This window comes from Zootoca vivipara, chromosome 2, assembly GCF_963506605.1.
Source record: "Zootoca vivipara chromosome 2, rZooViv1.1, whole genome shotgun sequence".
Classification (NCBI taxonomy): domain Eukaryota; kingdom Metazoa; phylum Chordata; class Lepidosauria; order Squamata; family Lacertidae; genus Zootoca; species Zootoca vivipara.
Genome location: NC_083277.1, coordinates 105,489,520 through 105,551,642, shown reverse-complemented (window position 1 = coordinate 105,551,642; position 62,123 = coordinate 105,489,520). Strand labels below are relative to the sequence as shown.

The 62,123-nt window shown below is 42.5% G+C and overlaps 2 protein-coding genes across 7 annotated transcripts; both read right to left on the bottom strand.

The window, feature by feature from the left end:
- Window positions 1-1,500: 1,500 nt before the first annotated feature.
- Window positions 1,501-50,707, bottom strand: SPATS2 (spermatogenesis associated serine rich 2). Of its 4 annotated transcripts, XM_035103892.2 has the most exons (14): window positions 50,574-50,707; window positions 48,724-48,861; window positions 37,787-38,088; window positions 19,145-19,224; window positions 18,387-18,495; window positions 16,708-16,757; window positions 15,442-15,703; window positions 14,489-14,695; window positions 11,467-11,602; window positions 9,376-9,434; window positions 6,917-7,026; window positions 5,189-5,291; window positions 4,136-4,341; window positions 1,501-2,678 (listed from the first exon to the last, which is right to left on the bottom strand). In XM_035103892.2, exons 3-14 carry the CDS (start codon window positions 37,809-37,811, stop codon window positions 2,367-2,369), a joined length of 1,659 nt encoding a protein of 552 aa, XP_034959783.1. In that variant the 5' UTR covers window positions 37,812-38,088; window positions 48,724-48,861; window positions 50,574-50,707; the 3' UTR covers window positions 1,501-2,366. The 4 variants fall into 4 exon arrangements, with proteins under 4 accessions (XP_034959783.1, XP_034959785.1, XP_034959786.1 ...); XM_035103894.2 differs by lacking the exons at window positions 48,724-48,861; window positions 50,574-50,707 and adding an exon at window positions 47,880-48,090; XM_035103895.2 differs by lacking the exons at window positions 48,724-48,861; window positions 50,574-50,707 and adding an exon at window positions 47,011-47,693.
- On the bottom strand, window positions 50,583-57,259 carry DNAJC22 (DnaJ heat shock protein family (Hsp40) member C22). Of its 3 annotated transcripts, XM_060271994.1 has the most exons (4): window positions 56,867-57,144; window positions 54,741-55,628; window positions 52,576-52,701; window positions 50,583-50,708 (listed from the first exon to the last, which is right to left on the bottom strand). In XM_060271994.1, exons 2-4 carry the CDS (start codon window positions 55,560-55,562, stop codon window positions 50,697-50,699), a joined length of 960 nt encoding a protein of 319 aa, XP_060127977.1. In that variant the 5' UTR covers window positions 55,563-55,628; window positions 56,867-57,144; the 3' UTR covers window positions 50,583-50,696. The 3 variants fall into 3 exon arrangements, with proteins under 3 accessions (XP_060127977.1, XP_034959790.1, XP_034959789.1); XM_035103899.2 differs by lacking the exons at window positions 50,583-50,708; window positions 56,867-57,144 and adding an exon at window positions 57,156-57,259 and having other exon boundaries at window positions 52,062-52,701; XM_035103898.2 differs by lacking the exon at window positions 50,583-50,708 and having other exon boundaries at window positions 52,062-52,701.
- Between the last annotated feature and the right edge of the window lie 4,864 nt (window positions 57,260-62,123).

Below are 62,123 nucleotides of genomic sequence, written 5' to 3'. Positions count from 1 at the left end.
TAAAAAGCTAAAAAAATGAATCACCACATTTTGAGATGGCATGAAGCTGCAAGCAGGATTTGGATGCAGGGCTTGGATTCCTTGATAACACTGTTGGCACTCAGATCCATTGGTGAACACTAGCAAATAGAAGCAAACACACTCAGTATTCAAGGATATGGAAAACAAACACACATTCTATTCTAACCACTACACACATTCGAGCAAACAGAACTCTATCATGCCTTCGATGTTTGCAATGGTTAATCCTGTAACCTAGATAAGTGGCTTTGTCCCTCCAGATGTTGCCAAACTACAGCTTCCATGAGTCCTAGCTAGCGATGCCAATGCCAATGCCAATGCCAGATAGTTGTAGTTCAGCAACATCTGGAGGGACAAAGGCATCTCAAGGCAGCCCTGTTTAGGGAAGCTTTTAATGTTTGATGGATTTCTGTATTTTAGTGTTTTGTTGGAAGCCGCCCAGAGTGGCTGGGGGAACCCGGCCAGATGGGCGGGGTATAAATAATAAATTATTATTATTATTATACCTGTTGCCTATGTTCCAACACCCACCTGAATCTTCTCAAACCAGTAGCTGAGGTGTGCTTGATTAAGCTTCCAAGGCAGGAAGTGAACGTACTCTAACCAATGGAAGATGAAAACATATGCTGCCCTCACTCATTTCTCACTACTACCCATGCCTCTAAAGTACTTGATTCGCCTTGGTGTGCTTGAATATCCTTTTCGCCGTTGCAAAACGCTTCAGTCTGCAACCAGGTAGATGCTGTTGGGCCTCCGGTTGACTGGCAGGTTTGAGAAACAGCAAAGAAATTTTATTTCAAACAGCTGCAATGTTTTGTTGATGTAATAGTGATGCTTTTCTAAATGATTTGCTTTGCCATTTATTGCTACCATCCTATTCTAACCTACACAGTGCCGTGCTTCTGGAACACACCACAATTTATTAATGCTTGTCCCATGAGAACAATTATTTAGACATTTTTAATTGATAGTAAGAGTAGGGAAGTCATGGCTAAGAACTCAATCTCTTAGCCAGAAAGTCCCTAGTTCAAATTTCTCTTCTGCTATAAAACTCAACAGTTACAAGTTACACTTTTTCAACAATCTTCTATTCAGGGTAGGAAGCTAAATACATCACATGGTCATAATGGTTTACCAAGATGTGCTTTAAACACTTTTGACAGCATTTTTTTTTACCTTCCGAAAGCCTCTGATCTTTCTTCTGCTCCTTCCCTTTGGCTTGCAAAGCCAAGCCTGAAGTCAAGACTAAGCTGTCTGTATTATCCATCGGGTGTTTCAAATAAATTTTCCATTTTGTCTTACTGGTCACAGCTGCACCGAGAACTAAAGATTACACAAGCTAGCCAGAACTACACCAGTTCCACTTGCTAAACGCTTTTAGAAATTAGATTTGACATACTCTGAACTCATCTGATCAGCCAACATCACCACAAACTCTCTTTAATTACAAGAAATAACAGCACAAGCTAGAGGTCCGCCGTCTTTTAAACGTGTACGTCATTTTTATTTATACAAGGATAGAGAAAGACCGTAGCAATTTTTATTGGAACTTGCAATCACCTAGGATTAGCACTGCTAATTAAATTGCTAGAAATTTAGTTTAGGATCAGACGATGAGATCGTGATCGGGAGCAAATTAAACCTCCCATCCCTCACCAAACATTAAAAGTAGGGGACATCTAAATGTATGCATGACGTACAGTCAAAATGATGCTTCTCTCAGGAGGACTGGACCTCTCCATTTTCTAGTGAAAGAGATACGAGCCCAGTTTCCCCAAATGTAGTATTTAGATAAGATGTAAAAAGAAAATAACCATCCCAGCAGTCTCTCTTAATGGCTCCTCCCATTAGGATCTCTCATCTTGGTCTCGCAATACACAACAATTTGTTTCATTGCCAGCATGAAGAGTTTTGGTGTTAGGAGTAAGGCCTGGCTAGCAGCATTCAGGGAGGGCGGGGGGAGAGCAAAAGCTTTTGGGCTGGGGTTCTTGGAAGACATCCCCCCCCCTTTTTATTTTTTGCTTCTAGGTCTGAAAGTCTGCCCATGTTTAAGGACGGAACCAGAATAAGAGAGTGCAAAGGTGGCGGCAGCAGTGAGGTTTGCCAAGGCCATGCCTGGAGATCATGTGTGCATTTCCCACTAAAGCCTCGCCCATGTCATGTGGCAGGAAGCAAGGGCAGGAGAAGCGCTAGGAAGCCGCTTTTCCCAGAAAGGAATGATTAAAGGAAGAGAAAAGTGGCACAGGGGGCAGCAAGTGTAAACTTTCCTTTGTTAATATCTCTAGCTAGGTGTGTCCTACAATCTCGTCATCCAGTTTTGGGAAGTGGCAGAGAGTTCGTGCTCTTCAGGAATTGGTCGCCTCATATTGGCTTGACCTAGGTTTCCGCTGCGGCAGAGCCTTGGCTTCTTTGCTGAGTGTGCCCGAATGGGACTGTGCAGTTGGGGCTGGCACACCAGGCTCAGGACCAGTTCCATTGGTTCCTGTGGAGTAAGTCTGGCTGAGGCTGTTTGCATTTCCAGGAGGTGGCCGGGACCTGGAGTTGGACTGGTACCAAGACCCGCTTCGGTACCGATTTGGATTGGGGTGGGGGGGCCCATTTTGGCGTTGCACTTGGGCCCTGTAACCTTGACCAGATCTTCTATTGCCCTGGAAGCCCTAAAACGGAAAGAAAGGGAGGATTACTGTAAGCAATAGCTACGGCAGACGGCAGGTTTTGCCACATTCAGCAAAGAGCCAAGACACACAATCACCAATTATACTCCACCACTAAATAAGTATAACAAGAATGTCTTGCCAGGCTCCAGTTTTAAGAGTGGTTCAAAAAGGGCAGCCCACCCCCACATTTAATAACAGAGTTAGAGCATTTAGACAACTAGGGTCAAGTTATTATTATTATTATTTTAAAAAAAGATATAAGTGATGACAAGCACATCTTTAAACCTGCAAGGCATCACCTGAGCATATTCGTACAATATATAAAAAAATGGAAGAGAGCATCTTAAATTGCATACACTTTCTAGTTACTAACAGATTTTCATTCTATTTTCAGGGGTTGATTAAAGGAAATATGGATTTAAGCATAATTTTAAATTGTGCAAATGGACACAATAAAGGCAAGCCTCTTCTGATCAGTTCAGCATACAGGAAATAGGTTGCCCAGGGGAAATCAAGATGACGACTTCCGCATGCCCCTGCCCATTCAGTGGTTCCTAAACTCCCCCCCCCCCGGACATGGGTGGCACTGTGGGTTAAACCACAGAGCCTAGGGCTTGCCAATCAGAAGGTCGGCGGTTCGAATCCCCACGACGGGGTGAGCTCCCGTTGTTCGGTCCCTGCTCCTGCCAACCTAGCAGTTCGAAAGCATTAAGTGCAAGTAGAGAAATAGGTACCGCTCTGGCGGGAAGGTAAACAGCGTTTCCATGCGCTGCTCTGGTTTTGCCAGAAGCGACTTTGTCATGTTAGCCACATGACCTGGAAGCTGTACGCCAGCTCTCTTGGCCAGTAAAGCGAGATGAGTGCCGCAACCCCAGAGTCATCCGCGACAGGACCTAATGGTCAGAGGTCCCTTTACCTTTAAACCTCCCCCCCCCATGGACCACTTGAAAACCACTGAGGGTCTTGGTGGACCACCTAAAGGCTTTTCTACCTTTTGTAGCAATTGCAATGCTGTATGATGAATGTTAATTGTATCTTTTCAGACACACCACAGACCAGCCCAATGAAGCTTGGGGACCACGGGGGGGGGGGGGGGGCTGCCCTACAGCACAATTGCCTTGTTTATTCACAGCCACGAAGAAGCATAGCTCCCTCTACCCCTGGCCTGATAAAACAGCCATTTAGGGTGCATGAATGCATGCAGAAAAAGAGTGGAAGAGCACGAGACACAGAGCCATAGCCCTTTCTGGGCCACAAGGAGCTGAGGGCTTTGGTAGTCTGGCCTTTTGCGGTAGCCTCCATGTTGCAAGGCTTGCAGCGCATGCAAAGCTGAGATATAAACAAGAGCGGCTGCAACCACTCGTTCTTACACTACAAGCAAAGGCCATTCAAAGCAACGTACTCATGGTCCACCCACATGCCAGTTTCAACCACAACAGGCAACATTAATCCATTACCTCACGGTAGGGCTGATATGGACGGCCTGTTGCATTTGTAGCGGCTTCTGCAGGGGGTGGTGGTTTCTTATTGGTCGTCGTAAGGCTCGGAGCAGAAACAGAGGCACATACTGTGCTTGCAGTGCTGGGCTCATCTGGGCTACTCACAGACGTAGCAATAGAGCTGCACCGTGACCTGGTGGAGTAACTGTTCTTTGGGTGCGAAACTGAAATAAGAACACAAGCCAAGCTTTTAGGAGGAGGCTGTCGTAATCTGAATTCCCTGCACACATCTTTTATAATAGAGTCAAAGGAGAATTTACCTCCTCTTGACAACAACGAGAGATAAAGTGCTTCATATTCAAAGGTGATGTGTTACATCTGAAAATAAAATTTGTCTTCTCTCTCTATTCTTGCAGCACCCTTGTGGTAATATTACAAACTTTTCCCCATAGGGGAACTCAAGTGGTGGTCAGCCACAGGACTATAGTCAAAACGCAAATCCCAAGGTTTGCAGTATTTCCCCCCTTTAAAAGATAAACACCTTAAAGGGGCAAAAATTATGCATGGTCCAATGGGGACTGAATTTGGCCACTGAATTTAGAGTAACCATTGGAAAAGGAGCGATACATCAAGAGGAAGGGGGCGAGGGAAAAAGTTGAATGGCTATGTGGGGGAAATTCTAAAACAGGAGTACACCTTTTAGGAGGGAGAATGAAGTGCAACATTTTGTTGCAGCCCCAACCTGTTTCCACTTCATTATTCCAACAATCAGAGCTCTGAAGCAGATGACCTCCCAAGGACAAAAGACAGATGAATGGCAGAACAGAAGTTTGAATTTGCAATGTCCAAATCCCCAATAAAGCCTTACTTAGCAATTCCCTCTTCCTCTGCACAGACAATGCTGAATTTGGTTTCATAGCAAAACATGGCATTGTCACACCTTTAGGGTACCATAAAGTTATTTCTTTTTAAAGTAGCTCTGGAAACAAGGGGAAGAACTTATCTATACTACACACACACACACACACACACACACACACACACACACACACGGTGCCTAGGTTGGCTCACCTTGTCCAAAAGATTCAATGCTCCTCTTGAGTGCATCTAGGTCACAAGTGAAACGAGCCACCCTTCCAAGATCTTCATCGTATTTGCGCTCACTAACAAAGTGCTAAAGAGGAAAATGCCGGCATGTTAAGGTTCCATTAATGACTTTCTGTTAAGTATGTTCAGGGTTTGAGCCAAGCTGAGGCCCTGATGCCAAGAGATCTGCCAAGGCACAGCTTGTGAGAGTGTGTCCAAGGTACAGGGGCAGAAAACTAAGCCCTCCAATTGCAAGGAAATCCCATTTATCTGCAAGCATTTTCAAAACATTCATTCCAGTGTCATTAATGGTAAGTTACATGAGATGAAAATTATGCATGGTCTTGCTGGTGGAACAGCGTGTCTGGGCTCAGTGGAATGTTTATGCAACTTTGTTCTGCCCTCTGGTGGTAGGAAAAAAAGAGCATTTATTGGAGCTGTGTGTTTAAAGCAAGCATGCTTGATACTCCATGATCAGATAGATTATTCTACTTTTTAGAAAACAAAAGTGAGAACAAATGTAAAGAGACAGCACAGACAAAGGTTTCTGCTTGGTAGCTGAGAGGTTCCTGTCTAGACTGGAATTTCTCTCTAAATGAGATGCTGAACACCAGTGAAGTTCAAATGTTTGCCAGGGGAAAAAGGGAATGCAGTTGTTTTGAAATGCATTATGCAAGCAAATGAATTTACATACATTTACTTAATCTGAATACTTTAATTTATCTTGGTTTTCTTTAGAAATAAAAAAAAAGATCAGATTGAGTACTTTTAATGAAACCTTAGCTTTGACTAGATTGGGGATAGGGGATATTGTAACAGTGGATCTCCTGCATTGGCAGAAGGTTGGAATACCTTGAAGGTTCTTTCTATTATTCAGATGGAGGAAAAAGGTTAGAACTTCAGGCACCCTTGGGAACACACCTGTGCAGAGCTGGTTCCAGAGACTATCAGTAAGAAGAGATTCCTTATGAAGAATGTGTTCTTTCAAAGGTTCTTTTGCTACCAAGGTGAACATCGGCACAATTCCAGCAACATGTTTCAAGAGGATACCAAGTCTCTTCTCTTCTCTCTCTCTCTCTGCAACCTTTTTAGACCCAGGACATGTATTTTGGGGCCCATTTTTTAAATCTTTTACCATATATATGTATGGTGGTAATGCTTGTGTTGCAACCCACCTCGAATCAGGCCACGGCCCTCCTAGTGGTGTGATAAAACCACTAGCACATCAGCAAAGCTAAGGAAGGCCTGGTATAGTTTTAAATTGGGTGGGCAACCATGTGTTGAGATTCCTGCATGCAAGGAAGGGGGTTGGACTAGATGACCCCAGGGGTCCCTTCCAACTCTACAATTGTATGATTCTGTGACCCACCAGTTGGAAGACCAGTGCCTAGCCCAGTTCTCTCAACCCCGACCCTATCAATGTCAAACCCTATTCTCCAAAGACTCTTCTCAGCTCCGGTATGCAAGAGCACTCCTTAACTTAAAATGGTATGGTGGACTGAGCATGAGGCATCCTACATGCAAATATAAATATAAATATAAATTCAGCTACAGCTCTCCTGTAACAGGAGGATACAAGGGAATGAAGCTATGGGTACATGGAGACTATTTCTAACTCCACTTTGCTTTGATCTCTACATCAACTGCTTAGGCCACAAGCATGATTTATGGTAAGACTAGGGCTAGCATAGCACACAGAAGTCCAAGGTTCACCTTTATATCAGCTCTAAGCTCTACCAACTGCTCCTCGGACATTCGGACAGCCACATCAGTCATCTTCTTCAGCGCCTCTGCCTTCTTTTGCCGGCTGCTTAGGATGTCCACTGAAATGTAAAGGAATGCAGACCAAGCGGTTATGACGCCCAAGACAGTTACATAAGCAGCTCAGTGATACTAATCACTTGCTCACCGATATTAGCGGCTCATTGCAAGCAGCAAATTAATGAACAAAACTGAAACCTACATTAAAGCAGATGCTAAAAACACCAACTGTGTACGTAGCCCCAAAAGGCCAACTCTAGGAAGGAGGAGTTGAATAGTTATGAGGAATCCACCTAGAAGGCTTCCACACACTCTGCCCTGACTTGGACTAACAGCATAGGTTTATTATGGTCGGAGACCAGCTTATAAAACACACTTGGGGGTACAATCCCAGAAGGAAAACAAACATTTAAAACATTGTACAGCAGTAAATTTAAAATTTATAAATGTGATAAGCGTATAGGCACTTAAAAACTTTGAGATATGGTACCGCAGAGATATGACCCAGAACCACCTGGGGAACCGAATTTGGGGATTTTCTTAACGAAGTAGTTTGGCTCGGGGTGGTGGTTTGCGCCTACAGATCTGTACACAGAATCTGGCGACCATCTGGGTCGTCTTTTGATCTTTGCCTAATAAGAGAAGATCACATTTTTGCTTTTCCGGGAGGTCAGCGTGCCTCACCAGCAGGGGATCAATGGTCTCTCTCTACGTGCCTCTTCATAAAAGGGACATCTAAAAAATAGGTGCTCTGGGCTTCCTATCTCCCCCAATGAACAGGTGCAAATTCTCTGATCATATGGGACTTTTTAAAAGGATCCTTCCAGGACTGGCGAGGGCAGAGCCAAGCTTCTGGCAAGAGTAAAAGCCAATTTTGCATTTTTGGATACGAGAAAGAAGAGATATGCTGCCGGTACGGCTATCTGTCTCTCTGTTTCTCCAATTTTATAGTCAGGGCACCTTGAGCAGTCCTGTTGTCTCACGGTGCCTATGATTCTTTGCCTAACCATAGCTTTTGTTTGGCTCAACTCCAGACTTAGAAGGGCCTTCGAGGGGCAAAACCTAGTTTCTGAAGGGTGTTCAGGACTGCTGTCTGTCAGCCTGACTGGAACTGGTCCCAGAGGATCAGTGGGGCTATTCCTCTGGGGAGCAGATTCAATGCCAGCCATTTGTAGATTGATGTTAGGCAGATATAAACCTCCACTCTCATTATCCCTGTTTCAAGTCTGACCCATGAGTTTGAAAAGCATCTGGGGACATGTAGGAGAGCTCTAAAGTTTGGATTTGGGGGGGGGGAGCAGAGGAAGACAGGCCCAGAAAGGATCCATAAATGAGCTGTGTCAATGTTTTGGCCTTGTATATTTTAGGGCCGCGGGGACGAAAAAGCCCCATTGGGCTGTAAAAAATTTAAGAATAGTTTGCGTTTTTTTCTGCAGAGCTCCCGATGGAGTTTATGTGAAGTTTGTTGGTCCCTGAAGCCTGTACCACCATTCCTAGGTAACTTGTTCTAATTTGTGGCCTTGAAGTTCCCAGCTTCTAATTTTTGGTCCCCCCCCCCCAAAAGCGAGTATCTTGGTCTTTTGATAGTTAATTTTGAGACATTCAGTTTCACAGTATGCTGCGAGCTTTCTTAGTGCTCTTGACTAACAGCATTTGTTAAATTGGAGCTTTCAGGCCTAAACATGATGCAAAATGGGAGATCTAGGGATATGATCAAATGCTGATAATAATAATAATAATAATAATAATAATAATAATAATAATAATAATAATAATAGCTTGTACTTGAAATGCCAAGGGCTGGGAGTGGTGTTAACCCTTTCCCCCCAGGATTGATTTCCTGCTAAATACTTACCTCACTGGTGGGAGGGGATGCCAAAGGTATGATATATGAACCCGTCTTTGACACCATCATGTGACATAGGGAGGAAGCAATTTCTTTGGTATGTTATTCCTAGCCATTTAGTTCTTTAAAATAAGACCCATCGCCTTCAACTGCACCCAGAAGACACAACTGTTGATGGTCTATTGAGAAGTGTTCCTGGAGTCTTCTTCTAGACAAGCCTTATTGAATTAAGTTTCATAATCAAGTTCTCACACCAAAAATGAGACTCCAGTGGGTAGCCTGCCCACTGTCTTTGCCCTAGCCTTTGTTCGGCCTGTTGCTCAGGTTAGCTACAGCAGTGGAAACTGCAGTTTTGCCCATACCTGCAAGACTTTGGTATTTGTACTCAGAATTCACTCTTTAATGTCATTTTTGCCTATGAGATAATGGATTTTATATTTGGAAGGGACATGGAATGGGCTGGAGAGAAGGTCTGGCTCACTGTTTGTTTTTAAAAGCCACCGTCTTGCATTTCCATACAAAAATGCTATTAACACAATTTCTTAAAAAACAAACAAACACTTACTTGCTTCTGCTTTCACTTTGTCCATTTCACCTAGAAGGGCTACTTCTCGATCCATGAGACTAGGAAAAAAGAGGATAAAAGAGAGAGGTGAAGGGGGCAAACCTTTTACACTCATAGCCTGTATATTGTCAGACTGTGGGCAAAAAACAAGTCTGTTATAAACCCGATGCAGAAAGAACAGGGACAATAGGCATGTGAATTATTCATGCTGTTCAGAGAGCTTGAATGGATCAGTACCAGTATAAAGAATGGGTCAACAGATGGCAGCAGGAAACTGCAAATCCTTTGCAGAATTTGTGACATAACTTTATTGAATACACAGAAACCCAGCATGAACCATCAATTCACTGCCTGGAAATCAGAAGAACCTTGACTTTGAGGTTTAAGCTCTGAATCTTCAGAATTTTCTACAGTTCTAGGTGGCCTTAATTCTTTTGCTGCAAATGCTGTTGCCCACATAATCTGAAATGGCACCTCAAAGGACCACACACACAGCCTAAGGCAACTGTGTCTGCCACAAGAAGGCTGGTTCTCTGGAGGGAAATCTATTGAAAGAAAGCTTAGCATTGTGCTATGTTCTTGTTCCACTGCTTGCTTTGTCTTACGGAAGACAATATAACATCTTTTGAAAACCAAGAGCAACTCCTATAGTGTTAAGGAACAATTCTGCTGTGTCAACCATCACAGCATCTAAAACTAAAATTCTTCCAAAACCAGTTGCCCCTGTGACACCCTTCCTGCTTTACATACTGACATGAATTGGTTTCCTCAGAAATGGACAGAAAAGCATTTTATTTGTTTGCACTGACTTCAACCCGTGCAACAGTTGTTCCTTGAAACCCACAGGGAACGTGGAAGAGATTCTTTCTAGCAGATCTGTCACTGCGTTTTAAGGAAAAGGCAATTAATCTTGGCTATAATGCAGAGCCAAACTGACCCCAGGGCTCAGTGTTTTATCAGCCCTGTGTACAAAAGGCTCCCTGCAGGAACCTTCTCTACTTGGCATTTATTGAAGGAGGTTCCCCTGGCTTGCTTCCAAACAGGCACTATATATCCCTGTGTCACGGAACTGAACTTCCTGGTTTCTGCTGATTCCACCCTCACCCTTTCTATAGCAACTGGGACACACAGACTTATCTGAGCCAGGCTGCTGAACCACACTCAGGTCTTTGACCTTTCTGAATGTGACGCAAGTGTGAGTCAAAGAGCAAAGAATTAATTGTTACAAGAGAAGGATTTTTTAAGCTAGTAAAACTAGAGCTCTCATTTTGCAGAGATTATAACCCAAGAAAGGGGCACTGATGGGGGAAAAGACTGCTTGACAAATTATTATTATTTATTAAATTTGTACACTGCCCTATAAAGGTAAAGGTAAAGGACCCCTGGATGGTTAAGTCCAGTCAAAGGCGACTACCTACTTATCTACTTGCACTGGCGTGCTTTCGAACTGCTAGGTTGGCAGGAGCTGGGGCAGAGCAATGGGAGCTCATCCCGTTGCAGGAATACAAACTGCCGATCTTCCTATTGGCAAGCTTAAGAGGCTCAGTGGTTTAGACCACAGCGTAGGTCTCAGGGCGATTACATCATAAAATCACAATGTAAAAACATAAAATACATACCGGTAATAAAAACAAAAACAGCCCAATAACTCCCCCCCCCCAAAAAAACACATTTTTAAAGGCCCGGTCTAAGAGGAACATTTCCCCCTGGCACTTAAAGATGGGGAACCACTACAGAAATGTACCAATATTATGGGCAAAACTCAGTAACTGCCTCAGTCACTTTTCTCTTCTGGAAGAGCCCACTCACCCGAGAGACAGGGAGGAAGTGCCTGCGAATCTTGAGCCTTGGAAAGAACATGAGTTGAAAAAGGAAACTGGAAAGTGTCACTCTTCCAACTTCTTCCTTCAGCAATGTGTGCTTTTCAAGGAAGAGAGGGGTAACTGCCCTCACCACCTTTTGACCATGTACATGACTACCTTACAAGTGACAGGCCCCAAGGAAAACACTCGTAAATGTATTTGCCTTTTACCAAGACAAATTAAGCGTATTCATATCTGAATAATTCAGCCTCTACAGGTGTTAGCATACCAGCTCTGAAGCTCTGCAAAGGCCAGTTTCATTTTCTTAATGGAGGCATCCATTTCTTCTTTAACTACAACACGATACCGAGCCAGTGACACAGTGCACCTTTGGAGGTCTTTCACTGATTTTTCAATATTAGAACCTGCCGGGGGAGAAGAAACACACAAAGCCATCTAGTATTAGTCCATCCAAGCTTTCCAAATTGCTATAAAAGCAGAGGTGAGGAACTGGATCCACCTGAAAGCCCAATCCAGAACTGGCCAATCTTCCATGGAGCATTTTTGACAGGTGCAGGGGACCACCTACCGGTAAATCCCTTGATGCTAGGAAATTCAACTTCAAAAGGGAGATTTGGGCGCACACTCTAAGGGGCGCTCTTCCTCTCTTCCTTCACATGAATTAAGCCATGGCTGCAAAGGTTCCTGGTAAAAACGGGGCTTGCATCCAGCACAGAGTTTAAATTCAGAAGCAAATATAAGCCCTGCCTTCAGTAGAATCAACTCAGGAGTTTCCAATCAAAGTTCCTCGGTGAGACTCATCCTAGTGGGGCTTGCATTCAGCACTGAAATTAATGCATAGTCAACTACTGACTAATTGCCATGAAGTACCCATTTGTTTTTTAAAAAAACAGATTACCAGATTGACCAGAAGACGATCCCTTGACTTCAAGAATACCCCAGATGCCCTGGACTGTGTGCACATGTGGGGCATCTAATTATGAATTAAATTTCAGTTTTAACTTTGAGAAGGCGTTTTCCTCCAGTAAACTCAAATCTGTACAAGAGTAGTTTCTTCTAAAAGAAAAGATGAAAGATTCAAGAGAGAGCAATAAAGGTTATAGACACTCTGCCTCATCTCTCCAGCAGAGCACATCTCCATGCTTATTTCCATTACCGAGGCATGCTGAAGTGTTCACCCCCCGCTAAGCTAAATTGCCAGTTGCTTGTTATAGCCCTTGTTACTGCAAGAAGGTGAACCATTGATGCTGGGAGCAGGATGTTCATGTCTCCCTGAAGTTAGGGATAATGGCCATCCTTAGAATCAAGGTCTTGGAGGTCCTTGCTGCCGACAGGTAGAGACAGGAACAGAGGAGACTAAAGGAAGGCATGGTAAGAAACTGCCGCTTCTCGTTAACCACCAGGTTTCTTTGAGATACTGGCTTGCATCATGGGAAAATTGTACACGATCTTGAAAAGCTTCCAGTAAGGAACATCGTGGAAAAAATATGGGATAGTACAAATTCTAAATGATATGAACAGTGGGCAACGATTGTGCAGGAAAACCAACTAATTAAAGGATTTCAGTTAACCAACTCTGTGTCTTAGTTTTATAGCAGCTGGGGGAAAGGCAGTTGACAGACAGGGTGTCATCTATAGCCTCCTCAACAGAGATGCAACATTCCTATTAAAGAGCTCATAATCCTCCCACCACAAGGCAATTTAATTAAATTCAATTTCAGCAGACCTAATGCGCTCTGCAAATGAAGCCCAGGCTTACCCAACACATTCTTACAAGAGTTCTCTGCAGCCCAAATGGAAGCAGAGCTGAAATTCAAATTCAACAGGGAAGAGACATTTTGCCTGGTGACTTATGTTCGCAAATCATCCAGGGGATAAGCCTCAGAGCTGCGAGACTGCTCAGTAATTCTGCATGTACTTTCTCCCCCAACCACAGGACTTGCAAAACAAGCATAAAACTGGACAAGAACTACAGGGTGGTAGCAGTATGATATTAAAGCAGGCTTGGAAAGTTACCACCAAGGCAGTGGGGAAGGTGGAGGTGATCAATCAGTTTGAATCTTCCACAGGAAGATCACAACTCGGAACCCACCAGGTGCCAGATACCAATGTAGCAGCTAGCACACTGTTTGTGTTAAAACACAGTGAAAGGATGGTGATTTATTGTTTAGAAAACGTCTTCTTAATGCATTTTTACAAGATAATAAATGGACATAAAAAAGGGACAAATTCAATGCTGTGCTATTACCATTGTTCTGTCAGCACACATATTTTTGTGTGCTAGACAGAACAATTTTCCCTTCCTTTGCTGTTCCAATCCCAAAGCTGATTTGAGAGGGCCAGTGTACGGAGGGGGAAAGGGTGAGAAAAATCCCTTTGCACCAGTGGGACTTGTATTGCTGGTTCCTGCTAGTGCAATTATTTAGTTGAATCTAGCCCAAAGAGCTGCAGAACAGTAATATAAACGATTATTTTATACTGGGCTGAGGAGCAGCATGCAGACATGTTCCTAAGACTGCTGGAGATGAACAAGACAAATAGAATACAGTCGTAACTTAGAAGCCGAATGGAATCTGTTCTGGAAGTCTGTTCAACTTCCAAAAAGTTCAGTAGCTAAGGTGTGGCTTCTGATTGGCTGCAGGAGCTTCCTGCAGCCAATCGGAAGCTGCGGAAGCTGTGCCAGACGTTCGGCTTCCGAAAATCATTCGAAAACCAAAACACTCACTTCCAGTTTTCAATTGTTCGGGAGCCAAAACATTCGACTCCCAAGGCGTTTGGCTTTCAGAGTACAACCGTACATCTCTAATGCCTTTGTATACACTCTTTACAGCATATGGAACTAATAGCTAACAGCTTTCGATTTTATATCCAGTTTTCAAGATCCCATTGATGTGGGCACATTTATTTCTCTCATCTTTTATACCACCATTATTAAAGGAGTTTTGAGCAGCATACGTTGTGGGTCAGGTTCTTCCTCTTCTACCTTCAAAGAAGCTGTGAGGGAGGTCAGGCTGAGAGTGACTTGGGACAATGTCATCCAGTGTTGTTTATGGCTGAGTAGGCTCTTGACCTAGGTGTCTTTCTGATCCTAGTCCAATGCTATCCATTCCTACCCCCATGGTGAGTCAAGAAGAGGCACACATTAAAACTTTTCAGCCCAGTAATGAGAACAAATGTAGTCACTCTGTAGCTGTTTTTCCAGATCTCTCGGCAAAACTATGATGTGCTCAGTGAAGCCTAGAAAATGGACAACAGAGTCATGCAGTAGTAACAGATCCCACCCAGCCTACCTAGCTTTTTGTTTCCAGAGGACGCAGGGACCTCATCCAGCATCGTCAGAGATGAAGGGGCAGGTGAATGGTTGCTGGATACAGGCCTGGAGAGCGGCTTGCCGGAGCTTCTCAGTTCAGGCTGTACCCGGAGAGGCTGGGCATTCTGGGAAGACCGTGTGGTGGCAGGCTTTGGACTGAGGTCTGCTAGCCCGTTTTCTAATGTTACTAAAGAAGGAGGAAAAGAAGGTCCTAATTCATGCATCTGAAGATCATAAAACAGTGCAATTATGTAAGCCAGGGTTCCCAAACTATTTTTCCTAGGCACCTCTTTATAGTTTTGGCAGAGCATCATATGGCCAGAAAGAACAATGTGCTATGAACGCTCATCTACCTAGAAGATACATCAACATCCATCTCTATAAAGCCACCACTCAGACTTCTAAGTGAGCCTTTAGTACAAAATTTAGAAACCCAGGTGTATACAGTCGTACCTTAGTTTTTGAACAGCTTAGTTCTCGTTTTGGCTCCCAAACACTGCAAACCTGGAAGTGACTGTTCCGGTTTGCAAACTATTTTTGGAAGCCGAACGTCCGACGGGGCTTCCACAGCTTCTGATTGGCTGCAGGAGTTTCCTGTAGCCAATCGGAAGCCACACTTTGGCTTCCGAACCTTTTGGAAGTCGAACCAACTTCTGGAACAGATTCTGTTTGACTTCCAAGGTACGACTGTAGAATTTGCTCCTACTGCCATCTCCTCCCTCTGGGAACCTGGAATAGTTTCCACCCTATTTCCAAAGAACTAGTCGACCTCCTTTCTGTTATAAGTGCTAAACAGCAAAAAAGGTATTTATTCTGTTTTTATTATTACTACATATTTAAGCATAGCAGAAGGGAGAGAACAAGGCCCTCCTTTTTCTTTATACACACAGGCAGCAGTTCTGCTTTTCGGCAACAATCTGACAGAGAACTAACCTGCTCCATCAGGCACCTCAGGCATAGCAGGATCGCCCTCCTCCAACTCTCTGGCATCTATGGAAAGTGCATCCAAGCCTTCACTGAGTGAGTCCACAGACTCTGTGTCATTGGCTGAGCCATTGACATGGTAACCGTTGATCCCACCCTTATCAGATGAAGCTACAGACTGTTCTTCTTCGGTGGATGCTGGCTTGCTGGGGTCAGGAAGGCTGGCCCTCGATTCTGCAGGAGGCTTTGGCTTAGTTTTCTTCTTTTTGTTCTAGGGGTTAATACATCCACCCCGGGGGGGGGGGGGAGAGAGGAAAGAAAAACGCTAAGCTTAACTTCCAGGATCGTTCTTACTACTTGAACATCAGAGAATTAAATACTTTATAGCTGAACGTCCTAGGCATTGATCCCTTAAAAGTGGGGTGGATTTATTTAACAATTAGAACCGACAGACTGAGATTAATGTGGCCCAAGTGTACTATGCATGGCAACTGTGCATAGAGAAAGACTTCAGTGCAGGAGAGCATTAAAAATACTGCTCTCAACCATCAATTATTCTGAAGGACTGGCTGCACTCACAGATGTGTGCACACCACTATTTTGTACAAACGCAGAAAAGGCACAGGTTGTGTCACTGGGCTCTGAGAGTTGCAGCTTTCCATTTTTAGCCCTTGCAACCGAAAAGGTGTGCTTGACAGCAAGTGAGAACCGCACTGTGAAATCTTAGAAGCCAGGGACATGGCTGAGTAACATTTTCACTGGCCAAAGGGATAACGCTTTAATCCAGAAATCAGAAAACTACCCCTGAACCTGGAAGAAGCCTAACAGACAGGTGCCAAGGTACAGTTTTGCAGGACTAGGAATTTTTTTCAGCATGCCAGCTGAAAATGTTCCCATGTGATACCATCTCTCATGAATGGTTTGTGGTTTTATATTCTGTTTATTCTGTGAACCAACCTGTGGGTATAGGGCAGTATTTTACACCCACCAATATTGCTACCGTAAGCAAAAGTGAATTGTGTTTTTGAAACTTTGTTCCAAAAGCAACCAGACACTGGAGACCGAAGTAAGTAGTTTCTCAGGTCAACGTTATCTAGTAATAAATATGCAGTGGTGGCCTACAACAGATTCTCTTAACAAATTCTCTTTTTCTTGCGTCATTGCAGTTTGGTGTGAGTGGTACAAGAAGATGGGCTTAGAAAGCCCCATGGTCCTTCCAGAAAGACTCCAAACCAAACCAATACACTGCAGTTCAAGACCAAAATTAAGGCTTACCTTTTTCTTGCCAGTTACTGTCCATTCTTTCAACACTGCACTGGCACTACCTGTTTTTTAAAAAAGAAAAATCGTAAGCAGAAATGTATTATGGATTATGTGCTATGAATGTGAAGTAGAAAGTAGATAGTCACACGAGATATTAAAAGAGGATCTAGAGTTACATAAGTAACTGATGCGGCGCAGATAGCACATGAAGGGATGAATTATACTTTTCTTTTCTGCCCATGGGTCAGAAAGCAGGCCATCTTCTTATCCCCAGGTGTTTTCTGAGAGTTTTTGACAAAAAAACCAAAGAGAACAATATAGCAGAGCCTGAATTTCCATAAAGTTAGAGCCAGGAAAACGAAGGAGGGATGAGCATTTACGTACAAGGGGTATTCCAAATGCTCTTGTAGGAATTTTCTCTTTCTGTGTGTGATATTAAAAGTCTTTGTATGCTACAAAGTGCCTGTTTGGCCTGGGCACAAGAAATGGCAGCGAGAACTAGAGAAAATTGATACAGACTGCTGCAGAGATCTAATTTGAACTCAAGTGTGCCCCTTCTGAATTACAGTATTCCACACAATGTGTTGCAGCATGCATGTGCTGGAGCAAGAAAACTGCATTAATACAGAGGTGTTTCCTGGCACTGGAAGTACAACCTACTAACTTCCCAGTAACTAAAAAATTATTTCTAGCCATTGCATAGATAATTTACACACTGGCTGATTTTTTTTATGGTAGTGTAGCGGCAAAAGATTTTAAGAACTCTGTGCGTACAATTCTAGTTTCAATCCTATACTGAAATATGGCCTTTTTGTTTCATGTGGATCCTAAATAGATTCTGAAAGGGTTTATGAAAAAAAAAACATATTCAGGAATGAAACCAATGTGCTGTTTATTCTGAGAAAAGCCAAGAAAAAGCTCTCCCTATATAGTCTAAAGACCATTACCATTTAATGAGAGGTACATTTGGGCTGGGCCACCAAACTGGCTCATGCCCAGCCTCAAGTAATAAACGTTTAAATGTTCATGTACCTACTACATAAGCATATAAAAAAAGAATGAAGCAGGGAAAGTGAGAATTTATATTGTCAATATGGTGCAATATAGAACCCATACACTAAAGCAAAATTGTACTGATCCAAGCACACAAACTTCTGAGCAGAGAAACAAATTTCTAGCCCACGTTGACTGAAAGTAAAATCTAGAAATGTATGGCTGTTTCTGCATTAAAATGTTAGAAAACAATATTTTGGGGGCATTGCACACATATTTCCTACATGAACCAAATATTTGTTTCAAGTATGTATACTTGTGTGAAAGTTGCAGGAATATCTATTTTGCCACGATGATGCAAATTTGGATGTCATGCTTGCTTGTGATCTTTGTAAAATAGTTGCCCAGGAGACTTTCCCCTCAACAGTTTACAGAGCTGGAACTCTTTACTCTTGACTCTCACACCCTTCCTTCTTTTCCAGTCTTTCTCCATACCAAATTCCACAGCCCAAATGTTACCTTCCTGGTCCCTGACAAAACCAAGAATCACAAACACCCACACCAAATAAACAAGGTGCAAAAGTGAAGAGTTTGTAACTGCACATATTCACAATGTAAGGCACCTACCCACCATTTATCCCCATCACAGATGACAGCCAGCATCTGAGATAGAACTTGATTCTTAAAAAAAACCTCACCTTCCATGAAAGCCTGCACCGTTCGGTCTACACAGTTATCAAAGTGCTGCAGCACCAGGATAATTTCGTTGTTGCTGCGGTTGGGGACTATTGCTCTCACAGCACTGATCTAGAAAAATGAGATATGCAGGTCACATATTAACCACTTGCTTCCAAGTCAAACATTTCCCCTTGCTTCCAACACAGGAAACTAGTTAAGTTTCTTTTCTTCCAGCTGATGTCAGTTTCAGTTTTGCTCTGGGAACAGCCCATTAGGGTTGTTTTCTCTGGCAATGTTTTTCTGAAGCCCATCCCAAGGAAACAAACCTCACAGAAGCTATAGCTGGAAGCAACATGAACACACACAGGTGAAGCCACCTGGGTCCCTTTTGCTTCAGTTATTACTGTAATGCCTACATTATGACTCAATATGTTGCCAAATGCAACTGGCCAGTACACCTTGCCCCCAAATCAATGCTAGCTTCTTCTTTTTTTGGAGTGTTTGTTGCTGTAATGCACATGTCTCAATCATGGCCTAAGTTACTTGCAAGAATGGCAGAGGGAAGGAGGCAAGGGAGAAATGGAGAGTTACAGAGAGATCATTTCCTCCCAAACCAGTAGTACAGGAATCAAACAAAGCAGCAAAAGGGGTAACAGCCTTGACCTACAGCAGAGGTCTCTATGTACTCCAAATTTATGTCCATTGCAGATCATAAGCATCTAGCAGCAATATAACATGCCAAAATCCCTGCTAAAAGAACTGTCCAGGAATTCCTTACCTTCTCTTTCATGTTTTCAAAGGTACCTCCTTGAGCCATCACAGTATTGGACTGCACATCAAAAATAAATCCTGATGAATCTGATGAAGTGGAGAGAGACACAGAATATTCAGAATGAAAGGAACCAAGAAGATGGAAATAAACTCTCAGACTAATTGTAGATATATCACTGCGCTGCAAAGAAAGGTAATAAAAAGTAGGCTGAAGATTATGCAAAAAGGTCTCATCCAATCCCTGGTGACAAGAGTATGCAAACACACCCAACTAGAGAGGCAGAGCGCACAGGGGTTCCACCTGTTGAACACTGCAGCAATTGTATACACTGCCTTGAAGCAGAACTCTGAAAACAGCCAGCCTTGGCAATATGGCAAGACCAGCCCCAAATCAGACTGCCTGGGAAGAGCTTGTGATGAGTTCTGAAGGTCAGAAGCTTAGCCTGATATATCACTAGGCATACTAAAGCTTATCTTCAAGATTTATCATTGGGTTAGACACACCTTCAACATAGCTTTGCGAATCCTTAGCTCTACTTCAGAGCAAACATAACGGCAGCAGAAAACTGGGAGCAGCAATGTACAGTATTGTCTTAAAGATTCACGACCTATTCACACAACCCTCTCTGTTAGCTGCTGCTCCCATTTTCAGTCAGTCCATGCCAGCTTCCAGCCACATGTACACCACCAATATTCACTGAATTCAACCCAGATAAGCATATGGCACACCACTGGTGATGTAGCAAGAGCATGCATAGAACCTTGCCACACTTGATAGAACTGGAAGTCAACATAGGCTCAACATGGCAGGAGGCTCAGGCTGAATGGATCAGAAAGATGAGCTTTCGCAAGATCTGCTTTGACCCATACAGTTTTGTGAGACCCCTACACGTTGTTGAAATTCTGCTTTGTTAGCCTACTCAGGCAAAAGAAAAGAAAAATACAGAAGGATCAAAGCAGCAGTGAAGGAAGTGTAGCCTCTAACAGAACTAGTCTGATATCAATTAAGACAACTGGAGTAGTCTCAATGCTGCCTTTGTTGTTTGGTACTAATCTTGAGGATAATACGCAGCTACTGAATGTGCACAGAGGAATCCATCGCAGCACCAAACCTTTACTCAATATTTAATGTTCTCGCTCCCTCTTGGGTATGCAAACTGCAGAGTTTTTACAATTCATTTATCAAGATCTGCCAGCTGCTAATTCTGTTTAATGCTAGCATAACTGCGAGCACGCATTTATTTGTTATGCTTTTAGGACTTGTGTGCCACAAAAGGGGTACTCCCTTTCTGTTATTCAATTACAATTTTCAGAACTAAAGGACTGAAGCAGTAAGTGAGGGGTGGGCTTGATCACCAGGACTACTGAAATCCCTGGTAAAGCCTATGTGGTTGAGAGGCATTCTCTGATCTGAGAGGTAGTGTTCAGGCTACTTTGGATGGGGATGCACTTTCCCTAAAGATTCAGGTGTAAATTTTGAGGGTGCTTTTAAATCTGACCTTTCCATCGGTAGCTGAAGTGGCATCCAAGACACAAAGGACCTGTAGCCAGCCATAGCCATGTCAGACAGAGAGAGCGTGGCCACAGTTCTTTACACTCCCGAAATGTTAATGCAATGTGCTGCAATGAGGCTGCCCTCGAAGACTGCTCAGAAACCAGTGGGCTAGTTCACATGTCACTTTCAAAGCATGGTCAAGCTCAACTATGGTTTAAAGGTGAGCATGCAGCATGGTGGGGCAAAGACTGAAAATCGCAACCACTCCACTTCTCCTTCGGTCCTACTGCACCTGCACTGTTTGAAGCTAAGCCCTGGTTAATGGTTTGTTTCCCCCCATACAAACAACAAGCAATAAGCCAAGAACAAACCTTATCCACAGCTTGTGCTATGAATGGTTTGAAGACAAACCTAATGCAGTAGCCAATATGGTGCCCTACAGATGCTTTGGAATATAGCTCCTAACAACTGTCTAGACTGGCCAATGGTCAGGGATTTTGGGAACTACAGCCCACAACACATCAATGAACAAAAGAGAGCGTCAATGAACAAAATTATTCAGCATTCCTACTCATATTCAGTTTCTGTTTTAACACCTATCTCTATTAAATATATCCTGTCGTCAAGCTAGGTGTTCTGTATGTGTGTATCTTCTATATGTGTTTATCTCATTCTTCCTACCTAGATGTGGAACTTTGCATTCATTTCTTCTGAAATTCTTGTTTTTGTTTGGTCCAGTTGCCTGTCCTATCTAGACCTCAAATCCCTCAGCATGCTGATGAAGACCTCTGCAGGCTAGTAATGCCTGTGGGCTTACTTATGAAAAGAATGGAACCAGTTAACTCATTCACTCAAATACCGGGATTACCTGCATACAGGAGAGCAAATCTACATTTGAGATGCTACAGGTATTCAAAACACCAATTGGGAGTGGGGAATACATTTTGCTATTGTTAAACAGTTTGGGGTCAGAAACCCACCTGGCCTACTCTTAATCATTCTGCAATCTGCTTGTAGATCTCCATCTGCCTTCTGGCTACCCCTGGGTTTATAATGAAAGAACTTAAGAACAGCACTGTTGTTATCTGGCCAGTAGCCCATCTATTCCAAAATCCTGCATTCATCCTGCTCCCTGCCTTGTAGGCCTTTTCCCACCTGGCCTGGGAGGGCAGGACCCTGACTGACTCCAGCTGCAAAAGCTGAGGCTGCTGAACAGACTCTTGGCTGGGGTATCGTTTAGGGGGTATTGTTGCGGGGTGTTGCCGTTATTCTTTTTTGTATATTTAACCTAGAGCTTATGATTTATTTGGAAATGGTTCAATGTGTACTTTTTGATGTTTGCTTGTTTATGACTACTTTTACAGTGGTATCTCGGGTTAAGAACTTAATTCGTTCTGGAGGTCCATTCTTAACCTGAAACTGTTCTTAATTTGAGGTACCACTTTAGCTAATGGGGCCTCCCGCTGCTGCGCCGCCGCATGATTTCTGTTCTCATCGTGAAGCAAAGTTCTTAACCTGAGGTATTATTTCTGGGTTAGTGGAGTCTGTAACCTGAAGCGTCTGTAACCCAAGGTACCACTGTATTATGTTTGTAATTATGCAAGCCACCTTGAGCATGGCTAGAACTTTGGAAAGCCAGCCTACAAATAAAATGATTGACTGCTTGGTAGTGGTCAACCAGATAGATGTCCATAAGAAATGCACAAGTAGGACCTGAGCAGAACAGCACTCTTCTGACCGGCAGTTTCTAGCATACTGCCTCCTACCAAGAAGGCAGATGATAGCCCTGATTGGTACTGATAGCTTTATCCACCATGAATTTGTCTAATCCTCTTTCAAAGCCATGCAATTGGTGCTCATGATGTCCCTTGTGGGAGCAAATTCCACTCAAATTATGTGCTGTGTGAATAAGTACTTCCTTTTTTTCTGCCCTGAATCTTCCAACATTCAACTTCATTGGGTGTCCGTAAGTTCCAGCACATTGAGAAAACATTTCTCTATTCACTCCCCCATGCCATGCATAATTTTAGGAACATCTATCACATTTCCTATTTCTTGCCTTTTCTCTAAACTATAAAGTCCCAAATCCTGGAACTTTTCCTTATAGAAGAGGTGGCTCCAACCCCATCGATCATTTTGAATGCCCTTAAAAACATACAAACAACAACAACAACAACAAAAAAAAAACCCCTCCTCCAATTCTGCAATACAGTGGTACCTTGGTTCCCGAACGGCTTAGTTGTCGAACAAATCGGCTCCCGAACGCCACAAACCCAGAAGTGTTCCGATTTGCAAACGTTTTTTGGAAGCTGAACATCCTTCTGCAGGTTCCGCTTGGGTGCAAGAAGCTCCTGCAGCCTATCAGAAGCCACGCCTAGGTTTTCAAATGGTTTTCAGGAGTCGAACGGACTCCCAGAACAGATTAAGTTTGAGAACCAAGATACCACTGTATTCTTTTTGAGGCAAGGCAACCAGAACTGTACATCGTATTCCTAGTGTGGTCTCACCATCATCTTTGGAAAGGCATTATGACATTGGTGCTTTTATTTTTCAATTCTTGTCCTAATGATCCTTAGCATGAAATTTGCCCTTTTCACAGCTCCCGCACACTGGGCCAACAGCTTCATAGCAATCCACAACACCAAGGCTTTGTTCTTGGTCAGTCAATGCCAGTTCAGACATATATGTGAAATCAAGTTTTTTGGCCTCTACATGCCTCACTTTACACTTGTTTACATTGAACTGCAATTGCCATTTTACTGCCCATTCACAATTTATCTTGCCTCCATGCCCAAAATTCAAAGTCCTCCAAGGCAGTAAAAATGTAACATCTATCTCTCAAAGTCCATTCACAAACTAATCAATATGCCAATCTCTTGTTTGACTTTAATAGATACTGCACTGACCCTTGATGCAAGTTGTTGTGCGTAGGATCTGCTATTGTTGGGGAATGTTTTCATGAAACATGTTTTTTTCGTGACTCTGGATTCTCTTTCCTTTGTTAAGAAATGGTTGAAAAAAGCTACCAAGACACTAATCGGTTAAATGCTCCTCTTTAGGTGCTTAAGATCTCAGCTTGCCTGCTAACAATGACACAGCAGTCTTTGTTTTCATAAGCAGCAGCTTGCAATTCCAGAACTTGAGTAGCAAGTATGCATTCACAGTATGATCAAGCCACTGAAAGCAGAAGAGGTTTGCCCTTTACGATAGTGCACACTGAAGCTCTTCCTTTTGAGTGGATGTGATCAATTCCATAGACCAGGGGGTGGGCAGAAGGTAGATCATAATCTATTGGGAAACTGAGGGAATTTTGAAATGTATCAGCCAGGACTTTGGGCAACCCTTTGTTTAGCACAATAACCCCCCCCCCAAAAAAGATTATGCTGCTAAAATGAAGAAAGCTCGGCAGAGGGGGAGAACAAAGACTTGTGTGCAAAAGGGCTGTGAGCTCCACTCAATTCTTGGACTTAAAACAAATTCCTGGGCCTAAAATTCTTTAATTCTATCTCTTTTGCACATGCCTCCAGTTAGTGGATCTCTCAGGATTCCAGTAAAAAATTAGGAAGATCCTGCAAGTGTGAACTCTGCCCATTGCTGCCATAGACCCCAAACCTTAACTGTTCACAGCTTCCTTTCACAAAGAGACTAAGGCATGTATGTAGCCACTACAAGTCATTTTATTCAAGGCTATTGTTCTAAGCCACTCTTTTTCATACCACACCAAAACTAGTTTGTTAATAGCTGCAATCCTGGAAACACCTTGCAGACCATAGTATTATCCATTATTTGGCCCTAACTTTCTTGGGAAAAGCTCTGTAGTTGCAGTGCCCACACCTTGAAAGATAACCAAGTGTTAATAACATTGTGTGCATATAGGGAGAATGTGTCTTTACACACACACACACACGATGCTCAAAAGCAACTGTCCAACATTTTAAAGATCCAACCAGTTTGCCAAGTTCTCTACTAAAGTTAAACCCAACCCTGCACCTTCTCTCAAAACAATGCCAACAAGAAGATATACTTAGTGGAAAGGCAAGCTATTCACTTCTAATTTAGTATGACAGAAAATGGGTGTCATAATCAGTGAACCCCAACATATCCTGATTTAGAAACATCTTAAGCATGCATATTGTAATCCATGCTTCTGTAAGCACGACCATGGATACAGTCACAGATGATATGCCATCCACCTGCCACGTCAGTAGTGTAAGTTACATAATAAGCCCCTTATCAGTGACAGTTTATACTGACCTTTTCATGAAACTCCCCAAAGTACAGATCCCGGGTCAAACTAGATGTGATGCTGGTATGCACAATATTTCTTTCCATATATTCACTCCACTCACCTACAAAATAGGTTAGCTGGATCTTCTTTTAGAACGAATGGAGAGGAGAGGGATGCTGAATACTTCCTTGGAAGTGATTCAGGAAAAGAGAAAAGTAGTTCAAGCAACAGGCTAAGATGAGGAGAGGCGAGACATAGGAAGAGGAAAAGTTCAGTGTCCCTGGTCCTCTGCACACTTACTGTAAGTAAGACAGCTTTAAATGCAAATGAGGCTGATATGTGACTTATGGCCTCACCTGGTTTAGCTTGGGTTTCCTCAATTTTAACTAGTGTTCTGCTGCCAAATCACTCAGTTTTTCCAAATTTCAGACAATGCGATGACCCTCCACTCTAGTAACTCATCCACTTCCACATGTGACACAACTCCTTGGCATTAAAGCACTTCAGAGCCTTGCCATATATTCTCTTACAAGGCAGTAACTTTTTAACAAATAACCTTCCTCCAACTTTACTGCTCAGGCACACTTTAATGACCCCACCTCTTCTCCCTTGCTGTCCTTGTCTAGAAGACGGGTGGCAAAGCAGTGAATCAGGCCAGCCAAGCTGCTTTAAATGACTTGCCAGCCCATCCTCCTCCCCATCATCGCACTGGGAAGCACCAAACTGAGATGTGTGTGGTGGTGGTGGTGGTGGTGGTGGGGATCACTCTCTCTGAACAGCAGAAAAGGTGACTATCCTCCCCATCACAGTGCTAGGCTGAGCAAAAAAGAAACTTCTCTTTTCAGCCTAGTGCTGTGACGAGGATGAATGTAGCAGTTTTGCTTTGTTTTTTGACCAAGAGCAGACCGTGTGCTTGCATGTAGCAAGCTATATGAGTGATGAGCACTGGCATGCATGAGCGTAGCCAAGTCCAAGTGAAAGGGTGGAGAACATTGTGGAGGAGACAGGTGAGGAACAACCACCCTCCTTCTGAAGGCAGAAAACGCAGGAGGGTTAAGACCCTGCTGTTTTACAAAGAATATGCCAGTAAGGAACAAAAATAGAGCAAGGAGCACTTGCAACTAACCTGCACAATAACTTAGCTCTACATATCAGCACCGAAAGCTTTCCTAAAATGTCTCTGAGAACATAAAAAACTTTTGTTTCTGAATTTATTTTCCTTGTTAAAAAGGTGATCCACCCATCAGATGTTTATACTTGAAAACCTCTCATTACGGTATCAACAGCACAAGTCTATCAATGCAGCATAATCCACCACATTATGAACAGCAGCTTCTGGAAAACGATGAAACATGACATCTTCAACAAGAAAATTATGCACATTTGGCAGTACTAGAAAACTAACATGCTTCTGTAAATTATTCATTGGGATTTCTACTTGTCATTGGAGTTGCACTTCCAGCACAGACAGGTGTTTATTAGGAGATTAAGGGGTGTGTGTGAATAGATTATTATCGTGTTCAGTTATATCACGGCTGACAATGCTCTACAGAATTTTACAAGCAAAAAGCAGACACGTCCCTGCCCCTAGTGAATTCACCATTGCAGGAAGCTGTGTGTATTTTCAATAGATCTCTTTGATGACCTAGATATATATATATATAAAACCAAAAAAAACAACAACCAGGATATAGTATGAAGAAATTCTGTGCAATGCTGGCACTGCAGTTCTCAAATTGTCACAGTGACCCTTTTTACTGCAAGGCTCTTGGCCAGTTTATAATGAGCCCTTTCTATATACTGTGTAACTTCAGGCTGCAGCCACATTCCTCACAATAAAAAAACAAATAAAAAAACCCTAAACAAAGGAGGAAGAAAGCTAGGTTGAACATTCTTTCCTAACATAGTAGTTTTCTATGTAGAGAGTTAGCAGGCATGGGGGGGGGGGAAGAGAAAATTCAAACATGATCACCATCTGCTGCCTGAATTGGTACAGATGAGGAAAATATTACAGCTCTACCATTGTCCTGGTTAAAGCGGCCATGATGGTGGGCAAATTGAACTTTCGTTTTCCTTCATACTTGGCAATCACAGACCTAGTGATCTTCTACCATAAAGGCCAGCTTTCTACTCGGAGAACCACTGTGTTGGGATAAATCTTACAATCCAGAATTAGTTGAGCAGAGGACAAACATAAAAGGTGCTTTGAAAACATTTCTAACTGCGCTATAAGGGCAACTTTACAGTCTGTATAAAATATTGCTCTATAGACATGCAAAAAGAGATGTAGCATTGTGAGGTGGATATTCACATATGTACATGTAGACACAGTCAACCATGGCTCCCAAGCTCATGTCTGTTGCATGGTCCTGTGTTTTTAAATACCTTCCCCCACTTCAAATGTTAAGGTGTCCATCACACACTAACACAGACAGTGCATACTTGAAACACATCTGTCATGCTAAGCATTAAGTGACTCTTAGCTTCCAAGATAACACTTCCAATAAATGCAAAGCAAGTTAAATAAAACACTCTTTGCTTTCCTGGAGATGCCAGGAAATACTTTTAGGGCACCTCTAATTACTCATCCTGTTATTACCTTCCAATTCTATTTAACAGCAGTTTCCCTCCAATTTACAGGCAACAGCAAGTCACACCTAGTAATTTAAACCCAAGAGCACGGTGAAATCTTGCCGCTTTTATAAGTGAAAACTTAACAAAATAGACCATTAGGGTAATTTTTAAATTACAGGAGAGAAACTGTCCTCTCAAGTCATTCCCAGCTGTACTGAAGAAGCAACAGCAAGAAATTCAAGCACCTTCTTAAGTTCAGCCAATTTAGTCCTATCGAAAAATACAGCTTTAGATAAACTAAAAATTGTATTAAAAAACCAGTAATCATCTTCAATTTTGGAAATTTGTAAACTAGTAATAATGTCAATATTTGACAAACATAGATCATTCCATCTTTTAAGTAATTATGGAGGAGGTAGAATACTAATTTATAATTCTAAAAAAGAAAAGGCAACACATGCAGCGGATTAAGAAAAACAGGTCTCTATAGCAATTAGCAGTTATATTAAAATACCTTTTTCTAAATCCCTAATGTAGCTAAACATATTGATATCTATCAATTTTGTACCACAAGTCCACAAATGCAGATATCTGTACCATATGAGAAACAGTATGTCTTTTAATAAACTCCAATTTTCAAGAACCATTTCACATGCTAAGAAATAAGTGGAAACATCACAAGCACCCACAGCGTATACCATTATACAGAGGAGCAACTATTTTTTCATAGATGTTATAAGAAGCCAAGACCAGCTGTTGCTCCCTACAATGTAAGTGTGAGTAAATGCCTCTAAAGAATCCCACCCCCTGTAATACGTAGTCATGCATGATGCACTCAACCATAGTGTACTCATTCACTTCGAGATGCTTGAAGTAGCTTGCAAATTCACTTTGAGCTGTCCAAAGGTTAGGACATCATCTGCTTCCCTACTATCAGCTCAAAAGAAACAGCTGGGTCATGCAGGGATATTGGCATTTCAGTTTGTGAAATTTACAGCCTCTTTTGCTATTACTTCTGACAATGGTGAATTAGCAGAACGAATCTTAAAAATATTTACTTGTACTATTACCATCAAGGAGCACTGCTCAATTGCCTACCAGTGCTTTCCCATGGAATTTATAACTAGTTATAATGGGAAGACATTAAATTTATTAAATCCGCAGTGGCATTAGTTAATCATTCTGTAGTAAGCCACAGAAAAATCATGCAGCTGAGCTAAAAGAAACCATAATTCAAATGCACATATTAGGCTAGAAGAGAAGTATTAAGTTGGAGCGCAAGAATTATGAGCCAAAACAACCCAACATTTTCACAATGCCTGAACATTTCTTCAATGGTGATGGTCGATTAACATGGTTCCAGAGCTGCATTTTGAAAAGGTTGGTTCCTATTGCAAATAATTAAAAGGTCAGGGCTTGCTCTAAATATTGAATAGGAAATATAGGAGCTTTAAATTTTGACAACTGATTTAACCCCCCCCCCAGTAACATCCCTTTCTAGCAGCTGTATAAACAAAATCACCCTGCCCATCGACATACAGTCTGGTGTACACAGGAAGACAGGGGAGAAGGGGTACAACAGGAAAAGAAATGGAGAATTAATTCATAGGTAAAGGCCCCAAAGCCAAAACGTCTTCCAAATTCTGTTTAACATCCAAAGTGAGTTTGTAACTGCAAATATCACACTGATACAGTTGTAGCTACATGACTTTAAGTACCGTAGTGATAAAATTATGAGCTCAATTTAGGAAACCAGGATATAAATGATTGAAACAGAATATACAAGCTGTAGATACATCTGCAGGGTTGTCTGGATCCAGGGAAGAGCAAGTGCAATACGGCTGGTGGTGATTGGTTTTTTTTAAATAAAAAAACTCTGATCTTTCAACAGCAGCTTCCCTGGGAGAACAAGCCAGCTTTTGACATTCGTGTGCAAGTGGGACTCCTGAAGCACACAATGGGAGTTGTTGCTGAGAGGTAACAGAAAATCCAACTGCAAGCCCAAGTGCTTTATGTACAGAGGATCAGTAGATTGAGATAATAATTTTATCACTATTTTAAGTGGTGTAGCTACAACCAAATGTACCCATGATTATTGTGATCCTTGCAGTTGTTTACTTTTGTAAATTTAAAATCAAGGGTAACTAAGCCAGGAGTACCAGAAAGGAGGAGTTTAACACATGTTAGCTACTGCTGGTATAATGATGGGATGCAATCACTCCTAGGTAAGACAATTTTTGACAAGATAGTAAACATGTTTAGAGTGCTTTTTTAATAACGACTTTAAAATAAATGGTGGATAATACAATAAAAGGATTTATAAAGAACTGAAGAGAAAATTTCGTTCAGCCCAGACACTGAGGTCCTCCTCTGAGGGTCTTCTGCTGGTTCCCTCACTGTGAGCAACGAAGCTACAGGGAGCCATGCAGAGGGTCTTCTCGGTAGTGGCGCCCTCCCTGTGGAATGCCCTCCCTTCAGATGTCAAGGAGATGAGTAACTATACGGTCTTTGGAAGATATCTGAAGGCAGCCCTGTACTGGGAAGTTTTTAATGTTTGATGTTTTATTATGTTTTTATATATGCTGTAAGCCACATGGGCAGGGTATAATAATAAATAATAATAATTATTATTATTATAGGTTTAGTATAATTTGTAAGCAGGACAATTTGGAACTAGGTCCCAGTATCAATAGGGATTACTTCTATATACACATGGCTTTAGATCAAAATCATATTATACAAGAAATTTGAGAAATGATGTAGAACAGGACACATATGGGAGTCTCGTTGCTAGATCAGAAGTTGGTGAGTACAGTGAGCCAAGCAAATACTTCAGAGACCTGCTATCAGGGGGGCAATTGACAATCCTTGCCAGAAGACAATGCCCAATATAAACTACTTTTACTGCCCACCTCCTATAGTAGGCTGTCTGCCAGGCATTCATGATTACAGGAATAGTTGAATTCGGGTGGTAAAAAACCACTCAGTTGTTGGTTTCATAAAAGCACCTCCCGTAAAGCCACTTTCCAGATTAAGATGTTAAACAGATCAACTACTTTTTGTGGTTCAGTCCCCAGAGAGATTATCTGTACTCTTGCAGATCATCTGTACAGATAGAAACTAAATTAATACTTTTTAAATGTAAGCTACAGATGCTTTTCTATCCACACCTGTTCAATTTGACTACAGTTCCAACAGTTGGAAACGTAACAGAAAGTATGAGATTTCTCACAGGCTGTTTGATTTCTTCCTTTAAATCTATTAAGTAAATCCTATCTATTTTTCAAGATCCAGATATATAATAATCTTTAGTTAAAAGTACAGCAGTCTCTCTTTTGCTTTGGCCAATTAAGAGTTCACAATGTGAACTGTTTTGAACAAGTTAACCAACAAAGGACTCAAATTGGACAGAGGGATCAGTAGCTTCTCTGCACAGCTGCCAGGCCCTCTACTGGTGACAAAGCCTTGTGGATTTATATCTTGCTCTTTCACCAATGAAGTCAGCACAGCTTACATTAGTTATTGCTATTCTTATACCCTCTGCAGATAGGCTAAGATACTTAGGGCTAAGAGACAGTGACTTGTGAGCTATGCTGTCAAGCAGGCTTTAGGGTAGAGATGGGATCTGAGCCAATCCAAGCCCAGAACGCTATCCAATATACTGTAATATAATGCTATGACAAGTTTTGAACCCCTCTTTCCATAATGGCTTATCAGATTCCAATCAGACACGGGGGGGGGGGGGACACAGAATTCAACATCATGCTAAGATGATCATTCTGTCAGTGCAAGCATTTCAGCTTCCCAGATGGAACAATCTCCCCATTCCCCCTCCTGTGTGCTGTTCCGGGGGTTATCCCAGTCCCCCGGAGCGCTGATGTGGGGAGGGCTCAGGGGCACCTGGGGGCATGAGAGGGTGGAATTTCCTTTGTGCTAGTGGAACTTTTTCTGCTAGCTCCCACTAGCACAAAATCCAGAGAATTCCTATTTGAAAAGCCGGCTGCTAGAAATGAGAATTTTGTAAGCATCTCATCCATCAACCTCACTTACAACTGATCTCAGTCTGAAAGCAGTGGGATAAATAGAACATCCTACAACTAATCAATTTACGGGTGGGAACAGCATAGTAACTTGAAGACTACATATTGAAGTTCTTATTTAACATAATTTTAATTGGATTTGTTCCCGAACCCCTCTGAACCAGTTATTTTAGGTTTTACCACAAAATATTACAGTATCTTATTGATTTTATTGAAGAGGTAGATGAACACACACATTTCAGACATCAGAGGCAGAAGATGCAACAGACCCAATGTATTGCCCATATCTATACAAAACACTAAACCAGCCTTCTCTAACTTAGTTCCCTCCAGATTATTTGTACAGTCATACTTTGGAAGTCAAACGAAATTCGCGGAATCTGGAACGGATTCCGTTTGACTTCCAAAATGTTCAAAAACCAAATCGCAGCTTCTCATTGGCTACAGGAAGCTCCTGCAGCCAATCAGAAGCCACAGAAGCCCTGCCGGATGTTCGGGTTGCAAAAAAAAGTTCGCAAACCGGAACTATCACTTCCAGGTTTGCGGCATTTGGGAGCCAAAACGTCCAAATTCCAGGGCGTTTGGGAACCTTGGTACAACTGTACTATAACTCCCTTCAGACCCAGCCAGCATAGGCTTCCTGGCTAGGGCTGATGGGAATTTAAGTCCAAAACATCTGGAGGGCACCAGGCAGGTGTGTGTGTCTTTTTGTCTGATGGGACTCAATGAGACTTGCAGATAAAAATAAGAACTGCTAAAAACATAGAAAAAACAACTGAACATTGACAGAATTAAAACTAAGTGCATAAATAAAATCTATTGAAACCACACCAATAATTACAATAAAACAGCACCGCATCAGACCTTTCATTAAAAGCAGTGAGCTTTTAAGCCTGTTGGAACAAGGAAGCCTTCCCTTGCTGGCAGAAGAGCAACAAGGAGGGAGCCAGTATAGTTTCTCTAGGGAGTGAGTTCCAAAGTGTGGGAGCAGCCACTGAAAAGGCCCCCTTCTGTGTGCCTACCAAGCATGCCTGTGAGAGTGGTGGGAATGACAAAACAGCTGGGGAAGACTACTAAGTCATACTCAGCATAGACCCACTACAATCAAGTAGACTAATTTTAGTAAATCTATTGATTTCAAAGGGCTTACTCCAAATACAACCTAGCTAAATTTTAAGAGCTGTAGCTTGAGGAGTTCTGTAATGTCAGGTTTTCACCAACCAGGTCCAGAAAAATTGACTTCCTTTGTATCTTTTCAGTGAAGATGCAATATTATTTTCAACAAAATTAAATTAGGCTTCTTTTCCATCCACTGAAAACTGGCAGTTAAATCACTCTGCTTTTATGACTTCATTTAAAAATATTTAGTTCTTATGCAATGAGAAAGGCAAAAGAAACCAGATGTTTGAACTACTAAACACTACATAGAGATACAGTTCTCAGCTGTTTTATGCCTGGGCAAAGATTATACAGGATTTATTGTCACTGCCATGTGTTTTCCTTACTGCAGCTTCCCAGTTCATATACATATGGTGAAATAAAGGCATGAGAAATTGCAATAATAAAATAAAGGTGGGCAAAATTATATGCACTACATGACTGTGGCCGCTGTTTGGAAAGTGTGCAATCTTTGAAGCAAGCCTGAATCTTTGCTGGCCCACACTAGCTAAGCTGGAATGGTTCATGCAGTTATAGCCCCAGTGCCTTTTTTTCTGGGGGTACGCATACCCCTAAACATTTTGTGAATCTTTGTACTTTTGTCCATTTACTGTATTTATTTTTCCTGATTTGAACTATAAAATGATTTTCTTGAGTCAAAATGAGAATACCCCTAAACTTTTAAGAAAAAAAGCACTGCATAGCCCTATACATAATACCATTGCTTCAGACTACATCTTTCCCCCTTTAATGTAAGAAAAGGAGGAAGCAGAATGAAACATTCTTATCAGTACTTGTAAGTGGCAAGAATGGGAAAAAGAATGAGCCCAGATTCTGTGCAAGGCAATGACCGTATGTCAGGTACATCTGAAGAAGGCTGGACTTCACAGTGCTGCTGACAAGCCTGGAAAAAATCCCAGGCACCAAGCTGCTCAAACTCTTGTATAACCTAAAGGTGGCACGCCTTACTTTGAAAGTTGGGCTGTCCTGTGCAAGGTTTATGGCTGTATAATACCAATGCCTTTTTTAAAAAAAAGAACAATTTTTCAGCTTTGGTGCCAGAAAGTGTGTCATTGGGGGTTTCCCATTCTTGCTTTTGCAGAGACTTCAATAATCCACTAGACAAGGGTGAAAGCTACCAGAATTTTAAAACAACAATATAGCTAGAATACAGTGTCTTGTCCCACCCACTTTCCTTACCCTCCAATACATACATGCCACTGTTAATTGATTGTGTAGCTTAACAGCATTGGTCTTACTTTCCCACAAGCATTTTGTCTGGGTAAACAGATGCAATTCAAAAAATACAAATAATTCCAGTAAGCTACTAACCCAAGACTATGATAAAAGTATAACCCTTCCTGCCATGCCTCTTGTTTCCAGACATTACAGCACAGACTATTAATGCAACTGTAATTAAGCATTTATACCCTGGAACATAACGTAGTCTGGAACAAAGTGTCTGCTCTAGGATTTGGGGGGGGGGGGAATCAGAACTCTTTTTCCACAGCGTGAGTAGTACTTCTCATAACAATTTAGCAGCTGGAATAAGGAATGTCCAGTCAATTATGCAATCTCTGTTCTAGAAGTTTGGCATACAGAGACCATATTCAGCTACTTTGGTGAGGGGTTCTCAGATATACGGGTATTATGGCACAGCAGCAAGATTAATTCATTCATGTAATTATTTTTAAATTTCCATACTTACCTTCTGAGGATCACAGGACACATTACAACATAAAAACCCAAAAATACGTAACATAGTAGCAAGCAAAACAATCCCCCCCCCCCGGTTGTAAACAGGACAGGACAGATTGTTTAATTAGCCAAAAACCTGGGAGAAATTTTCTTACCAAGAAGTTATTATGGGGAATCCAGTTGCTTTTAATATTTCTAACTTGTATATGGAGCACTTTGTTCAAACTAAGTCATTTCCAAGAAAGAAATCCCTATATGTTTGTTATATTATGGCATATATATTGATATCTACATTATTGCTCATCTAGATTATGCAGTGAGCGACTTTTTTTCTTTTGGATATAGTTGATCCTCACAAGAGGTTCACAAAATCACATGGAGTTACAAGAAATACCATATAATAACTTTTAAGTGGGATAGACAAATTTATTAACTACAGTAAACCTATTGATCAGAATACTATTTTACATTATAGAATCATTCCAGAAGCAATTTACCATCCGCACAATTTCTACAACTAAAATTGTACTTGTTCAGATTTGTAACATCAGTGTAGTATGTAAAGAGGTTATCCTCAGGCTGCTATCAGAAGAGCAAAATACAGAGCAAATATGTATCACAGAAGTGACCTGCTTCAAGATAAAAAGTTGGTTCACCCAAAAAAAAGTTTTTGGTCAATGGAATAGAATAGAATGCCCTTTTCCATAGAATGCAGTGTGTTTGAACACTGGCAACTGGTAAGAGATATTCCAGGATTCACCTGTTACATCACCAATTATTAAATAAAAAAGACAAAATAGCTCATTCCAATATAGTTGATACCCTCTATTACAAGTGGGCAGTATTAAGTGTGGAAAGTGTTCTTGTGCACAATCCTTACAGTTAAAAACAACAAACAAATCCCAGAGATGGAAAGATTTTTATTTCAAGAGACTACATGTCAGATTATTTGTATGTAGGGCAAACAAGTAGACCTTGAAGAATTACTGATCAGTGAACACAAGAGCAAGGTTAGAACAAAATGCTTGAGGTTCCATTAACATTTTAGGAGCACATTCATACACCTGAAGTACACACATCTTTTAAAAGAGAGAGAGAAAGAGAGAGAGAGAGAGAGAGAGAGAGAGAGAGAAGACCCCACCACCATCACTATTCTACTTTCTCAACTTGGAGTGTTTTGGATTTTTGCATTGCAAACATTAACACCTAGTTGTTTAAATGTGAAGTTTGATTTATAATGAGAATAGTCAGCTGAATGCAGTGTGTTTTCAACTGAAATAATAGTTATTAAAAAAAACTGGTATTGTCTTGTTAGGGGAGTGATATAAACTAAGAAGTTTGAAGCTGTGCTTACTCATTTCTTGGGCTGGTGAAGTGAAAGGGGAAGTGTTCTGACAGTTTGAGATTGCCATAAGAACCTATTAGGAGATATTTAAATTTGAATTGGTTAGGTGTGTTATACAGCGAGATACTGAGCAGTGAAATATAAATTTGCAAGCAATTTGAATTACACTAAAGTTGGGGATTCATGCTCAGCAACAACTCAAGCTGGAATCTAACAAATACTCAAGCAACTAGAAACTGGCTTTATATGAACTTGAAAAATACCTGGTGCTGAAACAGACTTTTACCAGTATTCCATTGTTGATGGTAACAGTGTGTATAGAATGTAAATACTGCATGAGGTTGCAAGCATTTCTCCAATTTGGGTCGTGTGTTTGTGGTGGGGTTACAGCAACAGGCAGGCCTCATTGTGCTGCACACTAGGCTTGTTGCAAATGCAGGAGAGTTCTTTTGTCAGCAACTTTTTCTTAATATTCCAAGCAATCATAAAAATTGAAGTCAACCAATAAAGATCAGGAACTTGAAAACGGGTTGCAGATCAATACTAGCAGAATTAAGGTTTAAATTCAGAACTAGCCATGTCAAAGTTGTGCCATGTTGCTCACAAATTGTGTTCAATGGTGAAAAAGACTACAAGACATGTACATCAGTGTAGTGTTCCATGCAGAAATTGTCATGGAAGAGGTCAGCCCCAAAGGGCTAAGTTACAAATAAAGGCATAAGTTCCAAGTAATGTTGTTTCAGGGGAGCCTACTGGCATCTTAATAATGGCTGATGTCTTTCTCAGAATACCTGCTGCAGGGCCATCTGAAATCGTGAATGATGGAGAGCTACCAAAGACAAAGCCTTATTGACAGTGGCACCGTATCTGTGCTACTTTCCAGCAGAAGAGCTTTCCATCTGATGGAATTTCTGCTGATATCCATGCCAAAGGCAGTGCTTTTCTTAAGAGAACCTTGGAACTCAAAGTTTAGCACTTTTGTTTTCTGTTTCCATTGTTTCCTGCTGCTGAATTTACTTAGTTGTTTCCTGTTGTGCTCTGTCCATTTTAAAATATTTGCTCTGTTACTTTGTATTATTAGTCTTATTGCTATTGGACTGTTAGCTATCCCAGATCTTTTAGATCAAACTGTGCCATACAAAGCTTTTAATAAATAAAACCTGACACATACAGGAAAAGCACAACCCCAAGCCACAAAGAACTGGCAAGAAATCTACAGCTGTTGACAGAAACCCGAGGTTTTGTTAACTCTCCCCCTTTATAACAGGTAGTAAAACTTACCTGTCTCCCAATATCATGTAATGATGTGTTTTGCTACTTTATATTATTTGCTGCTGCTGCTAGGGGAGTTCAGAGAAATGCACAACACTGTGACATCAGAACACAGTAAAGTTTTGCTGGATGTCACCGTGGGAAGTGGGACGCTAGTTGGTAGGCAGTTACCATTTTCAGGAGGAGCCACATCTAGTTCTGCCCTAAAAGACCCATGTATTCAAGGACTCAAGACTTTGCACATTAAACAATGTGAAAGTCTCCTTCACACAAACTGTTAATCCTCTGTGACATAAGCTGCCACAAATGACACCAGATTTGAAAAAGACGTATGATCCTTGTACCAGTGGTTCTCAGAGTCACATAAGACTCCCTGGGAAGGGAGAGGAAGATCCTAGAAAAGACACCAGCTTTTCCTCGACAGATCAGAAATGTGTGTGTCTCTCAAATGGGTCAAGGGGCAGAATATCAACCCATTGCCATAGGAGACCATTTGCCTCCTTACACCTTGCTCATTGTTAGTACAGAGAACCATGAAGCGACCCTGTTTTCTCCTTGTTTGCTTGATTTCCAACACCAGGAACCCAAAAGGCTGCTAGGTTGTCTTCCTTTGGGTCGAGAAGGGAACGGATGTGAAGGAACACATTATTAGGATTCATTTCATATTTTGGAAGACATTGAGTGTTTTCTTACTTAGGGAGGCAGCTCGAGAATAGCCGATCTAGAGCAATTATCTTCTACTGTGGACTAAAACGGCAGGAACAAAATTTCATACTTGACATTTGCCTGTAACACAACACTCCTTACTATATATGCCCATCTAGTATCTTAAATCTTACCTTTTTGGTTTTGCTTCTTAGACATAATAGGTTCCCTGTATTTAGTGTTCAATTACACAGCAATAAGAATCTGTTTCCTCAAAGAACAGAGAGTGGCAGGTTTAATTCAAGTGCTGCTTTGCATCAAGGCAGGAAATGGCAAATATCTGCTTGGGGACAGCAAACCTCCAGCTTCCAAGGCAACCGATGAGTTGTCAAAAACCTTCTTGGACAACCTGTTGATCACTGTATATTTTTCCTCTTAGCATCACCTTCTGTCAAGAAGCACAAGCACAGCAGTTCATATTGCTGTTTTTCAGATTCTGAAAAAGCAAACATACAAGAGTTTGATTTATTAGTCTGGCAGACATATTGTGGTCTGTAAATGCATTCTTCAATAGTTGTTTTTTTTAACCTGAATTCAATTCATGTTGCTTAAAGTGAACTGCAGAACAAGGAGTCAACAAAAAGCCAACGAGATACCCGGTAAAGTTTCAGGTAGACTTTGCCCTGCATTTGAAAGAAGCTTGCAGTTCCAGAACTGCAGTTATTGCATTCTGGTAAAACAAACTTTGAAACTATAAAGACATCAGGATTGTTCAGAATTCATTAGCAGAAGCAGCACTTCAAGTTTTTAGTATTTTAAAAATGTTATTTTCTAAGGGTTAGACTTAAAAGAATGGGAGAAAAGCCCTGAAATTGTGCATTCTCTAAAGGTTCAGTAACACAGTGCAACAGAGTAGTAGTATGTAATAGTATTGAAGTAGCAGCTGCTCATTTTTCTCCTAATTGTAAATACTTCATATTGCAAAATAATAATAATCCATCTAGATGTCCTTTGATATAAGATGTCTAGAAAAATGCCCCTTTGCAGTTGTCATCTTAAGTTAATGTAACTACCAGAACCAGTAATTAACTTTGTCATGCATGGCATCATGTGAACTGGAAAGCAATAGTGCCTACCTACACTGATAATACAAAACTTTGTGGGTGAAAACTGGTACAGTTCACTAAGAATGGGAAACTGAGGCTCGAAGTGTTGTTGGACTCCAAATTCTATTGGCCCCAGTCAGCATGGCTAATGGCCATGGAAGATCGGAGTTGGAATCCAAGAACATCTGTCTGTATTCTAGAAGAACTTGATTTTTTCAAATGGGGGGGGCACACAGACAGACAGACAGACAGACACACACACACACAAGGAAATCATATTTAGGACTGATAAACATGAATAGTAGTCAAAAGGTGCTTTTATTGATACCCTCCAATGCAGGACTGTACTGGGTAGGCTTAAATATGAACTTTCACTAATGTATCATGACTGAGCTTTTTACACACAAATATATATTACAGAATTGCTAACCCTGGTTCTCATCACTATTTACCAGTTTCTCACTATTTATACTCATTCTTAAAGAAGAGCAGAAGACAACTGAGACAGTTGTGATACATTTCCCCACTAACCAACAGCTCTGTCCTGCGTACCACATGAACGTATTAAGCTTCAATCCAAAGAAGCCAATTATACAGGTGCAAGAGAAACATGCACCCAACTACTGCAGATCACCAGATGATCCAACAATTGAAATCTAAATGGTGGCTTGCCTCACAAGTCACAAGTATCCTCTACATGCAGAAATTGAACCAGAGGATTGCAGCCACAAGTGATTAACTTTTTAGTTACACTTTTATCATAGAGCAAGCTGTGCTTTAAAGGGAACATATAAGCATAGTATTTTTTCCTAACATGACATGTTAATTGCTGGTAGGTAGCCGTGTTGGTGTGAGTCGAAACAAAATAAAAAAATTCCTTCAGTAGCACCTTAAAGACCAACTAAGTTTTTATTTTGGTATAAGCTTTCGTGTGCATGCACACTTCGTCAGATATCTTCATCCTATCTGACAAAGTGTGCATGCACACGAAAGCTTATACCGGTACCAAAATAAAAACTTAGTTGGTCTTTAAGGTGCTACTGAAGGAATGTTAATTGCTACAAGTATGCACGTGCCTGGAACAAAGTAGCAAGCAAGGGATGCTTCACACAGCCACTCTCTTAGCAGTCAGACAACTGTTAATCCTGCCAGAAGCCAACCATGCTCTCGGTTTTCTATGTTCAGAAGCCACATTTCAAGCCAACATTTTGGAAATAGGCCAAATGGCAACATGCAAATCTAAATCTTCTGCACAGCATGAATAATTCCAACAAGCCAGTTTGAACTAAGTAGAGTTGTATCTGAGCTCTAACAAGAAGCACCCAACTATATTCTAAGTGGTTGTGAGCTTCAATTCCTATAGATCTTCTTCCATATACAGTAATGGGTTTTATTATTTACCAGTAATACAATGCTAGCTATAGTTTTGATGCTTCACAAAGCTTCAAAGTCAAAAAAGAGAGGCAGAACCCCACTACGAACAACCTTACAATTCAAATATCAACAGTGGGAAATACTAAGAAGCATAGGAGAAAAGGGGAGGCAAGGGATAAATGTAAACAAAGTCTAAGAATTACGATATGAATCAGGAGTGGTTAAACTGGGCCTCGAGACCTGATCTAGCCTAGTGAAAAAATGTTCTGACCCCACCAATTTTGGCAGTGGCATCAAAGAAAAAAAGTATGCACAGCACTGTGGTGGTGGTAAAGTTTAAACCTCTCTGCTCAGACCAGTGCCTCATGGGGATGCAAGCTGCCCCTCCCTCATCACCAGATTGATCACTTAATGAGAAGGCAGGGGGCAATAAGCATCCTCCTCAGCTGATCTATACAGTTCAGCCCAGCCTGTCTGTGCGAGCAAGTGTATGGTGTGGCCACACTCACTTTTGGACATACAGTACTGCTACACTTATTTTAAACAGGTACACAGTGCAGGGACTTCCTGATTATCAGCAGACCCTTACATACAGTGTATTATCGCACTTGGAGAGACAGGGCTGTAGCTAATATCCTGTGAAGCAAATGCCTGTTTTAACACTCATCGGGGGCTCTTTGCAGATTATTTGACTGTAACTATACAGCTATTTCTGTCAAACAGGAAGACTACATCCAGCCCAAACTACGCAGAACTTCACATGCAAAACACTTCCTAATTTTGGAGCCTGGTCCGACCATAGCAAAGTGCTTTTTAGTCCAACTGATTTCATGAGAAAAATGTAAGAATGAGCTTAACTCCTAACTGAAATCAACAGGTCTTAGAGCAAGACTAAGCATTTCTATCAAATTGGTCCTTGCGTCAGTTTACGATAGCGTGCAGTTTACATCTACCATGTCTATGGATAAGCATGGTTTCATACTTTATGGCTATGGAGGATTTTACTCTGCTGTACTCTTTAATGAAAACACATCCACAAAAATAGACAACGAAGTCTTTGAGGAAAAAGCTTTATAAATGATTTTGCAAAGTGAAGTCCGTCACACAGCTCACGGCTAAACTATGGAATTCACTCACACAAAATGTAGTGACCCTCCACCAAATTAGATGGCTTTAAAAGAACATTAGACAGATCATAAAGGATAAGGCTACCAATGTCTACTAGCCACAATGGTTATGTTCTACATACACTATCAGCTGTGTCATGGCTCTAAATCTGTGTGTATATACAGTCGTACCTCGGGTTACGAACACCTCGGTTTGCGAACAGTTCGGGTTACGAACTGCGCAAACCCGGAAGTGTTTTCGCTGCACGTGCGTGCGCAGAAGCGGCGCGCGCGGTCTGCGCATGCGCAAAATGGCGCTTTGCGCAGCGTTCGGGTTACGAACTTTTCGGGTTACGAACTGCGATCCGGAACGGATCGCATTCGTAACCAGAGGTATTACTGTATTCATACAAGAAGATGGCAGCCAGATATTTTAACTAATCCTGTGAAATATAATTGCTCTGTCTTGTGGTGAAACAGGAAATAAGTTTATTTTATTTATTGAAAACAGTTTTATCCTGCTTTCCCTTGAAAGAGACTTCAAGTGTAGAGTTAACAATTTTCAGAAAGAAGCTAGAAAATTTAGGCCAATGGTAAATAAAGAATACTGCTTTCCGAGTGCCTCAGAAGCTCAACACAACTCTAGGGATTAACCCCCAGACTTTGTCCACGCTGTCCTCACTTGATAAAAAGATATGGTCACCACTAGCAAGCACATTTGTGGATCCCATCAATCTTCCTCAAACTCAAAAAAAGCCTCAGTTTAAGTCATAAATCTCAGATTTAAAATGTAGAAGTGCACTTTACCAAAGTGTGAAATGTAAGAGCAATATTGGGTACATTTGTTATATTTATGCAAGACTATCTTAGACAGTTGTGAAATAGGCACACTTAAAATGTCAGAAAATAATGTATTTAAATCTGAAAGAAACAGAACCTGGAAAAGAACAAATCTAAATCTACAGCAGCTAAGCTAAGACAAAGAAACAGATGAAAAATATTTTACCTTTGAGCCAAACACACCAAAATGGCATTTGAAGGAACGTGTTTCTGATTGCACAACGATACACTTAAGAGCTCATGGAGCACAAAATTTAGAAGCAGCACGAAGAATACCTAAAAGCACTTCTGAATGTGGCCAGATACCAAAGGTTGTCAGCCATATAGTATGCTAATTATAACTGAAAGATGGGTCTATGTGCTTTTATTTTAAAAACAAACCAAAACTATAATGACATTTGCTTACTAGCTAGACAGTTTTGTAAGCATCTATTTTAAGTTGAATTTGGCCCCAAAAAGAAAAGGAATGACATTTGGTCATCTGGAAGTAATTATTTCTTGCCACATGCAACTGGGTGAGTGGCAATTCACAACTCTGACCTAACATTAATGAAAGAAAATACTGGCCTTCACTATCAGATGAAATAGCTTAGTTGAAGTATGGAAGATAAAAGACAATTCTATTGCTGAAATAAGGAGGTCCGGTTCCAAGCATGTGCAGATACAGCAAGTCTTATGTGAGCCGCTTTCAACTAACTCTTCAAATGAGTGTAAAACAAGTATAAAAAGCTACACAGAATGAAAAAAAGAAGTGGAGAAGTGTGGGTCTTTTCTTCACACTCCAGAAAAATAAGGTCCACTCAATGAATTTATTTTATTAATAAGTTAGAAAAGACAGACTTTTAAAAAATGTGATTATCTCCCTTCCCATCCGTAAACAAATAACTGAGCAGAACTATTGCACTGTCCTCTGAACTGTGTTTACATTTAACTTATACCACCTATTTGATCATCTGAAAAGTTTGCTACACTATCATCCATGCCGATTTGTCTGAAGCATTCAGTGGAACTGTCTTTGTGAGAAGGAAAGTGAAGTGTTGATAAAATAAAGTAAGGTAAGACTTGTAGGACAATAGTTTTAGGTTTCTACTGAAGAGTAATTACAAACAAATCTGAAATCATTCTAAAGCATTCCGTGGCAAGTTCATTTATGCAGTTGCCTGGTCAGGTCAATTGTTCTGCCTACATTTTACACTAAATCTACTAGCAGGACTCTTAACATCACAATACACACTCTTCAGTAGAGAGCAGTGGTTCCCAACCTTTTTGGTATGGCAACCCACAAATACAGATTTACTTGATATGGTGATCCATTGATTTATTGTTACAAGAATTTTGAACCTTGGGTCTTTTGCAATAATTAGTTTTGCCTATTTTATAACCATTATATGAGGTATCCAAGCAAAAATTTACTTACACACCCATTAATGTAGAATTTGCTAAAATATTTATAATAATTATACTTATTCAGTTTTGTACTGTATATGCAATGAATATAATCAATCAATGAGAACGATTTAAAAGTACCAAGCTCTTTTCCAATAAAACCAGTAAAATCAGATCAAAAGCTTTTAATCTGCTCAACAACTATGCTTAGTGGTATAGTAACCCTAGTTATTCAATCCTGGGGACACACTTAAATGGTGCAATCCACAAATCAATTGCATTGGAATATTTAAGCACCACCTTGAGCTTGATTTTATGTCAAAGTGGATTAAATGGGACTTATTTCCAGTTAACTGTGCATAGGATTGCAGACCTGCAGCATAATCCTACATATTATGTTCAGTTAGAAGGTGTAGCTCACACTGTTTTCAGTGAGATGTATTTCTCAGTAAGGATGGGAACCTGACTGCATTTATCTAAAAATGCCACTGTATTGAACAGGGCTTAATTCTGAGCTGACATGGTTAGGACTGTGCTATGTCTTTAGGATGGCAGTTTTGCAGTGCAATCCTATACTAGTATCTACTCAGAAGTAGGTTCCCTTGAGTTCAACTGGAATTACTCACAGGGAAGTGTACTGTATAGAGGCCCATACACTCATGGACTGCAATCCTAAACAGGTATTTATTTTCAAGCTTTTTTGCCTACACTTGTAAAATGTAAAATAATAATAGTAACAATGGTGTACTGTGGGGTTTTTTATTCCAATGACCAGTACAGCAAGAAAACTGGCAGTTCATTCTGCAAAAGTTTGTCTGATGGACAAAAACATAACTCCTCCAGCTCAGGTGGGCTGAGAGACTACACCATCACACACACACACACCCAACAACCCCTGGCATCTTTTCTCCTCTCCTGCACCAGCCTTTCAAAGACCCGCCCTGCATCTCCTTCTCAGAGCCCTCTGACAAGGAAAGGGTTGCAGGGGATGGAGCTGTGGCCACACCGAGGAGTTATAAAGTCTCTCCAGCTGGGTGGGAGTGCCTGCTGACAGGAGTTGGTGCATGGGCAAAGAAGGGTGCTCTGCTGCTACATATGGGCAACAATTCATTAAAGACTTAATTGTAAATTAAATGCAATAATTATTTTGGGTTTGCTTATAAAGCCCATGACCCACTTGCACATGCTTCACAACCAACAGGCTGAGAAATGCTGTTCTACAGCAGAGGTCTATTACCTGTAAGAATCTTTTTTCATTTTGTGATTTCAAGCAAAGGGAGATCTTCTTCCACTCCACATTTGAACAACATCTACCGTATATTATGCAGCAGCAGCAGCAGCTGGCTAATTGGCTTTTGAGTACAATAGTCCCTTATCAAGCTATTTTAATCTTGTTGATCACATACATGAATCTTTGCAAGGGGCATAATTTGTAACTTACAGGTATTCTCACAAACACACACAGTTCGCAATATACTGTACTAGGTGTATTACACAAATAGGAAATGCCCTAGAGAACAAATATGTTTACCCCATGTCTTTCTAAGCAAGGTAAATGCAAGGTAATACAAGCCTTTGTATTAAAACCACACTGAACAATTCAAGAAGTATAACTATTCATTGGTTTCTACTTTAACTTGCACTTTAGAATTTGAGATTCATCACAGCCTTGTATTTAAAGTACAAGCCTAATACGCACAGGCAACGAAGAACTGCATGCAGGTGAGTGTGTGGGCTGCAAGAGAGATGGAGTGCTCTGTCCCTCTTCTGTGCCCAATATAGAAAGCAAGTGGGTTGCTAGAGGACAGAAGTCCCTCCCCTTCATATGAAGCACCCCTGAAAACATTCAGCTTTTGCCATGACAGCTTATACCTCAGAAAGAAGTTTCAGTTCTAGCCTGGAGAGGCCTCAAGGGAGAACTCATTACAGAACGCCATGCTCATATGTTCCAAACAAGCTCAGCTGCAAGAGAGAGCATCTGCTAAATTCATTGCCTCTTTCCAATATAATTCTCTGCTGTTCCTCCCTTATCATTTATAACATTAATAGTACAGTAAATGAAAGAGAACCAGACTCCTTCTGGAAGTGTTAAACCAATATATGGTCACTTCCTTTCCCTGCTCCTTACAGTTACTTATCAATAAGTAAATAGAGCTTATTCTTGATTTATTTTGGTGGTTTGTGTTACTGTAATTCTTGGGGTAACAAATTCTGGAATGCATCCAGGGCTCAATGTCAGAAGATCCCTACAATGGAGTGTCAGATTGCATGTGAGAATTGTAGGCATGCATGGGACAAGGGTGGTGCTGTGGGTTAAACCACTGAGCTTGGGGCTTGCCGATCAGAAGGTCAAGCGGTTCGAATCCCCGTGACGGGGTGAGCTCCCGTTGCTCAGTCCCAGCTCCTGCCAACCTAGTAGTTTGAAAGCACAAAGTGCAAGTAGATAAATAGGTACTGCTCCGGCAGGAAGGTAAACGGCGTTTCCATGCGCTGCTCTGGTTCGCCAGAAGCGGCTTAGTTATGCTGGCTACAAGACCCAGAAGCTGTACGGCGGCTCCCTCAGCCAGTAAAGCGAGATGAGCACCGCAATCCCAGTGTCGTCCGCGACTGGACCTGATGGTCAGGGGTCCCTTTACCTTTATGCCAACTACTTTACGCCACTGAAATCAATGGAACACAAACACAATTAGAACAATTGTCTAACAATTGCCCTACGAGGTAGGTAACCAAAATTTTAGACCGACTCCTCAAAAGCCACCTGATTGCAACTAGGCTGCTATTCAAACTCAGGTCCCAGCACAGTAGGGTTGCCATATTTTCAAAAGCAAAAACCAGGACACCCTGGATTTGAGCTCCCTCCCCAAAACTATGATTTTTCAATTGACTTGCCTATGATCCAGGACAAAGCGCCACCTTTAAGAAATTCCCCCTGATGTCAATTCTGCCTTTGAAATCCCGGTAATGTAGGGAAAATCCAGACATATGGCAGCCCTAAAGGTAAAGGGACCCCTGACCATTACCGGTAGGTCCAGTCGTGACCGACTCTGGGGTTGCGGCGCTCATCTCGCGTTATTGGCCGAGGGAGCCGGCGTACAGCTTCCGGGTCAGCCCTACAACACAGCAAATTCCCTGCATAATGCTTAACTACTGTACTTATCAGAACTGTAGGCTTGCAAAGCAGCTTTCTGAAAAAATACATACATACAACTGAATCTGAAGTCTTGCAGCATAGCTTATTATGAATTGCATACAGTACATGGTAGGCAAACAAAAGCAGCAAATGATTAGTCACTATTGTACAAACTAATCAAACAAGGCTCTCTCCATTCTTAGGAAAACCCTACTTTTTGTTCAACTTCACTCAGCCTAAGTTTCCTGTCCCCCACAAGCTGTCTCCCCTTCCCCTCCCCAAGCTCTTTCCCTTATGCATGGGCCCGTTCCCACCTACACTCAAGCTATAAAGTTCTTAGCTTTTGTTTTCTCCGTGCTGCCGCTTCAAGAGAAAGGTTACTGCTGCTCTTCTGTTCAGGAGACTGTTCTTAAAAAAACACACACACACAACCCAAAACCAATAACCACCCAAATGGTTGCTGGTCAGATCCAAACCTTGCAGCAGCAGAGAGCAAAACCAGCGACTACTGCAAGCTGCTCATACCCTTTGGGAACAGCTTCCTCTCATTCGCGTCCCTATTTTTCACACTCTGCTGCCCGCCGCCTCCATCATTCCAATGCTTCGTTGTTTCGGGGTGGTACCAAGTAGGGTACTATTTCCAAAAGTAAAAACCAGGACATCCTGAAAGTTGTTGAGCTTTTAGGAAGACCCCCAAACTGTTGGTTCTGTTTTTTAAGGAAACAACAGAAATTGTAGAGCTTTTTAAAGGAACCCCCAAAATTGTTGATTTTTTTAAAAGGAAGTTGCAGTGGTTGGGTTGTTGTTGTTGTTTTTAGGAAACCCGGCCGTCAATTCTGCCTTTGAACTCCCGGGAAAATCCGGACGTATGGAAGCCCTAGTACCAAGGCTAGGCTCCAGTCTGTCTGGGAACAACCCCCTTCCGGCCTGGAAGCCAAATCCCCAATACGTGTGCGGGTTTGTGGGACGGGGCTGGGCTGGGGGTCCTCCCCGCAGTAATCTTTCACTACCATAGGGAAACGCACTCTGGACATGCTCAGAGGCACTCTCGCGGTCCTTCCACAGGTCGCCCTGCTTTGCGGGAAAGAGGCCCTCACCGTCCGCGCAGGCCCTTCGCTCCCCCACAAGCCAGCTCCGCTCCACCGCCCCCTCGACGGCCTGCCTTGAAGCCCACCCCTTCCTTTCGCGAAACGGCCCATTCGCTCGCCTCAGCCCTGCCTCCCCTTTCCCTCCATCGACCCCATTAAGCAGCAGCACCCGGGAGCCCCGTCCTACCCCGACGACGACCCAGCCCCCGTCTCCACAACCGCCGCCCCCCCGTCTCCTGCCCACCCGCCCCCTTTACCTCAGGCCGCCGCCGCCGCCAAACACCGGGAAAGCGAGCCCCGCCCACCAGCGAAGAGACAGAGAACGGGAGCGAGCAGAGAACGGTGCGCGAGCCCCCGCAGCCAATGGGGCCGCGGGAGCCTCTCCTCCCTTCAGCCAATGCTTAAGCACGGACGCCGGCCAATGGGAGCGAGGGAAAGGCGGAGCCCTCCCGTCTCTCTCTCGCCCACTCCGCCCGCCTCTCCACCCTCACGCGCGACGGAGTTCTGAGAGCGACGGAGCCGCTGAAGCTCCGCCTCCCCTCCCGCCCAATCGGTCTTGTTCGTTAAGGGACGGCCAATCAGGTGAAAGGGGGTGGGCTACTCTTCTCCCGAACCGTGACGGTCCTTGAGCCAATCGGGGAAGCCGCGGGGCTCAAAAAGCCAATCCGAGCACGGGAAACGTGGCGGAGATGCCGCGGGTTGCCCAATACCGCAACGCCTAGGAAACAACGCTTTCTCTCGTTTAACCCTTTCTTTTCTTCCTTCCGCCTGCGCGAATGGAGACGTGGATTTGCCATCTCGCAGCAGCGTGACAGGTAGAAATCCAACAGGTGACGCTTCCATCACCGATTCTGCATTTCTGTGCTAAAAAGTTGGAATTTCTGCCTGTCGGGCTTAAACATAAATAAATTTTGATGGAAGTAATAATGGAATATTGAATGGTTTGGTTTATAAAAAATATGCAGGGATTTATGTTATGCAAAATGAACCATGGAAAGAGAAGAAAGGGAAGTCATTGATATTTTAAGGTTGTTTAAATGAATACTCTTAAATTGTAAAACAGTAAATTTAATAATAAATAAATAAATGTTCACACACTACCTTGGGAGCTCTCCTATAGGAGAAAAGTGGCAATTCAGCCCGGACACTGAGATCCACTTCCAAGGGCCTTCTGGCGGTTCACTCACTGCGAGAAGCGAGGTTACAGGGAACCAGGCCTTCTCGGTAGTGGCACCCTCCCTGTAGATGTCAGGGAGAAAAAGAATGACACAACTTTTAGGAAACATCTGAAGGGAAGTTTTTACATCTGACATTTTATTATTCTCTATATTTTGCTGGAAACCGCCCAGAACGGCGGGGAAAACCCATAAACAATAGAATTATTATTATTATTACTATTATTACTATTATTTCTGTTCAGCAACCAAAACTCTTAGCGATTTATTAGCAACTATACGGCAACATGCTCCACCTACTGCTAGCGTCACCCTCTTTGAAAAGTCCAGTTCAGCGCCTCTCCTCGCAAAACCTACAAGCCGATAGGATAGGTTATTTATTGGTTATTTAGTTATTTAGGTGTGACCCTCTGCACATGATACTCAGAGCAGGGCCGTCTTAAACGCCCCTGCCGCTGTGGTGCGCCGGATCTCTCCGGCGCCCTCCCGCCCCGTTTCCCAGCGCGGTGGGCGCAGCTGCGCGGCGGACCGGCGGATCGGCCGGTCAGCGGGCGGGCGCAGCTCGCGGCGCCTTTCTGGCAGGCCGGCGCCATGGTGCCCTGCACCACCGGGGGTCTACCTAGAGCCGGGCCTGACTCAGAGTCTTTGTTGAGCAGATCTCTTCAGATTCCCAAGGCGAAGCTGGGGCATTGCAACAAGTTCCACGACTGAGCTTTGGTGAGGCATTATTCGAATTCAGAATAAGAATTTGGAATTCTCCTTCGGAACCCAATGTTACCAACATGACCCGTTGTGGATTTGAGCACAAAGTCTATTTTCATTTGTGCCCGCAGCTTGTTATCATGCTGTTGCTTTTTCTGAAATATAGACAAACCCCACACATATTTTCTTTGTGCGAAGTCATAGGATCATTTTTCTTTTCCCAGGGACTTCCCAGCCCCATTCATTCCTGCTTTTCAGCAGCTCGGCAGCGGCACCTGCTGGGATCAGCTAGGCTTGCAGGCTTTTCAAATCAACAAACCCCTATCTGCATCTCCCAGGAAAGGCAGCTGTGCTTGAGGAACAACACCACAATTCACAATTCACAATTTGGGGTCCCACATGGACCACTTGAAAATTGTTAAAGGTCTTGGCTCGCCTCAACCTGTTTTTTCCTCCTGTTGTAGATATTGTAACTTGCATGAGTTTTTAATAAAATGCAGACTATCTGCAAATCTTTTGGAAATGTTGTACCGTATTTTTCCGTGTATAAGACTAGGTTTTGTTCCTAAAAAATAATGTCGAAAATTATGGCCGCGTCTTAAACACGGATAGCGGCTTCCCCCATTTTCTTAAATCTGAGTCCCCCCAAACAGGGAGTGTCATATACATGGGGGCGTCTTATAGACGGAAAAAATGTTTTCATTATTTGTTTTTTAAGTGTCAAATTTAACACGGAAAAGGACAGAGAAAGGTTAATAATGACAGTAAACAATGTGCACTGAGAATATTTCCAATCTAAAATAAAACATACAAGTCAATACAAGTGTCCAAATAGGTATCCACTTGACACTATAAAAATGTTGCAATTGTGGCGAGGTATAACATATCCTTTGAGACGTATGGCAACCATAAGGGCTTACATAAGATGTACTTTTGACCTCTTGTTAACTCCTATACTTATAGGAATATAGTTTCAAAGTACATGGGCATTGAAAGTATCAAACTTTTTAGCAATATAAAATTTACATTGACAACTATGTCAGACCAAAACAAATACATAATGGATGTGCTCACCATGATATTCCACAGCAAGGCATTTTCAACATTTCACCTCCAGCATCTATATGTCTTAAACAGAGCCTTCCTGTGCTGAGGTTGCGGAGTCCAATATACCCAAAATGTATTTTTTCTCCTGGATCAACCTGAAATCTAGAGAAATGTTCCATATAGATTCTAGAGCAATTTCCCATTGTTTAGGTTGTATAGCAAAATCCCTATTCCCTATTCCACAACTCTCGATGTTCCTGCCAATCTACTTTACAAAGGTCCAAGAAACATTTATAAGCAACAGTTGTAGATTTCTGGGGAGATCCAATAATTACCAATAATCCAATAATTCTGGGGAGATCCAATAATTACCAATAATTACCAATTTAGAAGTTGCTCAATGCAGATGGTCCATAAATACACACCAACAGGTATTGTAGTTGAAGATATTGCCATTCAGCACACACTGGTGAATTATGTTAAAAATGCAATGTAGAAAATGGGGGAAATAATATCCATCTGAACCAATCAGTTGATCTAATGTATAAATCTATTGAGAATGTAGGAGATGAACTATTGAGATGATCTATTGAGAATGTAGGATATGAACAACTACCTGACATTTAGAAAACATCTGAAGGCAGCCCTGTTTAGGGAAGTTTTTAATGTGTGACTTTTTAATGTATTTTAATCTTGTTGGAAGCCGCCCAAAGTGGCTGGGGAAACCCAGCCGGATGGGTGGGGTACAAATAATATATTATTATTATTAATAATAATAATAATAATCCCACCACCAAACTCACAAAATTCTAAGAAACCCAATAAATGCACTTTTCAACTACTTGGAAGACTATTCAGAATGTAGATGCAGAAATGGGTACTATTATTCAGATAGCATCAAAAATGTCAATTTCAGTGTATTGTAGGGGAAAGATGCCTCCCCATCTCCCCTGGTCAGACTAGTTCTTTAGTATTTGGGATAAAGGAATAAATCACAAGCGAACTTATTATGTACAAGCAAGAGAAAAATGTATGAAAACAAATTTGTCTGATTTTATTTCCTTCTGGAATGAAAAAATTGGTGATAATGTGAGACGGTGCTCATTATTTTCTTGAGTTTAGATTTTGAGTCTCTGTGGTTTTGGATTAATGATTACAGTATATGCCATTCTTCCTTTTGAGGGTTGCCATACGTCTGGAATTTCCTGGACATAGCTGGGAACCAGCCTTCGGAAACTGTGTCCTGGTGTGGAAATTGCTGAAATGTCTGGGAAAATCCAGATGAATGGCAAACCATGTTGGCGATTTCCCTTAAAAATAGCTCAGCAACTTTGGTCAAAACTACAGAAAGCTCAATAGCTTTTCTGTCTGGATTTTCACTTTTTGAAATACAGCAATCCTATCTTTTCTGTACTTAAAAAAAATACAATAACAAAAGAATATATATATATATATATATATATATATATATATATATATATATATATATATATATATATATATTCAAACCTCCTGAGTGGTTCCTGCCCCCCCCAAAAAAACCTCCCAAATATTATTAACAAACATTTTGTTTGTTTAATAAATGTATCCTCCCTTCAATACAAATATTTCTAGGGCAGAAAAGCAAAACTTGAAAGCACTGCTTCTCTTCCTATGTCAAAAGATAGGCAACATAAAAAGAAAAGGGATATCCTGCCAGTCCATAGAGTGCTGCAAAGTCTCTGGAAAACAGACCCAGAGAATTTGAAGGGGAGGGAGGAAAAACAGGGAGGAGGAAGACTTGGCACCACCAAGTCAACAGATGACCAAGTGGAAGGGCATACTATACAATTTGTGTCCTCCATCTTCTGGACCAATGTAGGGCTGCCCTGAGCCTGCTGAGAAGCCCTTTTGAGAACCATGGCTTCTAGGTGTGATGCTTTTATTCCCCCCAGCAACGTAAACGTTAGGGTTTTATGGAGGCAGTCAGAGTCCGTCATGCCGGCTTTGGCTTCCTCATCTGTGTGAGGAGCTCGTAGGCAGCTTGCACCTCAATAAAGCGTCTCTCCGCCTCTTCCGCCCGGTGCCGATTGTGATCTGGATGCCAAAGCTTCACCAGCTCCCGGTAGCTTTTGTGGATTTCTTCAGGTGTGGCATCGTCGTGGATTCCTAAGACCTAATAGGGAAAGGAGGAAACATTTCAGGCCTGTTAGGTGGAGGAAATGTTCTGGTGGGCCTCACAGCCAGTGGCACAGTAGAGGCTGATGTCAGTGGGGACATGCCTAGTTTTATAGACCTGTATAAGCTGAGTCCTATGCAGAATGACCTTCATAGAATCATAGAGTTGGAAGGGACCCTGAGGATCGTCTAGTCCAAGCCCCTGCAATGCAGGAATATGCAGCTGTCCCATATGGGGATCGAACCTGCAACCTTGGTGTTATCAGCACCACGCTCTATCCAGCTGAGCTATCCAACCTAGGAGACTGAGTGTCTTTTTCCTATGGTTTCTAGCGTTGTTGTTGTTGTTGTTGTTGTTGTTGTTGTTGTTGTTGTTGTTGTTGTTTTACAGCTTACTGGCCTTAAAGCTGGCATTCTCTGCTCTATGATTCGGGCTTAGGTTGCAGTCTTAACCCCACTTACCCAGGAGTAAGTCCCATGGACTTGTATTGAATTTGCTTCTATGAGTTTAAGGAGGTTTTTTATTTTAATTTTAATTTTTGCTCCTGTTTGCTTATAGTGTGTTGAGAGGGTTGTAATATCCTGGACTGAACTTGCTTCTGAGTAAACTTAGTTAGGTTTGAGCTGTTAGGTTGCAATCCTGTACACGCTTACCTGGAGTGCATCCCATTGAATGTAATGGGGTTTCTGAATAGACACATATAAGACTATTATATTATTTATAGCTCACTTTTCCTGTGAGTCTAAGTGGGGTTTTAAACCCAGGTCTCCTCAGCTTTAATAAAAATGATAATTTTATTATTTATACCCTGCCCATCTGGTTGGGTTTCCCTAGCCACTCTGGGCAGCTTACAGCATATATAAAACATAGCAAAATACAGAACAAACATTAAAAACTTCCTGTTACAGGGCTGCCCTCAGATGTCTTCTAAAGGTTATGTGGTTCTTTATCTCCTTGACATTTGAGGGGAGGGCGTTAAATTTGGGAATAGAGACATTTCGATTCCCTCTTCCCAAAGCCCAAACTTCCTGTTTCCCAGTTGTACTTGAAAGATGGATAAAGTAGCCTTAGTTACCAGCTAAGTCCAACTCTAGCCTTATCCCTGAGTTGGCTGAAGATTCAAAAACCATGAATCTAGAAATATGAGCGTGACCAAAAAAGCAACATTGCCCGATTCACTCCAAAATGGAGCCAAATATCGGCAAAAGCCCCGCTGAAGACTTTCGCAACCAAAAAACTGTGTTTCACAGTGACTTCTTAAACAGGGTCACCCAAAAATTGACGTCTCCCAATTCACTCCAAAACGTCACCAAACATCGCCAAAAGCTCCACAGAAGCCTTTTGTGGCCCAAAACCCGTGTGCCGCGGAGACTTCAGGAGGGGAGCTCAGCATCCTAAACCATGGGATCGCGGCATCACAAAAAAGCCCGACGTTGCCCTATTTATTCCAAAACGGTGCCAAATGTCAGTAAAAGTCCTGCAGAAACCTTTCACTGCAAAACCCCACGTTCCGAAAAGACTCCCGAAATGGGGCCCTCGGTACCCTAACCCACATGGTCACAGCGTCACCCACAAACGGACGTTGCCCAGATCCCGCTCCTCTAGCCCAGTTACTATAAAGTAAAGGTAAAGGTAAAGGGACCCCTGACCATTAGGTCCAGTCGTGACCAACTCTGGGGTTGCGAGCTCATCTCGCATTATTGGCCAAGGGAGCCAGTGTATAGCTTCCAGGTCATGTGGCCAGCATGACAAAGCTGCTTCTGGCAAACCAGAGCAGCACATGGAAACGCTGTTTACCTTCCCGCTGTAGCAGTTCCTATTTATCTACTTGCATTTTGACGTGCTTTCGAACTGCTAGGTTGGCAGGAGCTGGGACCAAGCGACGGGAGCTCACCCCGTCGCAGGGATTCGAACCGCCAACCTTCTGATCAGCAAGCCCTAGGCTCAGTGATTTAACCCACAGCGCCACCTGGGTCCCCTACTATAAAGTATACCGTAACAAAAACAAAACTGAGCTGAGGAGTATTGCCCTGTACCTTGAATGCCATCCGCTGCCTCTCGTTCTGGACCGAGTGCATGAAGGCAAAAACTTGCTCCCACTCCTGGAAGGAGCCACCGCCGAAGCCCAGCATCTTCCAAGCATGGTAGGGCAAGAGAAGCACTGATTCCAGCGCACTGCTCAGGGATGGGAACACACTGAGCCAATCCAGCGTGGATCTAATAGTGCCAGCTACGTAGCTGGCAGTGGCTGCTGTGTTGTAGAAGACACAGTATGCCAAAGGTGTAGTAAAGGCAAGGTAGGCTAGACCCAGTCGGTACAGTCGGGCACCAAGCTTCTCCCTGGTGCCCCTGCTGGATTTATAGCACCGGTGCCGCTGGGCTGTAACACTAGTTGTGAGAGTGATGGGGAAGATAGCCACAGGGCGACCATAGAAGATTGGTGCAGTTAGGAAGGCCGCCTTCAAAGTAGCTTGAAGATCAGAGGATTGGTCACCCACTGCGGACACCAAGTGTACTCCGAGTCCCACCGCCAGGGGGAGAGCCAGGAAGTAAAAACCCGGGAGGGCTGAGAGACCCATCAGGGCCACCAAACCAAAGTAGATGCCTACTGAGGCTTGGCCAAGGAAGCGCACAGGGCTGAAAGGTGGAGGTCCATCTCTGGGCAGTTCCAAGGTGCGGTTGGCCTGCGTCACCCAACCCGGCAGCAGCCACAGCTCCCAGAGCCACCCCATCCCAAAACCCCCCAAAGTCAGCATCCACAATAGGGCATGGTTATCCCGGCCCAGGTAGAGATGATGGAGCCCAGCAGGGCCTCCCAGGGCCCAGAGGGCAATAGCCACCAGAAGCCGCTTGGCCATCGTTCGCCAGGCACCTCTTCACTGTGGGCAGTGCCCTTTGCTGCTGGAGCACATCTCAATGTCGACCTGAGGAGGGAGAGAGCAAAAGGTAGCAGGCACATGAAGAACACACCCACACCCCGCCCACAGCATATTTCAAGGCATTAGGCCCAATTGGGCCATGTTTCAGCTGATGTAATACACATACCCCTCCCTCCTCCCGAGACGTCCAATATAACAACAACAACAACAACAACAACAACAACAACAACAACAACAACAACAACAACAACAACAACTTATTTACACCCCGTCCATCTTGCTGAGTTCCCCCAGCTACTCTGGGCGGCTCCCAACAGAATATTAAAAACACAATAAAACATCAAACATTAAAAACTTCCCTAAACAGGGATGCCTTCAGATGTCTTCTAAAAGTCAGATAGTTGTTTATTTCCTTGACATCTGATGGGAGGGCGTTCCACAGGGCGGGAGCCACTACCGAGTAGGCCCTCCGCCTGGTTCCCTGTAACCTCACATCTCGCAGTGAGGGAACCACCAGAAGGCCCTCGGAGCTGGACCTCAGTGTCGGGGCTGAACAATGGGGGTGGAGACGCTCCTTCAGGTATATATTTTCCAGCTTCCTGAATGCCCACAGCAGAGTAACTAGAAAGAGCTGGTATGATTTTCCTGGCAAGAAACAATGGCCCTCTGGGCTCTGCCCCCACCCAGTGTGATTCAGATAGTCCCCCACACCCTGGCTGCGATGGTCTTTGGTTCTGACTTCAACCATCGGGTAAAACTGACTTTGATTTGGCAAAAAGAGATGTGGGATATAGGTATTAATGATAAATTAATGTGTGCCATTAAGGTAAGATGGGGGATACACAGGAGAAATGATTTTGAGGAGATAGGGAAGGTGTTGGCAGAATTTGCACTGTTAAAACGGAAAGGGGTCAAGCCATCACAAGAGGTGTTGAAATTTTGGGAAGTTGGATAGTTACGATGCAATGGTCTCGGTGGTGGGGTGCACAATTTTATTCTCATTTAATTATGATTATTACTTTGTAAAAATAAAATAATTTTTTAAAAAGACTGACTTGATTCCCAACTCTCTGTTTCCCAATGTAGATCTTCACTCTCCCCATGTTCCAGTTGTAGATCTTCCTTCACCCCTTTCCCCCTGGCGACAGGGGGAAAGCACCATTTTTGTAGTTTGCCTCTGGTGCCGAAAATGACTCGGGCTATCCTTACCCCCTACGGCCCCACTCTTCCCAACATAAAGGATTCCCCAGCCGCAATGCTGCCTTTGGCAGAGCTTCCCATACCTGCCGCACACTGGATCCAGCCACTCTGGGCTCCCCGCCGCTTGCTGAATCAACAAGGCAAATCTGGACAATGCAATCACTGCAGCTCAGTGGCAGAACACATTGTTGGCATGGAGAGGGTTCCAGGTTCAATTCTTGGTATTTCCAGGCAGGGCTTGGAAAGACATCCTGACCAGGCACTGCCAGTCAGAGCAGACAGTACTGAACTAAGTGAATTGACGACCTGACTCACTCTAAGGCAGTGTCCTTTGTCCCTAGGAACAGCGTTTCCAGAATCATAAATACACACCTTTCGTCTCACTCCCAGCAAGGGAACATCGGCACCATTTCATCAGTGCTATCATGTCGACTCAGAAAGCCCTTGATTCCGTTGCACTAGGCTGGACTTTGCTTTCCTGGGGTGGGGGTGGGGGTGGGGACTGGGCACAGGACATCTGTCAGGGAAGGGGGGGGGGGAAGAGTGGCCAAAGGGCAGTGCAGTGGCACACCCAGCATACCGACAGCAGGAGCTGTGTCGAAGGCCTTTGTCACAGTATGGAGGGAAATCAGCGCCGGCCGGAGCTGGGCTTCTCCCAATTCATCCCTGCATTTCAGAGTTATCCACACAGCACCAATTGCTTCTTTCTTCTTTGGCTATCACTTGTAGCCAAGTCAGATTGTCTTCCATGAACATGGTTTTAACAGTGAGTCCATAAATCACCGCGGAGGCCAATTCTGGATCCACACGTCCTTCCACAGTGGGGACATAAGTTTCTGGGCAGGAGTTGATCACGGTGAAGGTTTGCCAAATGTGCCTTCCTCTTAGCATGTTTCTCCCTTTCGTCCTGAGTTTGAGCGTCTTCAAATTCCATGACAACTTTGGTAAAGGCTGTTCTCCAACTGGAGCACTCACAGACCAGTGTTTCCCAATTGTCCATGTTTATGCAACATTTTTTTTAGATTTGCCTTGAGAGTGTCTTTAAACCTCTTTTGTTTACCACCAGCTTTATGGTTTCCATTTTCAAGTTCGGACTTAAAAATGTCCTGCTCTATACCTGGCACTCAACCAATGCTACCCTGATTTTTAAACTACCGTTGTTTCCCCTGGGATGCACAACTTGGGCATGAGTGATTCAGTCCCCCAGGGCTTAAATAATTGGGCAGTGTCCTTTTTCAGAGCCTGCTCAAAGTGAAAAGCCTCTGTAACTCCTTTTGCAATGCATGGGAGAAATGGAAAGCTAATACTTCTGAGCCTGGTGGTAAAGCTTTAAGGACATCAGAATTGCCTTCCTGTATCAAACCCAAACTGACCCAGTCCTGATGGCCTCAGAAAGTTTCCAAACCATCATCTACTGTTGCTGCTTGCCTGCATCTGATGCTCTCGTAGCTCAGAAGTAAAAACCTACTGCTTTCTCTGGAACTCAAGCAAGCATGCACAGAGTTTGAGCTTCAGAGGCATACTGCTTCTGAACAATGAGGGGTTTTGCCTGGGTACCTTTCCAGCAATCCTTTCTCCAAGCATTGGAAGTCGTCCCCCCACTTCTGTTCCTGCATATACTTGACCCACTCCTGACAGCTAAGAGTGGTCCAATTACGCCAGATCCAACTAAAGCTCAGTACTGTTAAGATACTTCACAACGCGGGTGGCGCTGTGGTCTAAACCACTGAGCCTCTTGGGCTTGCCGATCGGAAGATCAGCGGTTTGAATCCCCGTGACGGGATGAGCTCCTGTTGCTCTGACCCAGCTCCTGCCAACCTAGCAGTTCAAAAGCATGTCAAAGTGCAAGTAGATAAATAGGTACATCTGCGGTGGGAAGGTAAACAGCATTTCTGTGCGCTTTGGCTTTTGTCATGCTGTCCCGTTGTGCCAGTAGCTGTCTGTGGACAAACGCCGGCTCCCTCGGCCTGAAAGCGAGATGAGCGCCGCAACCCCAGTTGCCTTTGACTGGACTTAACCATCCAGGGATCCTTTACCTTTACCTTTACTGTTAATATGCTTCATATATCCAAAACTGGCAGAACCAACCAGCAAACCAAGCCTCTGTGCTGGAAGGTACCTTCAACCCAACAACACCTGAAGGATTAGCTAGCAACTGCTAATGATTGTTGCTATATTTACAGTGGATCAGAAATTATAGAGACCTGCATTTGACAGATGGTAATTATGTGTTGATTGATAAGATGATTGAGGACCGGGGAAACAGAGAGCAAGTACTTTACTGTGGGTGTAAACCACAAGCATTTCTCAGGTAGGCTTCATTCCAATGATCCTCTTTTGCATGTCTCTTGATTCCCATCCAGATCCAGGTTTTTAGCAAAGAGGTCAACCTTAATCAGTCAACCGGAATAACTTGTTTATTTATTTATTTATTGCATCCCAAACATCTTTATTGAAAGTTGAAAAAGTACCTAACTATATGTGCACCAGACATGGTGAGACGCAAACAAAAAAGAGAAAAAGAAAAAGAGAAACAAAACCCATGTAGAAGGGAAAACAAAAGGGGGAGGGGGGGAAAGCCCCAAACTATATTTTACAAGGTTGTTACAGTATTGTAATTCAAATATCATTGAATTTGTCTATGGCAAGTCTTTGTTTATATGCAGGTTGTTCACCTGTTGCAAGTTTGTTGAATCCAATCGTAGAAGGGAGCCACATTTTTATTTTTCCAATTCATCAGCATCAGTCTTTTTGCTATGGTAAGGGGACGGAGAGTCTACTCGCCTTGTCCTTTTGTAAGGTTCCATGTGCTGGGTATATCAAGAGGATATTATGCTCTGCAAATGTATGGTTGTTCCATACAGTATCTTTCAATACAGGACAATGAAAAGGATATGTTTAGAGAAGCATTATCCCTATTGCATCTCCAACAGTTAGATACCTTAGATAGCCCTTTTTTAAACAAGCATAATGGGGTCCAATATACTCTAAAAATTATTTTTTGTTGTATGAGCCTCAATTTAAGATCCAGAGACACCCTTGTTATAGCAGTTAAAACAGTTCCCCACTGTGTGGTCGAAACTGAGATCTCTAATCCCACTAGGTTAAGCAATGGAACATAACATTCCCGCTTTTTCTCATAGGGAATTATCCCAATGGCACATTTACTATGGGGAGCAGGAGGATCTGGGCAAGGAGAAGAAAGTAGCTAACGCACAAGCAGAGCAGTTGTGGGATCTGGCTTTGTTAGGGGGGCTTTGCTGGGGCCTCAGGCCTAGGCCAGCCTGGGCGTTTCACAAGTTTGCACGAGTCTAAGCCATTGGTACGCTGAGCCCAGCTGCTCTGAGACATATGCAAGCTCTTCTCAAGCATCTTATTGGCCTGGGCTTGTCTTTTCTTATTCATACTAGAAGTGCCTTTTAACCCCAGAAGCATTTTAAGGATACAGAAGAAGAACGGGACTGATGGCTCTGGAGAGACAGAAATGCTGAGTTTACTAGTTCAACTCAGTATCAATGGAGAAATTTCTGAAACAGCAATGGGAGATCAGCTCTGCCCAAGACATGGTGGAGAACAGCAACAACCGGGAAAATATAGACATAACATGTTACAAGGACAGGAAGAAACACCACGGACGCCTAAATGATATAATTCAGTATTTGAATGATTGGTATTAGTAATCGTATGATAATTTGGTATTGTTATAAAGAGGCTATTATTGGATTGTAATTGAAAACTAATAAAAGTTGTTGTTGTTCTTGTTGTTGTTCTTGTTGTTATTATTATTATTATTAAAAAGTTCAACTCAGTATCTCACCCATCGACTGCCAAAGGCTTTGAATGTAATTACAACCAGCTAACAAGGGGATTGGGAGGTATTGGAATTGTAAAGTAGCAGATCCTCCAAGTGTCCCTATTTTCCAGGGACATCCCTGATTTAGAGAAGCCATCCTGGTTTCTGATTTAATCCCGGAATGTCCCGTTTTTCCTTAGGATGTCCCTATTTTCATTGGAGAAATGTCGGAGGGTATTTAGTTACCCGAGCCATCTTAAGGCAATCCTGTATAGGGAATGGGTTTTTTTTATGTTTAATATTTTATTATGTTCTCATATATGTTGGAAGCTGCTGCCCAGCTCAGAGTGGCTGGGGCAACCCAGTAAGATGTGTGGGGTATAAATAGTGAAATTATCGTTGTGGAATGGACCGTCCCTATTTTCATCGGAGAAATGTTGGAGGGTATGAAAGTTGCATAGGAGAAAGGGGAAACAAGCCACAACAAAACCATGGTTCAAGCTTTTAGACTACATTTGACTGCTACTCAAGTGCGCTGTGTAATATATATAATGACGAGGACTTTCATTGGGATTTCTTCCCGCTAAATAGTGCCATTCACCATTCTAATAGATACTGTTTATAAAAAATCAGCCACCCTTGCAGTTACGGCATTTCCGGATTAATGTCACACAGATAGAATCTGAAGGTTTCATTGTGCCATGATTTTAGACTACCCAAATAAGGGGTTAGCATAGCTGGTTGTACAATGGACAGTAGAAAAGGATATGTTCTGCAGTGTTCGGCACATTGAAAGAACATCAGCAATGGCTGCTATTTCTGGGTATGTTTAAATATCTGCCCTTGACAAAAGCTCAGGGCAAAACGTTCAGTCGGGCTAACATAAAGGACTGGAATTATTAATTTTGAGATATAAATTACCCTGTTACCTGTTGCATTTAAACCATAGAACTTGGGGAAGCAACTTTTATTTACAGCTGACTCAATGTTTTGTTTTTCAACGTCCCTTAATCTGGTTTGAATATTGCGATAAATAGATTGCTCACTTGAATTCTACAAGGGTTCCAAGTCAATACCAAAATATCTGATTTTGCTTAAATAAGTCAGAGAGCTCTGCAGTAGTCTCCCAAGTTGCAAGCTCACTTGAATACAGGGAAAGAGCAACACCGCCCCAGCAGCCTGTCTGTGGTTTTATTTTTATTTTGCATTGCTTCAAATTAAAGAGAGTTCAAGTTCCTAATCTTAGGAAATGCTTTAAAACGCCAGGTGGCAGCATCTATCTACATCATCCTAAAAGCACAGACAAAACTCCTAACGAGGCAGTGGAACTCTTTGCACAAGGATCTCTATCTTCACAGGTGCAACACACAAAGGAAGAATGTCGTTGGATTCGGGGATAGTGGAAGCTCTTTGACACATTCAGAACTTCCTACACGAAAGGCAGTCACATACAGGAATTAGCACAAGGCCCCTGTGCGGATCCTCATGCACAAAGAGGTTCAATCCCTGTCTTCAAATATCTGAAAGGCCATGGAGAAAAGACGGAG

What these genes read in the sequence shown, in the direction of transcription:
- SPATS2 (XM_035103892.2), bottom strand. Translation starts at nt 37,811, where the DNA reads ATGTCTAAGAAGCAAAACCAAAAAG. An exon ending in TAAGAAGCAAAACCAAAAAG is followed by an intron (nt 19,225 to 37,786) that starts GTAAGATTTAAG and finishes CCACTTCATCAG; the next exon opens with ATTCATCAGGATTTATTTTT. An exon ending in CATTGAATCTTTTGGACAAG is followed by an intron (nt 4,342 to 5,188) that starts GTGAGCCAACCT and finishes TTCTTATTTCAG; the next exon opens with TTTCGCACCCAAAGAACAGT.
- DNAJC22 (XM_035103899.2), bottom strand. Translation starts at nt 55,562, where the DNA reads ATGGCCAAGCGGCTTCTGGTGGCTATTGCCCTCTGGGCCCTGGGAGGC. An exon ending in GGCAGCGGATGGCATTCAAG is followed by an intron (nt 52,702 to 54,740) that starts GTACAGGGCAAT and finishes TTTCCCTATTAG; the next exon opens with GTCTTAGGAATCCACGACGA.